We start from the raw sequence: 65,377 nt of genomic DNA on the forward strand, positions 1-65,377 counted from the left end.
GAGATCCTGCAGTGGCGTAAGTGCCGTGACCGGCAGCAGCAGCTGACGTAGGACTCGCGCGGCACTTCGGAAAGAGCTAGCAGTCATGGCGGCGAGTAATCAAGGGTGCATGTTTGCACTGCGTGGGTCTCAACATCCTACGAGCTAAAATGGAGAGTAAGTATTGGTGGCTTGGTGATACACTTCGGCATAGTCCAATCTCGCGCTCACCGGGGTTCGTTATACCTTTACTCACGAGAGTGAATATTAGAAAATACGATGACATGGTTTCGTTGCGCAGAATCGATAGATTAGGATAGTATTGCACGGAAGCACGAAAAGAAACGCCTGAAGGTTCACAAGCAGTAGAGTTATGGAATGGACAAAACCGACGGAATGTTAACGATTCTGGTGCTACAGGTCATAGCAACTTGAATCTGAACGTAACATGGTGCTGCGTGGAGTGCGCTTGTCCTAGACAGACACAGCAAAGGACGGCGATTATATTTTCAATGCCCCAAGTAAGCACTGGTCTAGGCCGGATGCTTTCCGTTTGACAAACCGCGCAGCGAACTTTATGCAATATGAGCATTGCGGATGCAGACACCAATTGTCGACTGAAAAATGAACTTTTTTTGTTGAAGTGAATGTCGGCATACCCACGAAATACGCACCAGCAAGGCATATTTTCGCTTCAGAAGGGAGTTTGCAAGAAGAAAGGGTCGAGCAGTCACGCTCCTTCAGAATAATAACTGGTGAAAATGAAAAATAAATGTCACAGTTTCGCCCTAAGGGCGAAGCGATGAATGCGATAGCAACACAGCAATGTCATACGAAGTAAGGTGAGCGGCTTTGGTAGCAATTTGAATTGTAGTAAACATGAGCTGGATTAAGTAAGCAGGTGTGCTGCGGCGTAAGTAGACCGACATGAAGAGAGACTCGATGACCACGAGAAGGCGCGTGTGAAACGGTGGTGTTGATGAGAAGCGCTTACCGTGGGCAGCGCGTGCGAAGGGACACACCTGTAGTGCTGCACTGCCGATCTGGGCAGCATTGCATGTGTAGCGTGCGTTGGAAAATGTGGCCCGACTATTACTAACTGAATGAACAAGCGTGGTGTGAGCGCGCACAAACAAACATGAATAGATCACACTGAATGACTGCAGCCAACGACTGTCAAAACGCTGGCAGCGGGCGAAGGTACGTGCGGTCTATCGCTTCAACGGAAACTGAGCGGCGAATGCGCATAAAGGTCAGAGCCGTGTGGAGATAAGAGACGGTGCGGTCGAACGAGCGACGAGCGCGGTTGTTGGCAGAGAAGTGCCGCTGAAAAGTGAATAAAAATTGTATTCTGCCAACGGTTCCATAACACTCCTAGAAATCCAATAATGTTCAACGAGCGAACGTGACCGAGGTTCTGCAAGCCGCTCTAAAGAAGTCATGCGATCAACTAATCGAAGAAAACTTCATAAACTAGTCATATCACCTCATATCACTCCGGATTAACTTTGGACACCTGGTGTTTTTTAAAGTGCACCCAATGTATTTCACCCCCAACAAAATGCAGCACCCGTGGCCGGGATTTGAACTCGTGCCCTCGGGCTTACTAGCAGAACGCCAAGACCCCCAAGCCACCACGGCGGGTAGCAGCAGTTTTGCACGAGCATGGTTGTTGCTCTAAACAAACCATGCATTTGCGCATCGCAAATCCACTGCAAATGAATGTTTTATTCTGAGCCAAATTAAATGCATCACTCTAGCAAACTTCTCTTAAAGAAAAATAGTTTATTCCTTTCGTGCAAGGCTATAGGACTAACTGAAGAGACAAATGGTTTCTCTGAAACGGAAAAGTTTAACCAACTCTATGCATTTCAGGACGGCTGAAGTTGAAGAAACCGCCGGCCCTTCACTTGCTGTTTGAAAACAAAAGGTTTGCTCATCCACGTAGACGATGTGGTACTGCAAGCGGAATTTGTTATTTTAACGCAGGCATGACGAGCCAGAAACTAGCAGACGACACGAGGCCACGCCTTCAGGCAAAGGGTCAGTATACTAGCTGTATAGGGAAAAGCTGGGCGAAAAATAGTTTCAACTGAAGACGCTGCCATGTTGCTGCCTCTCATTTTCGTAACGCCAAACAGAATGAAAATATGATGCGAAAACAAGCATTTACACGGAGCACATGCGCATAGGACAATGTGCAATGCTCATTCCGCACATTTTTAAGAAAGTTCCGATGGATATTTATTATTTTTATTTATAAGTTACGGTAGGGCGGCTAGAATGGGGAGGTGTGAATACCGGCGGCGCAAACGTTACCCCCCAGCGCTCCGATGCCGCGGGGCGGCGCTGTTGACCGAGGTGCGTTAAGGCACGCAGCCGAAATGAGCGCATCGCCAGCCTCGGGTATCGAGCGCTTTCTGCGAGCGTCAAGGAATACGTCTTTATCATGAAATCAACGTTTTATCAGCCCACATCATTACTCCTGTGAGATTTTACGGGCCCAGTTCGCATTGCATCGATAGATTCAAAAGCATTTTCCCCCCTCAGAATCATAGAGGCTGAGGGGGTGGGGGGGGGGGGGGGGCTTTGGCACAATTTCGACCACTTCGTGTTCTTTAACGCGCACTGACATCTCACGGCACACGAACGCCTTGCATTTCGACTCTCAAAATGCGACCGTCATCCTCGAGATCAGCAGTAATCTTCCTATGCGTGCCGTCATCTGCAATCATTAGCTGGCTACTTCTCGACGTACAAACCACTTTTTGCAAGCGCTTGCAGGCCTGTAGCATATCCTTTCGACCCTCAAATAAGCAATTTCCTATGATTGCAGACAGCAACAGATGTGGTCATGAAATCGTTTATTTAAGTGAGGAATTATGGAACAATTTGATCTACAACCCGCAAGATTTCAGTGTTCCTAGTTTATTCTCACTGCCCTGCTGATTGACACCTTTAAGCAAAAAATGAATCCGTCTGACGTAATAATAACGTACAACTGATGCTATCAGGGCAGCAGAATGCTCTAGATAACCAATGTTTGGCACATCAATTGATCAAAACTCTGCCACAGCTTTGGCATGAAAACGTGTACGTTAGACGGAATGCACAAGTGAGTTTGTTTTCAAGGGCATTGACCAGCTTGTAGACTGATTAATCTAATGGATATACAATGCCCCCAAGGTCCCTTCTGTTTTTTAGATTCCACAACAGTGTCCTTGTGAAGCTGCCCAGCCAAGTAGATGCTACAGCTGGCAAGTCCTTCTCCAATGAAGAACACTGTCATTTTGGTTAACACAACATTTCGTTCATTGCAAACTCTGCAGTCTGGTAACGAGCAATGTTGTTTTGTTTAAACTTCTGCAGTGACCACAGTTCCGAAGGTCGCTTAAGCTCGAAAATGAACAATTCTTCTGCGTCTGGATTGGGCATTCCATCCCGCTGTATATTTGCATGCCCACCGCCACGTCTGCCGGTGGGCATGCATTGCCCCGTCTTGTCAATAGACAAGCGCCAGTTCTCTTGTAAGGTAATAATAATAATAATAATAATAATAATAATAATAATAATAATAATAATAATAATAATAATAATAATAATAATAATAATAATAATACTTTATTCGTACTAGTCCAGGCATTCATGGTCACAGAAGTCGGAACTGCCTATACCGGAGTGGCTTGCGTGCCGAACCTGGGACCCGTGGAGTGTGCGAGACATATCTTCTTTTTCTTTCTTTCGTCAGAGTCCTGCTAATGTATTTTGGCATGTTCGGAAGTACTGTGCGCATGGTATCTTCTGAGAGGGTAGGAATGCGACTTGGTATCAAGACTGCAATTCCATTAATAATGTCGCGAACTATAAACTAAAGGAAAAAAATGACGGTGGGGATCAGATTGAGCTAGCGTGAAAGGACTCGTGAATAATACTAGGATGGCAATGCCGCGACGATGCTGTGCAACGCGCTATGTATCGTGCGAAGCACGTCAAAACGGGCAACGAGACCAACTGACGGCGAAGGCACGGAGGCGAGGCCGGCAGGCCGGCGCGGCTAAGCTTACCGCGCCGCGAGCGACAGCGCCACATTTCCCCTGGTGGCATCGGTGCGCAAGGGGGTCACGCGCGCCCGAAAGAAAGCACCGCCGGTATTCACACCTACCCATTCTAGCCACCCTAGTTACGGTGCGTGAAAAGGTAAGTACGTTTGAAGGCACCCGAACTAGATTGCACAATCATACCGAAGGAGGCTCGGGATCGAGTTGACTGTGCCTGTGGTCTCAATCGCATCTTTCAATCTGCGCGTCTGCACAACGTAGCACCATGGCGGTGGCTTTGTGGTTATCGATTTCAATGTGTGGCCACTATGTGGGGCTTTGCCTCTATCAGTTGGTTATGCAAACTGTGCCTTCAGGCATCACTGCGCCTGAGTGGGTTTGCTTCAATTAGTGGCCCCGCTTGCTGCACCGGCGCTTCGCAGAATGACCGCAAGTGCGCGTGTTCATTCTTTCTTTGCTCAGCTCATAGCTGTACACGCCCTCACCCACATGCTAAAAACGATAGCCAGAGAGGAAGGCGTCACGGTGGCATGACCAGCACCAAACAAGGCTGATTCAATGTGAGCAAGAGTCAGCATTACCCAGTAAAATAACCAATGCACAGACAACCACAAAAAAAAGTACACTGCCCGCTGGAAAGGGAGTGATCTACGATAGTATTTTATGATGTGGACAACAATACACCGGACCGACAGGCAGGTGTCTAAATGGGCATATAACGTGCAGAATTTTCAGAAGTCACCCGCGCCGGGCATCTAATTTCCTCAACGTAATTGCTATATTGCACCGTACAATTTCATGACATCACGGATTTAAAAAGACGCCCCAATGAGAAATTTGCATTTTTCTGAATCCTTGCTGATGCGCAAAATGTTAACAGCCATGACCATGACGAGAGCGGGTAATCATGAATCAGTGCACCGTGTTCTGCAGACAGAAAATAAAAAAAGCAACCTGCGGAATACCGTTCTATCACTTTAGCAAACTGAATATCGGCATGCCCGCACAAGGCACTTAATTTGTTGCTTTGTGCTATAGTGTATAAGAACTAATATTAGCCGTCCAGATGCTAGTCTAGCGGCGTGTAGTCTTCACTACTGTTCATGTCAGTGCTTTTTGCTGCAAACGATTCGCTCCATGTGCAACCAACGAGCTCACGCAAACACTATTTTCACCAAAGGTTCTTTAAGGTGCACACACAGCATGGCACGCTAGTGCTTTTGTAGACCCCCTCCACTGGAACGGGGCGTCCCTAGCAAATGTAATTGAGCCCGCGACCTCGCGCTCAGCATCAGGGCGCCGTAAGCACTATAGAGGTCTGTTCGATTGGCCTACCCCTGCTGAACCAGTTCACGAGGTGCTGCACCCTACACCATTCGTTTCAGCGGTGCAGCAATGGAGCCAGCTGAACCACGCCGTTCGTTTCGAAAGGTGCAGGAACGGAGCAGGGCTGCACCCTCTCTGCTGTCGGTGCTAACGCGGGATTCTAAAACGGCGCAAGCGCAGATTGTTTTTGTAACGCGTCTGATGTGCTAACGCAAGTGTGGGGTGTAATAAAGCCTCAGAAGCCGAACAATAAAGACATAACACGGCACCACATCTGAACATCGGCATTAACTTCGAGTGCCGCGTTGTGCCTGCGTCAAAGAAATCGAGCTGCACGATTTCCAAACTTCTCGGGCATCATCGTCAAATGGTTCAGCGCTGGCAGGCGAATCGAACGAATTTATGCCACGGCGGTTGGTACAAGTTTATTATTGAAATTCTAGAATAACTTGAATTCGATAGGGTGTGCTGCTTTGTTTTACATAACAAGCATTCGAAGGTTTAACGTGGAAGAAGCGGCCATCGAGGGGCAAAATTGTCATTTCTGCCAAGACACCCAAATGAAGCAACGGTTTAAGCTGGAAAACCTGCTACCTTTGTCATCCCACAATTAAAAAAAAAAGAAAAAAAGAAAGATGCTTACCAAACAGAAGTGGTGAACCAGGGAGCCTTGCTGTGCCAATGAAAGTATGTTTCCATCCACCCTGACAGGTCGCTGGGCGCCACTCTCGCACGAACCACACGGTCCTTCGGCTCCTGCGTTCCCGCTGAGAGTAATCGGGCATTTGATTAAAAAAATGCGACAGCGGATGTTCCTGGTGACGATATCACAATATGCTATCCGCGTATGATTGGTTGCGAATGCGACGTGTGCTGCCCCCTGAGCTCGACACCATTTCAAGGTTTACTAGATCGATAAAAGAATGTTTGTCGTTGCCGCGTGCGTTGCCAGGCATGTTCCATGAGGAACCAGCGCTGACCAGGAGGCGCTACGGCAGTTTGGATGTGCAACCGAAATATGCTGACACCATCAGATAGGGAGGCCCCGAAAATGGTACATTTTGCATGATAACAGACGCGCACCCGTATCAGCGTTTGCTTTAGCTCTATGCATCCAGTCAAGCTCTGGCCATACGGCCATACCCATGCGCGCTGTAGAAGCGCATGCGCTCATACGTTCTAGCACGCCGGTTCCCAGTCAGGCCAGAATGTGGACACATGTACTACCTCAAGATGAGCGGTGAAATTGACGACGCGAAATCTCAGCATGTGCTGCCGAAAACTGTTTCCATCGCTCGCTAGGCTGTGTGTTGCGGCGCTGCTGGTGGCATGCGAAGATTCAGCGCTGGTTGCCCATAAGTTTAGTACCGCCACATTGTAGCAGACTGACGCCAAAGGCGTATATAGGAGGTGAAGTATCCTACGTGTTCGAAGAACGAAACACTCGTACTTTGACCAAAATTTGCTGCGCATTACGTAACAGAGATAACCGCTGGAAATTGGGGATGCCGGCATATTATCGATAAAAGTGCGCAATGCCTTCGGATATAGTTTTCCGAAATTAGAACAGGTAAGAGATTGAGTAGATGAGCCGATTATATTGTGTAGTCTAGCACGCATTCAAGCAGTTTTCATGTTTTTGTTGTTTTTGTAATGTAATGCATATGATGACTTTGAATGCCACCTCAGCCGTTAGCTCTGGAAGAATGTGTGCTACTCAGGGTATTATAGTTTCATCGTAATAAGTACAGCGCAAAGCTTAATATACACCACACAAACGTGAGAACAATGTCGCAAATGCTAGTTTTTTACATTTATGTTCCTGCTATGCTTCCATCAACGCTTCTTATCGCGGTTTCAGTGCTTGGGAAATTATGTCATCGTCGGCATATTCCGGTTCACCAAAATTACGCTCATGTACCTTGGTCATCTTATCGTTGTGGTAAGGTTCAGGGAAGCCTTCTGACTAATTAGATCATATGCCAGGCTGCACGTATGCTGGTCTCATTAGTAAGACAACGGCGTGTAGGGTGTCATTCACCTCAACGGGCAGTAAGGAGCAGTGTTCTGCAGGCTCATCGCTATACATTTATTCGTGACGCTGAACATTTTTTTATACATAAGATGATAATTTTAGAGATGCTTCGGTTTTCGCTCTTCCTCATACTGTTTCGTGTTTGTTGATAGGGTTATTTGTTCAAGCAAATGAATGAGTGATGATCATGATGACTGATTATTTCTAATGGAATTTCTTTTGAAATGGGGTGGCGAAAAAATTGGAGGACGCTTAAGCTTCGCCTTTAAGAGTGGAACGTGACAACGTTATTGGGACCTATTCGCATCGCATCGTTCGCATACGGCAAGTAGGCTTCGTTCACTGCAACACTGAACGTGAGAAAGCCAGCTTACAAAGACCAAGCTTACGCCAATCCCCTTAAAGTCGGCTTCACTTTAAACTTAAATGCATTGCTGGAAAGACGTTTTCCCCGGGGCAATATAAGTGGTCTTATATTAAAATGTGAAGGCCCTAGCACCTTTCTTTATAATTTTATTCATTATTTGCTATTGCCCCGACGCGCGCAGGTCTGGTAGAAATGCTGGAAAAGGGGTTTGTGTTGGAGTTTCCTCGTAGCAGAATTACGTTTTCTCGTGCATTCAAATTACAATCGGATGCCGATTGGTAAACAATCGGACGGCGCATCTGACGCCGATAAAGTCGTACTTTACCATTTTTCTGACGGATTTCACTGTGAGAAATTCAATTTTTGTTGACGAAAATCTTGCACCACGTGGAGGGCCTGCGCGGTCGATGTGGTTGGATGATTTTCTCCGCCACCCGCGATCACACGCCGGTTGCCGACGCCGGATTTTCTTCGACACGGGGCCCTAAACGCTATCGCGTTAAAACAGTCATCTAGCCAGCTTGAGCTAGCCTGCAGATTTTGCTACATGTATTGTAGCGAAGCATTTTGCCTATTTTTGCTTTACATTATTTCTTTTCCTTAAAACGTGTATCTCTTGATCGTAAAGATGGCTTTGCACGTAGAGTAAATAAAGATTTCGGCTCCATCTCTTGCCTGCTTTGGCATGGTGACATTATATAGTGCCTAGAAGTGTATTCTAGGCACTATAGTGACATCAACAACTGGAGCCCCCTAGCTGCCACGAGTGATAACACGTATGATGTCTGAGAACGCTGTTGTTCACCACTGACTAGTAAATGGAGCCATCAAAATAAAATATCTGAAAGAAACAAATTTCCCACGCCTAGTACCAGATACAAATATTAAACTCGTCACAAATGAACCTTTCCAGAAATGTGCGCGCACTATCAGCGGCGTCCGCAAACGCTCCCTCAGCTGGTGGTTAGGCGCAAGGCATTGTGGGAGAATGGAGAGCCACGCCGAGCGCTGTTTCCCAGGGCGCAGGCAAAACGAACAGGCTAGTCTCCGGCGACGGCGGCGGCCGGCGCTCCGACTTCCCATACATGCATTTATGGAGAGGTGCATTGCGTGAAAACTGGAAGTTTGGTTGTCTGTGGGTGGAAACTGTGAAAGTTTAGAGGCCGACCCCCTCCTTCACTGATCCAGCCCCCCCCCCCCCCCCCCCCCCGCTCGCATTCTGTGTAGTCGAAAACAATTCGTGAAGCAACTATGGCATACTCGTACATTGGTAGATGCCAAAAGTTTTGGCGCCTCGACCATGAAATTGTAATCATTTGAACTCTCTACCATGCCATCGTGTTAATGCTGGTAGTAAAGGGTAACGAACGTCGTGCAGAACGCCATCGACTAATAGGTGAAAATACGTAACAAATAGAACAAGAAAAACGCCCGAGGGCAATGGAAAGTAAGTAGACAGTCGACAATTTTAGGTTAACGTTAGCGTAATAGCGGTCGTAAGGGAAATAGCATTGCCATTCCGCAAACGAACTTTGCGGAAAGCGAGTTTTAGTTTAGCGTGATAGCGTGGTTTACGTGCGGGACGCTATTCCATTACGCTTTGAATTTCGCATACATAGTGCACCTAAGTGCTTCTATCTGTGTGTGCGTCCGAAAGGTGGGAGAGGCAGCGCAATAAAAGCCAGGAGCACGTTGCATTTGTATTTCTCATGTCCGCCGATCTGCGGCGAAACAGACAAGCACTACAATCTTTCTACCGTAGCCTCTGAAATCATCCGATCTCAGAGGCCATATGCCGTCGTCGCACCTTTTTCCCAACTTGACTGACAGGTGGCGCTGGCATCTCCAAGATTTCTCTCGTTAGGCTTTGTCGCGTTCGAAATCAGAAGTGCTCACAGAAGCTCATCAATATTATCCATAACACTGTCGTCGAAGCGGCCAGAGGCTAAGTGAAAGCCGTTTACGCAGTGATTTCCTACGAACAAAGTTAATTCTACAAGAACAACGCCAAATTCGGTTCGAAGCAGGTGACCGGGACCGCCGCCATGTTTTATGAAAACAGCGTAAGCCACGCAAAGACGGTTACGCTAAATCTGAGAAATAGACAGTTATAGTATAGCGTATGCAAAGTGTACCGTACGTTTAGTACAGCGTACGCTAAGCAGTGCTCGTTTTTACAGTTTTAGTTGCCTGCGAGATTTCCCGATCTCAGAGGCCATATGACGTCCTTGCGCCTAACTCCCGGCTTCATTGATAGGTTACGCTGACATCTAGATGGTTTCCCTCGTTAGGCTTCGTGTCGTTCGAAACGAGAAGCGATCTCGAAAACTCCACAAGACTATCCATAATAAACTGTCGTCGAAGCGACCTGAGGCTAAGCGAAAGCCGTTCGCGCAGTCATTTGCTACGAACGAAAATAATTCATTAACGCAACTCCAAATACAATTCGAAGCGAGCAGCAGAGACCGCCATGTTTTACGTAAACTGCGTAATCCACGCAAAAACGGTAACGATAAATCTGAGAAATAGCCTGCGTACACTATATACGCTGTGGGTCGTGTAGCGTTCTTCGCATGCGCAGTGACGACCTGCTATTTTACAGCATACACTAAACTAAAACTGCGTAATAGCGCGTGTACGGTAAAGCGGTAGACGGTATAGTCATTGAGCGATCTGCGCATGCGCATTTAGACCCGCTATTCCTCTAAGCCTGCTAAACAAAAACTGCCCAGTTTTAGTTTAGCGTGTTTACCGTAATAGCAGGCTTAGCGGAAAAGCAGGATCAAAATGCGCATGCGCAGAACGCTAAGGTACCCATACCATTTAGCGTACGCACGCTTGCGTGGTTTTGACGTCTTTGCGTGGTTTACGTAGTTTAGGTAAAACATGGCGGCTGTCGCGGCCGCCCGCTTCGAACTGAATTTGGCGTTGTTTTTGTAGAATTCACTTCGTTCGTGGAAAATGACTGTGTAAACGGTTTTCGCTTAGTCTCAGGCCGCTTCGACGACACAGTATTATGGATAAACTCAAGTAATTTTCGAGATCGCTTCTCGTTTCGAAGGCGTCTATACATAACGAGGGAAATGGATGGATGGATGGATGGATGCATGAGGCTGAGCCCTTTAAATCGGGCGGTGGCATACGACACCTAGCCGTGACTATTAACATATTTTGTACTTTGTGGTGGGTGAAATTTCACCCCTGCCTTGATTTTAGCCACCAATGAGATAACCTCCGTTTGGTTATTTCCACCCGCTTAAAGTCTATTTTTCCTCCACTGTCCCTAAACCCCAATGCCTTGAAAAAATCAGCCCCGTTGTTTTGCACTGCAGGGTTAAGCCCTCTACAGAAAAGTATGAGGTATTCAGCAGTTTCCTCTTCTTCTCCACACGCACCGCACAACGTGTCTATAACTTGGTATTTGACTTGATACATCTTAGTCCGCAATACTCCCGTCCTGGCTTCAAACAAGAAAGAGCTTTCCCTAGAATTATCATAGATACTTTCTTTGGCAATTTCGTGCTTGAAAGTTCTGTGTGTTCCCAGTGCTGATTTCATCTGCATCCCTGTTTTCCATAGACCCTCTCTGTTTCTTTAACCTTTTTCTTAACCGCTGTTGGTTCACACCCCTCCGGCAGTCCAAATATTTGATTGACAATATTCTGGTCCGCCTCCTCCATTTGTGTCAACATTCCTCATGTCCAAATAACACAAAACTCTCCTTGCCCACCGCTTTTCTGCCATTTCTCTCAATCGCGCTCCTCAAATTCTATCTTGCTGCTAGCTTCCCTGCTCTCGAAAGACGTCCATCCCATGTCACCCTGTACCCCCTGATTTGGTGCACTTGCGTGTGCTCCCAAAGCAAGCCTACCTACCCCTCGCGGCTTAACTTCCAACCTTGCTTCAACCTCTGGTCTCATGCACAGTCCGCATTACCGAAAGTCAAACTAGGCACCATCACACCTTTCCAAATCCCTCTCACCACTTCGTACCTATTGTAATTCCACAGTGCCCTATTTTTCATCACAGCTGCATTCCTACTACCTTTAGTCGTCACATATTTTTCATGTTCCGTTAGGTACTCAGCCCCATTGTTTATCCACACTCCAAGATATTTGTACTTATCCACTACCTCCAGTGTGATCTCCTGTATCCTATACGCACTGCCCTGATTATCATTAAAATCATGACTGCCGATTTTTCTTTACTAAACTTCAAATCTAAGCTATCTCCCTCTTTGCCACATATGTCCATTAATCCCTGCAAGTCTTCCTTGCTGTCAGCCATAAATACAATGTCATCCGCGTACATCAGTCCTGGTAATGACTGTTTAATCCATTCTCCTTGCTTGAAATAGGAAAGGTTGAAGCCACGTCCGCTCCTCTCTCATTTTTTCTCTAATCCTTGTAAATACAGCATGAACAAAGAGAAACCTTCGAGATGCCAGCGCCACCTGTCGATGAAGCCGGGACATAGGCGCGATGACGGCATATGGCCTCTGAGATCCGAAGATTTCGGAGGCTATGATAGACAGCTTGTACTGCTTGTCTGTATCGCCGCAGGCCGAATGACTTGGAAAGTAGAAATACAATGCGCTCCTGGCTTCCGTTGCGCTGCCTCTCGCACTTTCCGGACGCACACACAGATAGAATCACTTAAGTGCACAATGTACGCGAAGTTCAAAGCATAATTAAATAGCGTACGTCCCGCACGTAAACAACGCTCTCGCGCTATACTAAACCTCGCTTTTTCCAAAGTTCGTTCGCGGAAAGGTAGCGCTATTTCCCTTAACCACGTTATTACGCTGACGTTAAACTGAAACTCTCTACTAAGCTCGCGGACACCGTAAGTAAGGAAGGTGCCGGGAAGACCTTCATCCGTAGACGCCGACTGAGTAAGACACTTCCAAGCACTGCCATCTTTACTATCCTTAAGGGTGTCCATGCTGTCGGCCTTGCTTTCTACGGAATTACTGAGTGATAGAACAAATGATACCTAAATATCCGCATTACAAAAAGTATATATCCTTTAATGAAGCAAAACTTTCTATGCACACTTTGCTAACCATTAGATAGGCACAAAGCGGCAAGTATTGCCATCCTGTGCATTATTTGCGTGATGATGATTGCGTGACGTATGCGCATGGGACATATTTTCGCTGGATCTTGGCAAACCACTTCTACGTAAAAACAAATAAAGAGCCAACGAAAATGATCATGATGTAATTCAAGGACGGAAAGTATGCACTGCTCTGTTTTGGTATACACTTTCCAGCCATTTCTTTTAGTATGGGCCCTTTATGGTGGTTCTCGCACAGTCCTCTCTAAAGCAATTTCGTGCCGTTCCCCACTCATTGGCCAAGAAAGCAGCTGCAAGAGCGACTTGCTGCAGCAGCACCGCCATCAACTACTGCAGTTGCAAACATAGGCAATGGAGGCAGGCTGAGGCAAGCCGTGGAAGCGCCACCACGTGATGGAAAATGGCGGCGCTCACAGAACAGCGATGAAGAGCATCTATATAACATCACTTTAAAGCGAAGTTTTCTTGCTGAGTTCCATCTTCCTTTTCGTAAGTATCTGGCCTCTGACGCCGAACTCGTTTGACGGGATGGCGCCATCTGGGAACGGTGCAGCGAAGTAGTTTACGAGTTTACCGTTTCAAGCATATTGTTTTGACATGTCTTAAGAACGCTGGTCTTCAGCTGAATATCAAAAAGTGTCGCTTTGCAGCTCGCACCTTGACTATCTTGGGCCACGTTGTGCCCAAAGACGGCGTCCTCCCTGATCCTGCGAAACTTCGAGCTGTCGCCGACTTCCCTAAGCCGACGTCACTGAAGACCCTCCGGAGCTTCATCGGCCTTTGTTCTTATTTTCGTCGCTTTGTGCGCAATTTCGCGACCGTTATCGCACCTTTGACGCGACTTCTCACCGTTGGCACCGACATGTCTCACTGGTCTCGTGAATGTGATGACGCATTTCAGACGCTACGCCAGCTGCTCACAGCTCCTCCGATTCTCCGGCACTACGATCCCCGGGCGCCTACGGAGGTGCACACTGATGCAAGCGGCGTGGGCCTTGGTGCGGTGCTCACGCAACGGAAGCCTGGCTATCACGAGTATGTTGTCGCCTACGCGAGCCGAACCCTCACAAAGGCCGAGGCCAACTATTCAACCACTGAGAAAGAGTGCCTGGCTATAGTCTGGGCTCTTGCCAAGTTCCGACCCTACCTTTATGGCCACCCGTTTTATGTCGTCACGGACCACCACGCTCTTTGCTGGTTGTCGACTTTGAAAGATCCCTCGGGCCGCCTCGGTCGGTGGACCCTGCGGCTTCAAGAGTATGATATCCAAGTGGTCTACAGGTCTGGCCGCAAGCATTCTGACGCGGACGCCCTTTCTCGCTCTCCTATACCCCCCGATACAGCGTTTCTCTCGGCACAGTACACCGCTATCTCAGCGCTCAACGTCGAGTCCATGCATTCGGAGCAACGGAAGGATCCGTGGATTGTTGCCCTTCTCGACCTTCTGTCGGATTCCACCGCCAATCAGCCCTCCCGCGCGCTCCGCCGTCAAGCCTCTCATTTTACCGTGCGAGACAACCTGCTCTACCGCCGCAACTATATACCGGGTGGTCGCAAGTGGCTTCTCGTAATACCTCGTCACATGCGCTGTGACATCTGCGCTGCTTTTCATGCCGACCCACAGAGTGCTCACGCAGGCGTGCTGAAAACTTACGCAAGGTTGCGCCAACGCTTCTACTGGCGCGGTATGTACAGCTTTGTCCTAAAGTATATCCGTGCTTGCGAAGCATGCCAACAACGCAAGATTCCTCCGCAACGCTCGACCGGCGCTCTTCAGCCTTTACCTTGCCCTGCGCGGCCTTTCGATAGGGTCGGCATCGACCTTTACGGCCCACTCCCATGCTCTACGTCTGGAAGCCGGTGGATAATCGTTGGTGTTGACCATCTCACCCGGTATGCTGAGACTGCCGCCCTTCCTGCCGCTACAGCACGTGAGGTTGCTTTCTTCATCCTGCGCAATTTCGTGCTTCGACATGGCGCTCCTCGAGAACTTCTCAGTGACAGAGGACGTGTCTTTCTTTCCCAAGTGGTCGAAGCTCTGCTTGCCGAGTGCCACGTCGTCCACCGTACATCAACCGCGTACCATCCGCAAACCAATGGATTAACTGAGCGCTTCAATCGCACTCTTGGCGACATGCTCACTGCATACGTCGCGTCGGACCACTCCAATTGGGACATGATTCTCCCTTTTGTCACCTACGCTTACAATACCGCGACTCAAGCAACCACAGGCTTTTCACCATTCTTTTTATTGTATGGACGAGAACCCTCGTGCACGCTCGATACAGTATTGCCATACCACCATGACGCCTCTGAATATCGACCCATATCAGAAGTAGCCAGGTACGCTGAAGAATGCCGCCAACTTGCCCGTACCTTCACGACGGAAGGTCAAGCCCACCAGCGGAATCGACATGACACCGACCTGAGCCCTACCACTTTCCGTGTCGGCTCCCTCGTCTGGTTGTGGATTCCGCCTCACGTTCCCGGTCTTTCGTCTAAGCTGCTGGCTCAATACCACGGACCCTACCGGATCGTCGCCTGTACATCTCCTGTAAACTATGTGGTCGAACCTCTCCCGCTGTCTGACGATCTGCGGCGTCGTGGTCGCGAGACTGTGCACGTCAGCCGGCTTAAACCGTATTACGATCCCTCTATCGTGTCGTCACCGTGAGTCGCCAGGATGGCTAGTCTTCTCTCGTGGGGCCATTGTAATGACGAAGTTAGCACAAGCGTCGCTGTGGTCGCATGACTGCTGAAGTGAGGAAGAGAAGGACGAACGGATCGGTGTCGCTGGTTTTTTGCCTCGCGCTGGCGTTTGGCTGGAACTGCTCGGGTGCTCTTTGAGCTGGACCTAACGCCAATAAACCCCATATCACATGCAATAATTACTAGAGGGAACGGTGGCGCTAGTGTTTAAGCGAGCTGCAAGCACACTGATTCAACCATTGTGGAATTGATGGTTAGTACATGAATTTGCCTAAACTTCGTCCCTTTGTCTTCAAACGGCTTTGTTACTTTGCAACCTCATCCTTTTAGACAAGGTACGGTGTTATAAATGATTAAATAAGCATTAACAAAATTGTCCGAAGGCAGGATTTGAGCACAGAATCTGTGGCACACGTGTACCCGCTGGCACCTTGCAGCTGTTATGCCCGAATAAAACGAAACAAAACAAACCTGATATTGAAAGCATTACGCCACGGATGCATGCTTCGAGAAGCGGTACATAGAGAACACCCTTTCTCACGGGCAAGCCAGCGCGTTCAGATGTTTGGCGCGTTTCGATCCGCAGTTGCACTAGAAGAAACCGACGCATCCGAAACGCCACGAGTGCAACAAAACACTATGGACAGCACTGAAAATTTACGTAAATAATGTACAGGGTGTTTCAGCGAACACTTTCCAAAATTCTTAAAGGTTGCCTTTTGCAGATTGCACAATTCTAGTTCATGAGCTGGTCTACTCGAAGAGGCGGACATTACTTGTACAAGAAATTACAAATTCTCGCCGTGGAGTTTGCAAGGCGGATCCACTTGGAACGAATTCTCGGAATGACACCAGTTTCGAGATATTAATTCCTGAACTTTGCGGAGAAATGCATTGGCGTTCCAGTTAGTTCCTTAACAAAACGTCGCTTTATGCAGTGAAGCATAGAATTAACTGTTAAAGCATAGTTATCGGAGGACTTGGAGTAAAATCGGAGGAAAAGCATAGAATTCACGTCGCCATGCCTCCCTCTCTCTCCACCCCTTCTTTCTTTTCGTCTTCTCCCTTCCCCTAGCGTAGGGTAGCCAACCGGACTATTGACTGATTTACATCCCTGCCTTCCTTATCTCTCTCTCTCTCTCTATTGAGAAAGCGCCACAAGATTGCAGACATGCAATCACGTTTGACCATTACTATTCAATGTGGCCAGAAGTACACTTCTACATCGACACCACAACCCGCACGGTAACAAGCTACTTGGTGTCGGTCTTCATGCGCGAAGGCTACCCGGATGAAATTGTTTGCGATAACGAACCACAGCTTTCATCTCGGGAGTTCGAAGCTTTCCTACAAGACCGCGGTATCCGCTTGATACATTGGTCCGTGTACTATCCGCAGGCGAACGGTCAAGTCGAGCTGTTTAACAGAGTTTTTAAAGGCTTCGTTCAAGTGGCTACACTGGAGCAGCGTCCCTTGCGTCACGCGGTAACAGAATACTTGGGCGTTTACCGTTGCACGTCGCACGCCACAACTGCAAGTGCTCCAACGCTTCTCCTGCACGAACGGTTGCCAAGAACTCGGCTGGATGTGGTCGGGCACCTGTCAGCCAAATTCTATGCTGACCCTGGTTCGGAGCTCCGCCACCTATGTGAGTGGTTGGAGCAAAAACAACAGTACAGCAAACAATACAAGGACGCTCGGAGTGCCGCAAGAGAAACCAGAGTGGATGCTGGCGACCTTGTCAGAGTAAAAAAAAAAATCCCACAATTGCCTTTAAAGGTGACCTGGAATTCAGTTGCCCAAGAAAAGTGATCAGCAAGAAGGGACCGTGCTCTTTCCGTCTTGATCACGGTAAAACGTGGAATACCTCGAAGTTGTCGAAAATACCGCGAACTTCTGCTGCATTTTATACGTGGGACGAAAGCAACGGTACATGCAGCTAGCGAATGCACGTCTACGCCCACAGAGTGAGGGACCTATTCCGGAAGCGACCACCGGGAGTTCAGATGCCGTTGTTGGTGCTGTAGTGCGGTCGCCCATGCCACCTGCCATGTGCACACCTCACTGTCATGTTCATTATTTTATTACCTATCTATTTTACGCACGTTTACAGCAACTGATCTTTAGGCCCATTTACAGCCAAGTAACGTCTACCTATTGTAATCCATGTGGCCATTGCATTGACATATCATTGTCACACATCACCACTTGCATGGCGCTCTTTGGCCATATGTGGTCCTGGTGCCACTAAACACAGCACATCATCATCATTACCTGCCATTTGCAGTGAGCCCGAACTGATTCCAGTCGCCAGTCGTTCTCCTAAAGCAGCCGTGCCACATCGTAGGGTACAGCCCCCAAGTAGGAGACGACCCCCAGATCACTATGACTCCTAAGTGTAGGTTGCGACGTGGTGCTACTTTGGACAAGAACCTGGTAGACTTGTAGCGAGTACTTTCTTTGGAACTTCAAATTAGTTTTCTTTTTTCTTGTATTTGTGTATATCTATGTGCATAGCACAAACGCGTTGTGTTACGGCACATAGAATTTGGTGTAGGTGCACTAACTTACTAGTTACACTGCTAATCCATGTAGCTCTGTTTTTGTTAGGAAGGGAATATGTTGCATATTCAGTTCTGGTTTTTATTTGGTGATCCGTGCCACTGATGGTACTATAGTGTCGCCCTGCGTATATAAGCATGCGTATGGTTGACTAAAGGAGAATTTGTTGCTGTGTTGTTTGCTTGACCACTCTTCATTCATCGGCAGCACACGTCGCCACTACAGTACTCAGATCATTTTTAGCATTCCGCCTAATTACGTAATTAACCTTAGTTAGGTAATGAACTTCTCAAATATTATAATTACATGAAAAATGTCAATGAGAAAATTGTTGGGTAACATGGAAAACTCCCGATACATCTTTCTGTTGCTGAATACGTACTACATAAAAGTGTTCTTCCAAGCGTGAAAGAAGCCCGCGAATACACGCAATGTTGCTGCACCACTAAAATAAAAGTACATCATGTGCGCATTGATTTACCTGTCGACACTGCAATCAATCAATGCATACCATAGCATTGGAATCTCTGGAAACGGGACAGCTGGAGCTCTGGCGGTGTCAGTGCGCAAAATCGACTTTACTGATAAGTTATGTAACTTCGACGATGCTAGATTGCTTATATGCCACCACCTGCAGCGCTCACAGCCGGATGGCGGTGTTGCAAGGGATCGTTCTCAACACCAATCTCTGGCTGTGCTTTAACTCGCCGCAGTAGATCTCTACTTCTCAAGTTACATATTTGGTGTGTAAATGTCGCAAATCGCCTTCAGAGACAAGGACGTGCTTCGAGCCCTTCGTGCGTTTCTCTGGACGCCATCAGCGAAACGCTTGAACACGTGCTGTTAGAATGTCCACCATTCAATAGTTGTAGCGATGTGCTGCTGTAGCAAGTTCCGACAGCTTAATATTGATTGAACAGCATTTAACGATATCTGGTGTCCAAAATGTCGTGCTTAAGCTCGATATGAGACTCACCAATCTGTGCTTGAAGTCTTGACAACCACAGGACTAGACTCTCGTCTGTAGTGCTCGTACTCTGCCTATAACTGTGCGATGTGTTGTGCTGCGCCTTCTTTCCTATTCCTTCTTTTAACTTTATTCTCTTTATCCTTTTTTATTCTCTCGTCTGCAAGCTAGTGGGCGTGGTGTCCCTCTTAGAAGACGACAGTTAGGTCACTTTTCTTTCTCTTTGTGCTTTTTGTGTATGTTTACAGGAATAATAATATTATTAATAATTTTCAAATGACACTTTCCTCTCACATGTAGCAGCATGGTGCAAAATGAAACTCTCGGCAGTGAAGTGCATTCTCTTACAATGCCAGAGAATTTGTCTGTGTGACTGGGGTATCAGCGGCGGTGCTATCCATACAAGTCCTTCGATAATTGGCGGCGCTTGCTTGCAAGCCAAACTAAGCTCTGGCGTCGAAGACTACGGCCTTCCACAAAACTGATTTATCATATTTAGTGTCCCTGTGCTTCGAGTGGTCGAATAATTCACCGGGGCTGTGCGATTGGCTAGCCTCCCGGTTCGCTCATATGGAAGAGGGACCACCGCGGAAAGTTGTTCTTGGTCCGGGATTGAATCCCCGAACCAAGACGAATTTTACTTCAATGCGAAGTTACGGGTAACCATGACGAGCAGGCGCACAGTCACATACTCTTAATAAATGCTGTCAATTATTTCTCCCATGGGGCTTGGGCTATCCCGAGAAGCATGAACATTTCCTATGGCATTAGCCATATCTATAAAAAATGACTCAAATATTGAGAATACATTTTAAATAGGTACATCTCTTGCAGAATTTAGCTTATTAAGTCTCGTGTCTCCATTTGAGCCGGTTCCATATATAAAAAGGCTGCTCCGCGCGCAGTAACGAACCACTTTATTGCTGGAAGGATTCAACTTTCTCGCCATGATATACTTATATTTACAAAACAATTTACCGTTGTAGGTAGCCAGTGGACAACTCTACTTAGATGATTTCAGACATCACAATGAACAAAATATAAAAAGGGTGCGTAAAACACAACGTGCAATTTTCGGTTTTTATTAAGATCGACACTTCCACATCGATCCCAATCGTCCTTCAGTAAGAGATAACGGCAGCTTTCTTATAAAGCCTGGAGCGGCCAAGAGCTCGCGGTCATTGAGAGGATATCCTAACTTCACTTGAGCTGGCAAAGGCCTTGTTATTCTTGACTTGCAAAAGCACCTGTCATGATGACACCTATATGTGAAAATCGGCACGCACACAAATCTCTTGATTTGCGAGATTGGTGATTTGTCGAGATGTGACGGTGAGATGAGATAAACGTTCGCCCTTGACACTCCAGCTCGCTTAGTACCTGCCACTGCGAGCATTTCAACCACTTCCACACACTTTTGCAAACATTGAGCCCAGTGTTAACAGTTCTGGAAAGGAACACGGCTTTGCTGTGATCGCAGACTGTTTCCAAGGTCAGGATGCTGACACAGCGACGGCCGCATTCTCCGCTTCGGGGAAGTGATGGAAGAATACGTGCACTGTCGAGTCACAAGTGACGTCTTTTGCGACGCTTGTAAAAGGCATTCCGGCAGACCGCTTGGCGTGCGACTAACTTCTGGCTGTGGAGGCAGACGGCGTGATTATAGCGCAGTCCTTCAAGTCACGAATTCCACATTGTGGCAATACAGGAGAGGACACATCGCTGGTGGAGTGAGCAACTCTTCTTGCAGTGACCGAGGGTCCCCCCGACGTAATCCACAGTGGCGGATGTGGACAGAAGTCTAACTGACTATCTTCATCAGACTCCGCGTACGTAGGAGAACATTCGAAAAACGAAGACTTTAGCCTATCTGAAGCGCCACATATCGAGCCTGCTCTGGAGAAGACTCATCCCCTGCTTTTCGCTGCTCGACGGAAGAAATCTCAGTTTCGGGAACAATGCGATTAGGATCCTGGGATGAGGATGCCGGTTGGAAAGCGGGGAGTTGCCATCCCCAACCAGGTTCTTTCGTTTCTCTCGATGGCTGCTTTTTCCTTAGTGTTGCCGTACGACCTTTACTGGTAGTTTTAGGACGTCGCCTGTCCGAAATTGTTGGACTCGGAAGAACTATCATTTTTCGTACCCTCTGCGCCTTGGCTTGATCTCCGGGTTTTGTTCGAAAGATCCTCGGGCATCATGTCCTGACTAAACGAACGTCCTCGGTGTTGCGTCCCGTTCTGTGTTCATCTGATGCTCTGCGCTATCTTGTCCTGCAGTCGATGCAGCTCCACTACCTTCAAGCACATTATACTTAGATCCTTTCGCTCTTGCACTCGATGTCTGAGGCACACCGCGTGGTTTACGGGGCCGGCCTCTCCTGGATGAGCGGCCGCGATTGGTGGAGGGCAGCATCTCGGCTGCGTAAAGCGCGCCCGCCTTCTCTTCCGCTTTGAGTGTGAGAACCCTCCGTCGAAGCAGGCAGGCAGGTAGACGCCAGAGGCATCTTTTGTAGTTGCGAATTTTTCCCTTTGAGGAGCTCGTCGCCGAGCACCTTGACGTTTTGGGGCTCTGCCACGCCCAGACATTGCGCCGCGCATTGATACAAACTGCAACTGTGACTGTAGCCCCCTGGCAGGGGAACAAGAATTCAGGATCACCAGTCAGCCTCTACAGTCTGTAAAGGAGTACGTTTATCTAGGTCAATTACTCACAGGGGACCCTGATCACGAGAAAGAAATTTACAGAAGAATGAAATTGGGTTGGAGTGCATACGGCAGGCATTGCCAAATCCTGACTGGGAGCTTACCACTGTCGTTGAAAAGAAAAGTGTACAATCATTGCATTCTACCAGTGCTAACATATGGAGCAGAAACTTGGAGGTTAACAAAGAAGCTCGAGAACAAGTTAAGGACCGGACAAAGAGCGAGGGAACGAAAAATCTTAGGACTAACGTTAAGAGACAGGAAGAGAGCGGTGTGGATCAGAGAACAAACGGGGATAGCCGATATTCTAGTTGACATTAAGCGCAAGAAATGGTGCTGGGCAGGCCATGTAATGCGTAGGATGGATAACCGGTGGACCATTAGTGTTACGGAATAGATACCAAGAGAAGGGAAGCGCAGTCGAGGTCGGCAGAGAACCAGATGGGTTGATGAAGTTAGGAAATTTGCAGGTGCAAGTTGAATACGCTGGCGCTAGACAGGGGTAATTGGAGATCGCAGGGAGAGGCCTTCGTCCTGCAGTGGACATAAAATATAGGATGATGATGATGATGATGATGATGATGATGATGATGATTGAAAGCAAATGGTAATCAAGCCCAACAAAGGATAGATGACGTTAAGCACATTTAATTGAAATGTACAGATAATAATGACACGAGAAATGAAAGTGGGAGACAAACGTTCACCTCCAGGATCCTAAACCAGAACCTTCGCATGACAGTTGCAATGCTTTACGAATTCAGCTGCGGTCACGCTTGTCTCACGGAAGACTTGATTGGGTATTTGCGTATACTTATACCTAGCTCTGGACGTGCTAGTCAGTGCCACTCACGGCCATGGGGGAGGCTTTGGAACTTCCCTTGAACCACAGGCGACAGGTACTATTTCAACTTAAGAACATGGGATCACTGTGACCATTTTCCTTATCCACAGGGGAACATACTGTCAGTTTCCTGTTCGCGGAAACTTATGAAAATACACAGCCTAGTAAGACCTCGCCACATCACAGCCTAATTTCCAGCGAAGCTGCTTCTTTCCAGCAGCTGCATTAAGAGTTTCCGTAACGCGCAATAAAAGAATACATTTTAAGATATTGACCGCATATACCTTATAAGTTTAAAACGTAGGCAGCATACAACGCTTTCGAGCGCTTGATTGAGGAGTTTTTAGCCAAGGTAGTACTTCGCCCATATACACTTAGCTTCAGCATCCACATTGCCCCCCCCCCCCTTTCCCAAATTTTACCCCAGTGGCTTTTATAGTTTTTCTAGGAGAACAAGCTAAATTCATTGCTGTACGTGAAATCCAGCTATAAATATCTGCAGCGCTTCCATAATTATTACTGCGAAGGTCATCATTAACACACACAAACACACATACACTTACTACTCTGTCAAAGATTACCTATAACCTGCCACTTATATGCAGCGAACTAAAAACATGGTAACTCATTTAGTCCACGGCAACACTACGGGCGCTTCGCATAAGGCATGAAAATACGAGAAAGCGAGTACTCAGTAATTATTTGGGAAGCTTCTAATTCAGCTAAAAACGTTATAGTTTGCCCTCGCATTGCACATAATATACCCCGCATTTCAAACAAATATGAACTCCACGTGAAGCATAGTTCTCCCGGTAAAGTGGAAAACATCGCGGGAAACGGCCATAAACCGTTTCGAGCACTCGAATTAGGAATGTTTTACAAAACCTGTAACTGGAGCACTTGAAACCGTTAAGTTCGTTACGCGTAGAGTTCGTTCAAGACAATAGGGAAAGCTCAGAACGTGATCCCTATTTGAGGCAAATTTAAAGGACGCGGCTTGTTTAAGTCACCGAATAGTTCTAAAGAACCAACTGCTGCGCATCGTATATGCCCGACTGAAAATAGGGATAAAACGAAAATTCCGTAATTATTTTCAAAGCTCATTCTTAACATATACACATTCAAACTATTCAGAACAGTGGCAATTAGATATCGAGCTAGGTAGTATTCCATGATATAACTTGGTTGCGCGGAAAGAAAATAATTTACAGTAGAGAAACGACGTGCACAAACTGTATATACACATTACCCATAACATGGACCCCGTTCTCTAGAAGCATAAGATTGCTGCCACTTTTGGCTCCCCCGTGGAAGCGCGCAAAGCTTTGTAAGCGCTTCATATAACGCCTCTAAACAGATGGAAAACGGAGGTTTATCAATTGCCGTGTAGCCCCTAATTAGCTCCCGCACGTCAACGCTTGGCTGCCCACCACCCCTAACATGGCCGACACCTCCACTAAATATCAACTCAGTGATTGGCCTATACTTCGGCGAGCAGACCATAAAAGCATCCACATAACGTTTGGAGTGCTTATAGTTGCACTAACGTTGTAGCTACAATAGTTAGTGGTGGCTCCGCTAGCACTGCGCAGTCTTTGCAAATGTAAGAACTGAAATTGTACAAGATACACCTTACTGTTGACAATATGCACGCAAAAGGCAAAGTCAATCACAGCTTCTATAATTGAGTTGATTCCGTATTCTTCTTGCGTCTAAATGCGGCAGTGTGAATCACGTGTCTACAGGATGCAAAATAATCCACGTGTTGGTTTCATTTTTGTTCGATCGTTTTAACGTTCTCGTTGATGAAAGCTCCTTCCTAACATGTCGGTATGGTCGCGGGTCCCATGCTGCACACCGAGCGGTGCAATGGATCGGCAGGACACCGCTGAACAAATGCAAAAGCAGGCCCCATATCTGTAGTCAGGCAAATATGTCCAGTAAACACGTTGGTTTGGCCATGCCACAGGTTGGCGGATGGCGCGACACTGCCGCGTCAATAGATGTCTCTCCATATTTTCAATGTCATTTAATAAAAAGATCGAAAAAGTGGCCGACACGAGAGCTTCACTCTGTGCGCAACGTTTCGATAAGAAAACCTGTCATGACAAAGACAAGTCTACTTGACGAAATATTGGCTCCAGGGTGAGGCTCTATTTGTTCGGCCGCTGTCGATCACTTTCCATCTCCGTGTGAAGAGTTTGTCTTGATTCCTCTCTCGCGAGTATTGTGGGATGACATTTTGGCGTTTTCCTCTCAGTTGTAAATGTTAGACGTAGCAATAAAATATGCGCAAGGTACTAACCCGTGTGCATGCTTCTACAATTACATTCTCCTTGCTACCGGAGTTAATTCAAAAATTATTTCTTCTCTCGGCAAAATTTTTTTCAGGCAATGTCCAGAACACGTCGAATCAGAAGAAATAGAAGTATCTCAGTGAAAATATTACAGTAAAAATAACAACGAACTTTTTCTTTTCTATTACGGCTCAACAAGTGATTTAAACTCAAGACAATGCAGATCGGACAAATAAAGTCACTCTCATATTCCAACGACCTGTTAACCTGCTTCAAGAGGCGCACCAATCACATTTTTGAGCAGTAATATTCCTCTTCTGTTCTCTGTCTAATGCAATGAACTACAGTCATTGTCAATGTTCCGCGAAAGTATTTTAAGAGTGACATTAATTCGATTCTGGGGTTTTGCATGCCAGAACCACGATATGATTTTGAGCCACGACGTCGTGGGGGACTCCGGATAAATTTTGACTACCTGGGGTTCCTTAACATGAAACGAATGTACGGTAAAAGGGAGTTTTGCATTTTGCGCTCATCGAAATCCGCCCGCCGTGGCCGGGATTCAATCGCGCGACCTCGTGCTTAGCAGCGCAACGCCAGAGCCACTAAGCAACCACAGCGTGTAATAGTGACATTCTACATGTTAAGAAGATATTCTCAGCTTCCATTCAGGCGGCATTTGGCATTTCGGTTTTGCGAATGCCGTTGTTACGGGCTGCCAAGAACAAAGGCAAATTGCATACAAGAGGAAACACCGAACTCGCCCTTCCTTTCCTTATCTATCTTTTCGCAGCGGAAGCACCATCCCGGAATTCAATGTTTCAGCATTCACTTCATTAAACAATGATATTTTGCCACAGAATGGGCAGTGAATACACGGCAATATTAATTGCTCTATGTGCACGCAAGTACTAACGTGTGAAAATGCTTTTTTCTGTTTTTGTTTCAATAAGGATTATACGTATACAGGTGCCAAAGGCGCGTTTTCGCCTTAGCCGTCATCGCCGCCGTGCTTTCACAGCCTGTGCGCGGGTTAGATCTCTACAAATCCGGAAGAGACGCAGTTCATTTGCCTGCAAAAACGGCGAAGCCAGTAGTTTGTGCCCGAATCCATGGTTTATATGGTGGCGCCATCTGGACTTAAAATGCGGGTTTTAAAGGCTGCATTTTTGCTGGTTGAATGCGCCAGACTTGATTGCGGGAGCTGGAAACACGTCATAGACGTCGTGTTTTGGACACCACCTATTATTGGTGTTTCGATCTCCCAAAATCGGTTACACTGCATTCAGTCAGCAAGAAAATAGCCTTTAAGATCCGCATTTTAAGTGCAGAAGGCTCGACCCTATAGCGCATGGTTTTGGGCACCACCTATTGGGGACGCCACGCTGTGCTCAATCGGCTCTGCAGCAAAGCAGGACAGCATTCTGCTTTTTTCCGATGGCACGAACGTTTTGAGAACGCACACTAAGCGTTCCTGCTGAGCTGCTGTGTATATGCCCTGCTCTGCGCAGTAAAAAATAAATTCTGGGGCTTTATACGTGCCAAAAACAGGATATGATTATCAGGCACGCTGTATAGTGGGGGGACTCCAGATTCATTTTGACCACTTCGGATTCCTTAACGTGCACCTAATGCGCAGTGCACAGGTGTTCTCTGCATTCCACCCCTATTGCAATCTTTGCTATCGTTGTCAGTGCTTCACCTTTCTAAAGAAACTGTCAATTTTTATTTTCAGTGCGCACCAAAATATATTTTTCTTGAGCATCGATAGTGCTGTCTTCTCAGAAGTTTACTTGATTTATACTCAGTCTGGAAACTTTTACGCAAAATCTGGGCCGCAACTACTCAAGGAGTGCTTTTTTTTTAGGTCCATTTCAAAAATGTATCCTTCAAACCGTTAAAATGCCTAAAGCGCGTCTCAGAGTACCTTGTTATAAATGAACAGGGCCTTCACATACCAAAATCTGTCGCGGTCATATACTGAAGTCGTTTTTTTAATGTATTTTATAGAAGCTATGGCGTTACGCTTGACCGTAACTACAATTATAACGAAGCTGACGTGGTTAAAAAGATTTTTTAAAATATTTATTGCGAGGAGAGGGGCGGGCAGGGGAGGCTGCTATACACATCGCAGCAAGAACACAGACACGAGCAAACGACATGCAAGTTAAATGTTGTTAAGTGCTAACTGCAGTAACTGGTCCGCAAAGTCATCTAGTCAGAATGGAGGATTTGATCTGATACGCTCATTTCGTTGTGTCCATTGTTGGATACAGATCCCTCACGTGTTGGAAACATTGCCGCGTATCCCTTGCTAGGCGTATAGCAGCGAAAATTAGTGCGAGTGCAACACGGACTTCGGGTGAAAGCAGCAGCTATGCGTGTATAGCTATGGTGTCGAATCAGCAGTTTCGCCATGGCCGAGCCGTAAGATGGTGGATGGCGCTTTTTTGCCAGTCGGCAAATGGCACTCGACATTTCGAATATTCCCGACTCCAGAATCAATGCATTTTGTTAGACGCCCGCTAATAATATTACGACCGCCACGGCAGTAGACGTCGTCAAAATAACGCGTATCGCTATATTTTCGCAGGTTTCCCGAACTGTACGGAAAATTTCTGAAGAAGCTGATTCCCCATGAACGAATGGGAGCGCGGACATAAACCATGGCCCAGTTGTCGCCACACTGTTGCGATGGCGTGCTTTTATACGAACCATGGAGCCAAGAAATTGGGGATGTATAACGGTAAAGCACAGGAACACGGAAATAAGTATTTTAGGTACAACCCATAACACCGGTATAGCTGGCACGACGACAACACAGACAAGCTCAATACTGCGTACTCCGAAACGACACAATAGTTTACATATCGCGTACATGGTACAGTATCCTGGGTGGATAAAATCGCTTTCTACAGCAGTAGCTCTTATGGGCTCAGTCCGCTAGTCGTTTTGACGTCCGCGGATGTCCATTGTTAGAGTGTTTTGCCACGATTTCGCAGGATCCCACGCTTATGTGAAAATCGGTTTTAAGCGTAGCTTTCTTTGATGCTTGTAGAAATATTACGCTGGTAGGCATATTCGTACAAAATGACGGAAATGGAACATCAATTTCGCACTATACTGACACGATAACGACACGATAACGACAAAATTGAATTGCCCAGTGAGCCAAGTTGTCTAATCGACAATTCAACACCCAGAAAGCGCGACACGCAAAGAACGCTTTTCTTAAGAATGTGCAGTGCACCGCGACAATTCGACCTCCGGGTTCACAGTTTGTCAGTCGAATACTCCACCTCTCGGCCATTTCGTGAATTCTGCAGCAAAGAATACTGAACCACGACAACACTGCGTGTGGCCTCTTGACCGCTCGCTAAAGCAATACGCTTAAGCCACGCTCGGCAAGCTATCCATAAATTAGTGCCTAGATCAAGCACATAAACCATCTAGGTAGGAAATAAATAAGACTGAGCATTACGTTACAAGTATTAGCCATATAGTACTTAGCGTGCTTTCTCTCCTTGGTAAAGTCAGCCCAACACGTGACCCAGTTCGACGGACTCGGGCCAGCGTGGTTCATTCGCGGTATACGTTTTAATCGAGGCGCACGTTTCTTGCCAAACCCTGTGCAAATTTTCTCCCAATATGTTCGCGAAACTTCTCTCATAAATTTATCCTATACGTTGCAACGTGCGAATGCGGAAGCCGCACGGCGGTGGATTACACTTAAGCTTACCGGACATGAATACGCCACCGAAATGGCGAAGCCAATTCTCAGGTATCGGGCATGCATCGGGCGTTGCAAAGGTTAGAAAATTGGTACGGCTTGCCTCACCGAAGCTGACTCCTCCCTAATAAATGTGGCCGCGGTTGCCGTTCAGCGGTGATCTCAACATAAACGAAGCTAGTACGAAGAAGTGAAATGCTGGGTATGTAAGAGGAAGACCGGGCTTCTTCACCACTGGTGTGCACTACCTACACAAATGAAGACGACTCCGACCTGAAAGCGCTGACCAGACTTTTCTCTCGACAGGAAATCGCTCGCCCGAATTTGCGAATGCAATCGATAACTCGCGAAAGAGTGCAAGGCCTGTGCATTATACAGCACCAGCTACCCCATCACTGCCTCGCAATTTAGGCCTATTTGCAACTTTTTACAGTTATTGCGAAATAAAATATCGAGTCCACATATGGTCCGTTATTTGACTGCCCCCCCCCCCCCCCCCAGGATAATGACGTGCATCTGCTATATATTCCTAAGTGAACTACAGAGTTTATAGAATACACGCGTATTAGACTGCAATGTAGACCCCGTACTTTCTTCAAAATTAGTTTATCAAATCATTCACTTAGATGACATGTGTGATCGAATTGAGTCCAACCGTACTGATATACTCTATGGATGAGATACCTGCCGTTGCCACCTCTTTAGGTTGAAGTATGTTTGTCTTTATGTGCTAAAGTATACAGGTCCTTTTCAACGCATGGATGTTTGAAGTTTTAGTTAGTAGCTGTGAAATTATATTTCACAGCGGTATAAACGCTGCAACAAATACCATGCAATAAAATTCGGTTCTTCATAGCAGCGCGACGTTTTTCTCAGCTTTTCTTTTCATTCGGTGGCGCATTCCCAGCAATGTAAGCCAGTAACACTATAGCTGTACAAGTATAAATGCACCACCATTTTCCCACATCGCACTTTCTTCTCTAACAAAAATTGTTATGCGAAACAGCCCTGAGATATCTCACTTGAGCATAAGTTGAAACTTTGACAACGCTTGCACACGGCGTTATTTATTTATCCGTTAGCATTTCATTACAAGAAAACTTGTTGTTTGCGTGTGTGTGTGCCTGTGTGAAATGAAAAACAAATTACATTACAAAACACAGATTGCCAATCAAGCAAAAATCATTTGCATAACGAAATTCGTTGGAGGGCTGATATCTCTCAAAAAAGTGATCAACCTGACAACACTAATTAGGTTTGTCCATTTGTGCTTTCACCGCAGCGATAAAAGCCAGTGACTGATCCTGGGCCTTCTTTTGGGACTCAATAAAATCCGCCATTCTGCTTCTGACGTTTCTCATGTCGGCTCGTAACGCTTCCACTTCGTCGCTCTGCGCTCTCAAAGTATCAAACATTCCTTCGAATATGATATCCGCCAGTTCACGTGGATAGTCCAACCACGTCTCTTCCTCCTGTGGAGGCTGACGCATCCTTGAAGCGTCCCTCCATGTCTGTGGCTGGAAACTTAGGACCGGGTTGGCGCCCCTGCCGTAACGATTTCCTAAATGTGGGTAATAAGTCTGCCAAACTCCTTCCGAGCACCCCATGTTCTCAACTGATCTTGGACAATAATTCACAAGGGATTCTTCCGGTCTTGGACCCTCTGTAAAAAAGTTTACAAGGGAGCCCACTGGTGTTGGAAATCTTGGACAAAAGTTCAGATGCTCCTCATATTGGTAATGCCAAGGACGCAAGTCAGGACGGTGCACAAAATGCGCTTCATGGAATTCCACGCGCCACATGTCACTCCGACGACCTCTGTGTGCTCTAACCATGGGTGGGTGTTCAATATCTCTGGAAACCTGACCTGGGTGTCCCACGGATGCGGCAGCGATACCATGGGGTTGCTGCATCTTGTAATGTTGCTCAGAGATCGACGATGTGACGTTTGCCGATTTGCATTCTTGCGGGCGAGGATCACGACGAAATCCAGGTGCGTAGTCTTCCTTGCGAGGGTCCTCGAGACGGTATCCTACCAGCGGCAGTTCTGGTATGATACGTTCAGGCTGCGAGGTCGAGTTTACTGCAACAATGACCGGAGGATCAGTCAACGTAGCCATTTCCGGTGCATGCGGATCACTAGACATTCCACTGCGATACCGCCCATCGCTTTCGCGACGTACGGGTTCGCCGGCCGGCAGATGGCGCGGACGCGCTCGGCGTTCCTCCAGCGTCGACCTCGTATACTCCGACATTCGACGTGATGGCTGCCGTTGCGCTCTTCTGTACAAGGCGCTCGACCGCGACTGACTGCTGGTGCCGCCGAAAGACAAGGAGGAGTACCGTCTTCGCACCAAGTGGCGCAGCGAAGCGGCCTTCAGGCTACGCCGGCGACGCTCGTAGTCTTCACGGTACCTGTGCTCGTCGACGTGGCGACGCCTTCGGGGGCTCGCGCTGCGCTTTCGGTGCCTCTCGCTTGAGACTCTCGCTTTGTACTTCCTGCTGCAGGAACTGGTCCGCTGACGCTCCGGCCCGTAAGACCTTCGGTGCGTGTGTTCCGCTCCGTGGTATTCTGCCGCTCGGCGCTCACGTGTCGTTAATTCCTCTGCCCTGAAGGAACGGTGCTCCGATTCCATCGCACGGGGTTCGCTGCGATACGTTACGCTTTCCTCGACTGCGCGCGAGGCAACGTCACGAAGCTCGGAGCCACTCATTTCTGTGCCAGTAAAGTTCCCTGATGCCCGGTTGTCAATCTCACTTGCGGTGAACGCGACGCGGACGTCCTCGTGGCTGCTCCTGACACTATGAGCGCCGATGTGTCGAGAATCCTGTATATTTGATTGCGTCAGCGGACTATCTGGGCTTGCGATGGTTCCTAAGGACTCCGAAGAGGACCGCCTTTCCATGGCGAACTTGGTTCACAGGACCGCGAAAACTGGTGTATCTCAGGCTCCAACTGACGTCAGCTGAACACCTAGAAAAGCAAAACAGATGCAAAGACAAGCGCAATCAGTGTTATTTGCTTTCCAGACGTGTGTTCTTACACCTGAAGTGTTCTCTCTGGCTGAAATAATCAGCGCAGACATTATTGAAAGGATGACAACTAAGAACATTTTGGTTTAGATTTGTGCACGAGCCCTTTTTTTTTTTCATTTTTCCGACGCCGCATAGTTTGCCACAGAGTAAGCAGGCACTTATGCGCCGTCTGGTTATACAACAACGGCACTGTCGACAGCTTTGCGCCATATTTGGCGCCAAACACTTAATGCTTTCGCTTAACGCGAAAGCGTTAAGGGCCCCACGTCGCAGAAAATCCAGCGTCGGCGTCCGCGGCCAAGAAAATCATCCCGAACCACCCCAACCACGCAGGACCTCTACGTGGCGCAGAGACGTTAGTGAACTAACTGAATTTTTCTAAGCAAATCTGTCAGAAAAATCGTAAATTTCAACTGAACCACAACCTACAGACATGAGAGCGTCGGATAGTAATTTCAATATGCGAGAAAACATAATTCTATTACGAGGGAACTCAAACCCCTTTTCCAGCATTTATACCATTCATACAGCGGCGCGCCCGGGTATGTTACTTGCAATAGCCCCATCCAGATGGCGCTCGCCTCCTCGGCAGCGTAACACGGCAGCGGCGCGCGGAGGCGAAGGTGGATAAAAAAAGAAAGCTGTAGCTGCCGGGAAGCCTGACAAGCATTCAGGGATCGTTGAATGCTATCGCGTTCCACTATTACAGGCGAAGCTTAAGCGTCCTGCAAATTTTTTGACGTTGATGTCCGGGATGAACGACGGTGCTGCGACTGTGGCAGAGTCGCAACAACGCGGCATCTCGAATGGGGCTGACTCCGCTTAGCGGCCCACCGAATGACCTCACTCAATGGCCTTCCTGAAGATACCACGCAGATACTTTCGACGACTGGGTGCTTCCGAGCGCATGCTAGGCGGACCTCCTCCCACTCCTCTGGATGGTTGGCGGACTATGTCCTCGCAGAAGACGGTGCCGGACGCCTACGCCAGCTTACAGGTAGATACAAGAGGCGCGACAACAGCGATGGCGGCGACATAGACAGACTAAGCCTGTGGAAACCATATCAGCACAGCTAATTAGATAGCCGCCCAGATACCCTCAATTTGAATTTGAAACCTGCCAGCAGCGACGGGAAGTCGTGGCACCGGAAATAGGTTCACTGGTAATTTCTCACGGACACGGCAGCCGGTGATTGACCCGCTACGTTTCTAAACAGAATACCAGATTTCAATTATCTGATTACCCGCTAGCGAGCGTACAAGCTGCTAAGAGCGTACATATAGCGCGTTCGTAGCAGATTGAATGCACGCTTTGCAAACTATGTTCAGAACACAGTGTGCGAGGCGCTTTCTATAATGCTCTAAGCACGTGAACACAATTTTGACCGGAAGAAGCCGTGGAGCAAGAAAAAAAATCACAGCATATCCACGAAGTGAATGATGATGAGTGGGCGAAGCACCGGGGGATCATTCGGGTAAACCACAGCTACGGACGAGAGATAAAGAGAGCGCGCGTCGGGAACGAGAGAGAAAATTACACCATCTTCCCGTAGGGGAACCCTGAGTAGTATGCGAAGCAACCATGGGGTCGACTCAAGGTAGTTTTATCAGCTGTATAAACTTGGACATGCAGCAGCACCAGCAACGCGCAGAACTGTTGTCGACGCCGTCGGCGTTTTGCCCTCGTTCGCACCGAACACGCGCAAAGTGGAACCGGAACCGGAAGTGGAACCGGAACCGGAAGTGGAACCGGAACGCCATCTAGTGAACACTTCATAAAACTACAGGTGGCTACGTACTACTACTACTACAGAGGAGGGAACGACCCACACCCTAAGGAGCTTCGCCCCTAAAAGCTTCGAACGCAGCATAAAGCTAGCAGGTAATCAGCCTTTCCAAGCTATCCTCCGCCGGCGCCGTTCCTGCGTCGCCCATGGCGTCGTCAGTGCACTGAATCAAGCGAGAATCAATACGCACACGGTTTCCAGAACTTCATAAGACTGCAAGACTCATGGCGTCTTGGGGCGCCGGCCGTCGCAGTCCGGAGCCGCGCAGAAGGTGACGCCGACAATCCCACCCGCGTAGCCGAGGCAAACGCGCAAATACAGCTACTAGAAACTACCGCCTTCCCATCACGAGGCACGGTCGCGTGCTATGGCACGGTTCTTCCTCTATTTTTTTTTGTGACTGTGTTTCAAGATTGTCACGTGTCACTATTTTTAAAGCATGCATGAAACAAGAAACAATTTTCCTCGCAAGCTGGAAGAATCCCATGCAAAACACGTCATTACTCTAACCTCGTCTTCTTTTTTTGTTACGCTATAAAAATATAGGAGTCTTCTTCGCCTTAACGCTGGAGATGGCCTTCACATGTATTTTTTTATTAAAAGGCGAAAAAAATTAGGGGCAGCTTCACACTAGTGGTGCAAAGACTGGGCATACAGCGAAGCTGGCAACCATACCTAGCTTTATCTCGGTTTGGCCAAGTTTTTGTGAGGTTATGCTTCGAGAATCGGCCACGTTTTCGGCAAGATCACCCCGGAATCATCGACAGCCCAAGGAGCAACGAACACTCGGTCATAAAAGTATCTGGACGCTTCTGGACGCTCAAATGCTTTTGCTCGGTTTCGCGGGCTCGTAACTCCGAATCTTCTGCGAATCACCGACGTTTCGCCGCCGCTTCGGCGGCGCGATACTCGGGATCGGACCGAAGTCGTCTCACTTGCTTCGAGTAGCGGCGCGGCGGCTTTCGCGCCTCGCTTCCTCTGCTTCGGGAGTGACGCTCTTCTTCGGCCGCCCCCATCTTCGCGGCGATGTGCTCGGCGCGGAGACGGCGGGTCTTTGGAGTCGACGCGGCGGTGACGCGGAACTATATATCCGTGGCTCTGTGCAGCGACGTCCCGGCTTAGATCCGTGTCTGCGCAGCCGCGGCAACCACTCCGCACGGCGCAGTGACGTCATGGCTCGGCAAAGCTAAGGCGAAGCGATGCGGCGAGCGCGATGACGTCACGGCTCACGCAGCTGTGGCGAGGCTCGGCGCGGTCGGCGCAGCTGGGGCGAAGCGTTGCTAGGCGCCGCATGGTGACGTCATTGCCAGGCGGAGGTTGTGCGGCATCCACTCGACAGACCATCCTCGAGCTTAAACAGCTTCGCTAGTTCACAGGGGTACGTGCCATTGCGCTTGGACCCTTTCTGCACCACCTCCATGATCGGCCCACAGTTTTCGTTCGCACTAAGCGGCCTCCGCTGTTAAAATATTACACAATATAGGCACTGTTGGAGTAGAAAATAATACGGAAAAAAGAGAATTCAACGATACAAATGATAAAGCTACCAACACTTATAGATGAAGCAGGGTACACTATAGTAGGCACACCAGCATGTTTTATGCATGGTGGAACAGCGAAAGACAAAGACGAAGGATAGCAAACGACGGGGCAGATGGTTGACTCAACTAAAATTTACTTGAAGGAAACATATTGTAACAGGCACAGCACAGAAGGACTAAGCACTTATTTATTTAGCGACGATCGCTTCCCATCAAGCTGCTTTTGCTTAAGGGGAAGAAAAAGGTGAAAGAAGCCCGCGAGTACACGCAAAGTGTACTCGCGCGGCAATTTTGCGTGTATTCGCGGGCTTCTTTCACGCTCGGAAAAATACTTTTATGTAGCATGTATTGAGCAAAAAACGCTGTGTCGGCAGTTTTTCATGTTGCTCTACAATTTTCTCATTGACACTTTTCATCTAATTATAATATTTGAGGGGTTGACTATTTAGAATTATGTAATTAGACAGAATGCGAAAAACTAATCTGCGCCTCTCCAAGCAACGGCAAACAACATTACCTTGGTTCTGTCCAGCCACGTGGCATTTGCATATGTTTAAGGTTTGGCCAAAGGTTACGTGGGCCAACCTGTGTGTACATACGAGGGGAAGTCAAAAAGAGAATTTTGAGAAAAGGTACACTTATTCTAATGATAGATAACAAACACATTATTTTCCTGCATATCCTCCCTGCACTTCAACGCACTTTGCCCAACGTTTCACAAGTTTTTTTTATTCCGTTGGAAAAAATCGGGGTGGCTTGCCCCGGGGGCTTTGCTCTCGGGCCCTAGTTTCTCTGGACCTAAATAAAGCTCTTGCCATGCCATGCCATGCCATGCCATGCTTGCCCTAGTGGCGCAAGGCTAAAGACATAACGGAGCTGATCGGTTTCTAGCTGGTCCTGGCTATACGAAGTAATGCCAAGTTATACTTGCTAAGTTAAGTGTATAAACATTTCCTCGTGTTCCGTGGCATCGGAGAACGCCTCGCGAAGCACTTGCAGTCCGTGCACACGTAGGGAAAGTGGGGCGAAAGCTATGCACAGTCACGGCCGCTCGATGAACCTGCGCGTTTTCATCGAGCGGCCGTGGCACAGCGTACGGGCGGCGCGCAGCAGAGGACACAATAGGATGACGTCACGGCGCATGCGCAATAGCGCGCAGTTGGTGGGAGCTCGGCCGAGCCGCCGCAACAGGCGTCTGCTGTTTGCTATTGCCCCGACGCGCGCGCGTGTCCAAAACGCATTAGCCAGGCGAAGTCCCAATTTGACCTGCTGAAGATGCGAGCGCCATCTCGATATCATTTTCGCAAGTACCCGAGCGCACGGCTGTAGGTCTGGTAGAAATGCTGAAAAAGGGGTTTGTGATTAAGTTCCTCGTAACCGAATTATGTTTTCTCGTACATTGAAATTACAATCCTACGCCAAATGCTAAACAATCCGATGCCGAATGGCAAAGTCGTACTTTACCACTTTTCTGACGGATTTAATTGTGAGAAATTAAATTTTTGTTCACCAAAACCTTGCACCACGTGGAGGGCCTGCGCAGTCGAGGTACCCTGGTTGGCGACGATTTTTCTCCGCCACAGACGCCGACATCGCACGCCGAAGCCGGATTTTCTGCGACACGGGGCCCTTAACGCTCTCGCGTTAAAACTGCGCTCTACGTGCTGCTTTAATAGAACGATACCCCAAGTGAGCGACGGAATGATGCTAGCAAAGCGCGCCTTCAAAGCGTCCTGGCTCTCCGAGAACAATGCCAATCCGAAGCCAGCCACCATATCGCGCCATTCCCATGACTACAAACAATACAACAGCGTCGCAGTGCCAGTTTTTCCCTCTACGTATTATTGTGAGAAACCTCGGTATACGTTTCTCGTGCGGTCACAGTATCCACGCGCAGGCGCGGCACGCGCGTGGAGCGTTGTCTCCATAGACGCGCATAGCGTTTGGCTGCAAAAGTGCGAAGCCCAAGGTCTTCACCGTCACGCTCCGCTCAATGTGCTCTGCCACAGAAAGGTCAGCGTTCTGACATCGGTTGCTGGCAAAAGAGTACTGTGCGCACGCGCATTAGCGTTCTTGCTGAGCTGCTGTGTTCATAGCTTACCGTGACGCATACACAGTTTTTAAGCGAAACGGACGGTAAACGTCATTAAATTTCCGTGACATTTTCCTTCGGACGCTGACAAACGCTGACAGTTTTCACTCGGTCTCATCTCGTGCACCATCAAGGTGCGACGCCTACAATGCCACTGGCCGCGCTCTTCATAAGGCCAGTTTTCTGACGCCTTCAGCGCAACCCTAATGTGCTAGTATTCCAGCGCGGCTGTTTCTATAGCCCCTTGCTATCGGTTTATTTATTTAAACAAGCAATTACTGCTACTCTGCAGCACAACGCCGTAACCTGTGAGCCAGTCCAGCGGCTGTTACATGCTTCGCGAAGGCTAACTGCTTCATGCGAAACCAGCGCGACTCAAAGAGGAACGCGAGGGTAAGCATGGAAGGCAGGTCGAAACGGTGCGCGTTTACTGCGGCACCCTGCTTTAAGGTGAACACACACTTGCGATTAGAGCACTGCACGGGCCGATTTTACATTGGGCGGCCCGCCCGAGCCCGATCAAAACTTTTATGGTGAGACCCGGGCCCGGCCCGGGCCCGGAAATAATCTACGTTACCCGCCCGGCCCGGCCCGGCCCGCCGCCCCTTTACCTTAAGACCGAGCCCGGCCCGAACCCGGCCCGAGACCTAAAAATACATGTTTATCAGAGTTGAGAAGCCCGAGAATAACGCGCAGAAAGCCCGAGCCCGGCCCGGGCCCGCGTCAAGAAACCCGAGCCCGGCCCGGGCCCGGGTCAAAAAGCACACGCCGTGCCCGAGCCCGGCCCGAGCCCGTGAAAAAACTGCTCTACCCGGCCCGGCCCGGCCCACGGGCCGGGCCGGGCCCGGGCTTTCGGGTAAGCCCGAGCCCGTGCAGTGCTCTACTTGCGATATCGACGTACAACGCGTTCAATGCGTTACACCGAATATTCCAATGTGTGCATCTGACATTGATGGCACTATACATAGCTCGCTGAAAGATGTCAATGTACTATGCAGATGTGTAGAAAGGTCAGTGCCACCAATTAAAGGTCACCATCTGCAAAACCAGGTCGTTGTACAAAAGCCAGAGAGAAAAATACGCCCGCGCTCTACATTCACGTACTCTCTTTAACAACGGACCACACTGTACACCCTAGCGCGCGAGCGTAATAACATCGCGCGAGCGTCGACCGCACAGCGTGTCATCGGCTGTGTAGCGGTGAGGGGCACTCCTGAAGCGAACGTTGCAGCGCAATACGTTCGAACTGGAAGTCATCTTGCACGTCCGCGCGTACCGGCGTCGGTCCCGCCGGCACTCACAGCTACAAGGCACTGACACGCCGCACGGTCGACGCTCGCGTGAAACAATTAAAAATTGCAAGGGTGTACGTACCACGTCACGCGGCACTGCTTTAGCAGTTACGTTGCGGTGGTTCTTCGATGAACGCTAGATTGGAGCAACAAGCGCTCAGCTGGCCTTACCGACGGTTTCTTTCTGACAGACATGCAACGCGTTTGTGTCGCAATGACCGCAACAAACTCGTCAGGTAAAACAACGCCCGCGGCATTCAGTCAAAGCTGCCACCGGCATGGCACACGCGAGCCAACAGATCACAAGTCTCCGCATCTGAGTGTCCTACTACCCCAAAGTGAAATAAAGTTTCTACTACTACTGCTGAGTGACGCTGCGCGTGCGATCACCACGAAATCGACAAGCGCCAATATCACCGCTTTTATCAAACCGTTTCCACAAATACAGCAGCAGTTGTTCAAGCTACGGCAGACTGTTCCGGCGTTTCACTATTGCCCACGGCGCTACTCAGTCTTCCATGACATTCGGATGGCATTCCTAACAATAGTCTGGCGTCAAAATTTGTACACGATCGCAGCCAGAGAAAGTTCACGGACTATAGCGACCACAAAATCGCTCAAAACACCCGCGTACTTGCGCGTCGTTCAGTAGCCATGGCTGGAACGCGCGGCTGTCCACGCAGCAAAGCTGGCGACATGCTTTCGCGATCAGGACGCGTTTCGAAGCCTCGAAAATGTAATAGCTGCTTCCTCCACTCGTAAAACCGTGTGTTATATATGTACCGATGTTAGCTCAGTAAAATTTAGTGCTTAATTTACCGCACGCATGCAGGGCGTTCCCAATAAGCGCGCGAAAAATAACAAACTTACCCACGCCACGGCCTCGTGTACTACAAGAGTGGTGTACTGCATTTGCAACGCCTGTCCATTCAGGTGGAATCCAGAGGAAAACTTTGGGGGCGCCACACTTTAGCAAAAGTTGGTGACAGTGTATGAGTTACAGTCAGGGTAACAACAACCTTGTTCTTGTAGAGTTGCGTGGGAAATGGGAGAAAATCACGAAAAAAACAAAAAAAACAAGAGCCGCCGAGCAGCGCCGTTGTAAGGTTGTCCATGCTCTAGCACACGGCACGGAATAGGTTTCTGGAAGTACTCTTCTAGTACACTGTACTGGAAGGTAGCGTCTAGAGTGTACTAGACAATGGTCGAGTGGGCCGAACGGCGCTCTGCCGCTGAGGCGCCGCGTGTGGAAAAATAGTGCGAGGGCGCTGCGAGCGAACTGGATTGGGGCGGAGACGCGATCCGCGGCATATTCAACGTACTTTCGCTGCGGGCGCCGAGGCAGATTGCGCATAGTACGCTTTTAAAGTAGCGCTTTATTTCAACTGCAACTTTATGTTTGCACCCTTTTGCCAAACATATATATTTGAGGCATAGATTTTACAACGCGACGTCTTCAATTTTGCTGTCGTTGTCAAGCGCGTCGTCTGCGAGCGAGCGCGCGTTCGCTACGCGGAACGCTGGCGGAAGCCCAGCTTTTCTCGCAGAACCTCTGTGCAGTACATTTTTTTAATGGTTTAGTTACTTCGGTGCGCCCATGACTCTTTACGGCCGGTGCCAAATGTAGTTTTAGCCAGGTGAACTGCTGTTTTTACCACTGTCCTCTAAAGGTAACTGGTATTTCCGCACCATGAGAGCTACGTAAGAAAATTTTATTATTGATATCGTGTCATTTTGCACGCGCTTCTTGTTGGTGGATATTGATCAGGGACAATGCTAGAAGAAAACAATATTAGAGTGAAATAAACCAGGTTTATTAACTGGGTGGCGCGAAAAATGCCCAATGTATTTCTAGGTAATGAAATCAAAGGGTACATAGACATATATTTACGATATATATATGTAAGGGAAAAAGTAACAGGTATTCTAAATGCAAGAATTGAAAAAGTGAGAACTCCCTACCGGAATAAGCTCACGTGTTTGCAGTAACAAACACACTTATTAGTGAATACTGGAAATAAAACTCTCATTCGCAGAAATAATATTCATAGCAGGCAAAACCATCTTATATATATATATATATATATATATATATATATATAATGTGTATGTGTGTGCGTGGACCCGCCGGGGGGTGGCTCAGTCAGCTAAGGCGTTTCGCTGCTGAGCACGATGTCGCGGGATCAAATCCCGGCCTCGGCGGTCGCATTTCGATGGAGGCAAAATGCAAAAACGCCAGTGTGCTTGCGTTGTAGTGCACGTTAAAGAACCCCAGGTGGTCAAAATTACTCCGGAGCCCTCCACAACGGCGTGCCTCATAATCAGAACTGGTTTTGGCACGTAAAACCCCATAAGGAAGAAAGATGTGTGCGTGCGTGCGTGCGTGCAAGTGTTATTGATATACTGTACGACGCCGAATAGTCATTTCCGTTCGAATGTAACGCATAACAGCACTATTGAAATCTCAAAGGTGAGTGACTGCATGCGAGTGAGGACTGTTATTCCGAATGATTTTTGTTGCCGGAGAGTCGTGGCGGTTGCGCACAGGCGCAGTTCATGAGATAATTAACGGACGGGTGTTAATAAGTCCTGTTCAACAAGTTCCTAGCTCTCATTCAATATAAACGCCCCGTTTTGGGGCAGCCTGTAAATCTGCTAACTTGATTCAGACAAGAATTTTTGACAGTCTCATGTTTGCAACCCATTAAAACTGAGTGCATGCCCCATGTGGTACCACACTTGTCTTCTTCAACGAATGCAACAGATCTGCACATATCTCTACGTGTATGTGGGACATGCCGTTCCTTCAATTGTTTAATTGTGGTCGTTATGATAGTGCACCAGATAACTGAACGCAGCCGTTTATAATATACAAGCTGCAGAGCATGAGCGATCATGCATTTGGGAACGGCATTACATTTACGCATGAAATATAGGACAAGCCTAACATGTTTTGCTCGGAAATCAAATTCGAGAATAATTGATGTTGTTTACATCTCCAAAAATAGGCCGAAGAACGCAGCCACCTGCTTTTTCCTTTTTTAATATAATCAAATTCTCGAGTTTTACGTGGCAAAACCACGGTATGATTATGAGGCACCCGGTTTAGTTTTTGCCACCTGGGGTTCTTTAACGTGCATCTAAATAGAAGTACACGATTCTTTTTCCATTTCGTTCCACCCGCATTCCGCGACCTGGATAGAACCCACGAGCTCCAGTATAGCAGCGCAACGCCATATCCACGATATAGGCACTAATTAGGCTACCCCGCAGCATTTCTTTCTTTGTTTTTTTTTTCTTTTTTGAAGTATCGACTGGAAAAAAATTCCACGTATGGCTAACTAAAACCGTTTTCGGCGCTCGAGGTCCGACTGCAATAAATGACCCAGTACCAATTACTCCGCATGCTGTTACGCGAGAAAGGCGGAAACCTGAATGGAATGTTGCACTGCAGTTTACTCTTTTTTTATTTAAATATATACCAATGCTTCCCGTAAATCTAAGTACAAGGCGCCGGATGGGGCAGATATGCTTTACAATTGTTTGAAGCGGCAAGCAGGAAGGTTACATATGTTGCTTCGTCTGCGTTTCGTAAGACCTACTGATAGAAAACTATATGCGCAACAATACACACGAGAGATACATGCTGCTTGAAGAACGAGACAAATATTTTTTCTCCAAAGGGAACCGTACAAGAGCATAGTAGAATGAAAGCCGACACTGCGGCCGCAACGCACGCGCAATCACCAAGCGGCATTAGAAAATAATAAAACAATAAATAAAGAAGAGAAAGGAAATAAATTATTATTAAGGCATAAATACATGTCATATGCAATTATGAACCCCATTTTATCGGTCTGAACGCAAATACCAGCGCGCGAAGTAGTACGAATGACCCTATCGAGCAATATCGCCAGCAGTTTCCAACAGCGCGACCTTGATGCGGCCCAATCCACTTCGACCGCAGCGCCGCCCCAGTATTTTTCCACGTCGGGCGCCTCACTGCAAAGCATGCGCCGCCCCAGCCGCTCGTCCCACTCGACCATATTCTAGTACACTCTAGTAGCGTCTCCGCAGCGGATTCTTGGTTACCATGCTTGTCCGTGTTCACATAATTGGAGTTATTGCAGGGTTCCGTTGAGATCCAAAGTCAAAGGCTAAAAGACACGCTGCATCAATGCATCGTCATTAACGAAGCACCTACGAGACGCGAGTTGCGTTACATCGTTGGCATGATAGCTCCGGCGAATAAAAGGGGGCATACCGCACACGCTGCCGTATCTCGGACCCTCTCGTACTACAAATCCAAACGATATTTCAAATATTGCGGTCCTGACGCGTTTCAGCATTCGCAATAGGTTTCGGAGCTTGCATAAAGTTCAAGCATGGCCTTCGAGATCGGGCTGCCTTAATCAGAGCAAGCCGCCGGGGCGGGCGACTTTACAATTGCTAGTAGGTGCATCGGAGCCGTGGCACTGCGGGTCACGTGACTTCCGCTTAACACGTGTTGTCATGGCGATCGTGGAGCTCCTAGGTGCCTAGGTACATAATCGCTTAGGGACTTTTGAGGCACTGGTCTCCGCTGAGCGTGGCTCTCGTATCTCCGGGACCGGGCGCAACGACCTTGCCGAGCGCAGCTCCTACGTGCGTAGGGAGCGAATCGTTTAGGGCGCGTTGAATGTCTGACGGTGTCTGGGCCACACCAGCCGCGCTTTATTATTGTAGCGTTTGTTCTAGTGGCGGAAATCGTTGCACTAGTGGTGGTGTGTCATGACGACTTCTGAGCTCGGTGAACTGTGGTGGTGTAAACAAGCGGATACTGCTCGCGTTTGAGCCCCGGTGCCGCGGCGGAAGCCGATGTGCCGGGCGCCGACGCGAAGCGGCGGTTGGGGTGTTGCGGAGCGCAGCGTAGCAACACTCCACGTAAAATGATATTGCTCCAGTCAGGTAGACTGCTCCCTCCCTGATAGTGAGATTATATTTGGATAATCAAAACAGTGATGCGTTTATTTACGAATACCATCGTTTCTCTCTCGCACCCGCTTGTCCTCGCGCCTGCGAGTGAGAAACGATGGTATTCCTAAATAAACGCTTCACTGTTTTGATGATCCAAATATAATCTCACTATCAGGGAGGGAGCAGTCTACCTGACTGGAGCAGTATTTTCTTATTTGGGGTGTGGCTACGCTGCGCTCCGCAACACCCCAACGACCGCCGCGGCACCGGGGCTTAAACGCGAGCAGTATCCGCTTGTTTACGCCACCTTAGTTCACCGACGACTGTCTTCGCGATACTTCTGAGAAAGTTGTATCGGTGGCGACGTTGACCAAAATGCAACTAAACGCAGCGCTATGCAGCTACGCATTACGACGCTCTGCATTCGCTTCCATTAAAAGGACGACGCGCAATGACAATTCACGGAGCAAGGTGTTCAAGTGCAGAAGCAAAGTCAGCAAGCGCCCCGCGACTGTTCTCTACCGCTGTCTCTCCCCCAACTGCGACACTCAAGAAGTCCGATCGTTGAACAACTAACGCTCCTTGAAAACAGCGATGCGAAACTGCCGTCCGCAAAGCGAATCTGTCAAGGACACTGGTTCAAGTTGCATGGTACGATATATCGGACGCAGTGCAACACTTGGCCGTCGCGCATTGATTTACTTTTGACGCTCCAATTGGAATGCTTAGTGACGCTTTTGTGTTGTTGACAGACATAAGCAGTTTCACGAGAATTTAGGATGCATTTTCACTATTTGCAGTTTGTGCTATTGTTGAATGGGCTTGGCCTTTGTATGGCAGTTTTTCGCGTTACGAGCAAATCGACACACGACGATCCTCCGATGAAGATTAGATATATTTGCTCCGCCAAGCGAAGCGCCAGCTCGGTAATATACAAATGCAACTTCTGTACTGTAGTGAATGAAGTAAGCGAACGGCTGCAAATGCGTGCAAAAAGGCAGAACCCCACCACCGCGGCAGCTAAAGCCGCAGCGCTTATGCTCACCTGACATCGAGACTCCCACTTCAAGCGTGCCCGTCTTGAATTACTCGCCGGAATTACCGTGTGTTTCACGGATGCTTCTCGCGATCGCCTTCCGAGTTCCACGCGAGCTGCCACCTTCAGTCGTCAAGTTCAGCCCTAAGCAGCAGCCACGTTACGTCAGCGCGGGTTTCCCGCGCTGTCGTCTCTTGTCCGACAGCGATATTCGTCATCTGCCTTGCTTGCGTTTTCCTTTCTTGAAAACTCCGAGCTCGATACTTTCCTGTCGAGAATGCTATGTCACGATGATAACGCGCATGCCGTTCGGGACCTGGAAGTACCGGGCTCGCAGTGTTAAAGAAAGGAAATGAGGGCCAGATAGATGACGATTATCGTTGTGGGGGCAAGATAAGCCCCGAAGGGTGCAAACTCTTTTGTGTGTACTTAGCTCACGACAGTACGAGCTGGGACGCTGTACTTAGCTCACGACAGTACAGCGCAATAAATACGAAGGCGAGCCATCTGGTGCTAGCATCGAGACGAGTCAATCTGCACACAGAAGGTGTCTTTTTTTTTTTTTTGTCTGTACACACTTTTTTATGAAAGGGCTATGAGCGTAGAAAACATACCGTCTTTGCAAAGAAGTTCCAAGTGAGGCGGGCGCTTCAGTCCAGATATTCATCATCGAATTGCAACACTCACTCCAGCCAATATCAAACCCGATCGCGGCCCGGTGCTACGTCATACGGAAACGCCCCGTGACGTAGAGTGTGAGAAAGTTTGATGGCATGCCGTGGCAAATACTGATACGACACGTCGCGGCGGATGGTTGTCAGGCAGAACAGGCCGTATCAGCATCTCCCGCGTCTAGCCGCGACGCTCAGTTTCAAGCTTCGTCGCGCCATATAGTTGCCTACAATTATACTAGAGGGATCTCTGGCGTTGCGATTTTTCAGCCACCATGGAAATGATTAGTGCATTTGTCTGATCTTCATGCTTGGATCTTCAGACGTTCTTCTGGGTTCGTTTATTACACTTTACCCTGGCCTAAATTTGTCCAAATTTCAAAGCAATTTATCCTTTTTTTCAGTGCAGAAGGTAATAAGACTCTGCAAGCAAGCGTTATCGTTGCTTAGTGCAGTGGTTCCACTTGTTCATGCATCCGTGGCGTAATGGTTTCAATATCGCGCTTCTGTGCTAGAGGTCCCGCGTTCAAATCCTGCCATCGGACCATTTTCATAATGTTCATTTAACTATTTATAACGCATTACTTTCTCAAAAATGATCACTTGGTTAAGTCACGAAACCATTTAAGACCAGAAGGACGAAGTTTAGGCAAATTCATGCACTACCCATTATTCCCATGCTGGCTGCACCGCCCGGCATGCAGCTCCTGTAGACACTAGCGCCACATTTTCCTCTAGTGACAATTGTATGAAACTAGGCGTCGCGCGTTTCGTCACCGAGCGTTTCTGTTGCGGCCTTTCCGGCGCTCCCAGCGCGCCCAGTTTCGATATTGCTTGGATAGAGCGTTCAAATAACTGCACCGAAGGATAGAGGAAGTTGAGCAATATATGCGCTCAAATAATTTGAAAATTAAGTGTGTTCTACGTGATGTTCAACCACTTGAAGCGATTAAGAAATTCGGAGGCTTCATTTACTAAAAAATAACTCGCTATGCAATACCTGAAGAGGATGTCGATATCTGCCACCGAGTGCCGACTGCTCGCTACCATCAAAGTAATATAATCCTTCGATTTGTGCGCAGGACAAAGAAGGTTGCTGGATTAGGCAAGTCAAAGGAAGTTGGAATTGATATAAAGGCTTTGGGTAGTCAGAAACACTTGACGAAACACGGGAGACATCTACTCGGGGAAGCCATGAAAAGGAAACGCGGTGGAAATTTGTTTCGGCGTCAGGAGGCAATATCTTTGCTCGTAAGAACGATGGCTCACCTTTTCTGAAAATAAGAAATTCAAGCGGCCTCGACAAGATAACCGCGGAAGGGCCAGCAGCTGCCAGTGAATGAAACGTTATCTGATAGCGGTCTGCAGAAACGCACGAGCATTGACAGGACAATGGCTAGTGAAGATTGTCATGACACATTCTTTAAATATGCTGCTTCAGGACGCGCGCAAGCGCATAAAGTGATTTCATTTGAACGCACGTAGTATAGACGCAACGAGAGAGACCATCTTCACGAATTTTTTTTTTTGTTACCTTTCATTAAGCTTCGACTTACTACCGTTTTCTGAAACATGGCTATCAATGGGCGAAGATTCACCGTATTTTGCAAACTACGTTTACAATGGCATAGTGCGTCACCTAGGAAGATGGGGTGGAATGGCCATTTACATTAATTAGTCGCTAAAGCATAAGATCATCTGCCAATTTTCTTTTATAAACGACGCCATAGAATGTCTTGAGGTACGCTTATAATGAGTATTTGCTGTGGTCATTTATAAACCACCCTCAGGAAGAAAACATGGTTCATTAAGTTGATCGAAGCCGTTTGCGGCACATGTTTACCATCTGTGGTAGTGGGTGACGTAAATATAGACATGTTATCACAGGACGCATCATCACGGCCAATGAACTGTACTCGCAAATTATTTTGCTTGGAAAAACGTAATCTCCATAGCAGCCCGACTGACAGCACAGACCGCAACTTCACTTGATGTATGTTTCGTGAGTAAACACTCCCCACAATAAATTGCTGGAATATTGACCTTAGAAGTGAGGGATCATTTGCCGATTTTCTGTACTCTTCCCTCTTCCAGTAATGCTCATGACGACAAAGGCAAAGTGCGGTCACGTCAGACAAACGCACGAACACTAAAATTAATAAAACAGATTGAAAATACGTCTTTGAAATAGAGACCCTAGCTCGGCATACCACCTAATCCTTTGTAAGCTTATAAAATGTTACGCTACAGCTTTACCGGCATCCGTGGAGTATATGAAACGTTAAAAAAAAATCAGGAAAATCATGGCTCTGGACATCATCAGCTCAGTACAATCCTTTGGGATTATACTTAGGCGGTATATCGCAAAGGGGCGGGGGGGGGGGGGGTGAGAGGACCAGTACTCCGCTTTGGAATGAGATGAGAAAGAGAAATACCCTTTTTGTTAGCACTAAAGTTTCTATGACGTGACATAAAACAGACTCGTAAGGCAGACATTCACAAGTTGGACCGGCAGCTTAGCAACATCCTTCAAAAGGAATGCATAAAACAGTTTGATATACCATTATTAACATATGCGTCTTAAAACTGGACACCAAGGAAGCTTGCAAGAAGCTAATGACCACGCACTGCTGTTCCAGCAAAACAAGTAAGCAGATTCTACTCACTGTTGGGTTCACTGTTAGGCGAATTACGTTTAATGACGACAGACGGGCGCTATAATACATGTCTGAAATCAGAAAGTTTTACTATTGAATGAAAGTATAGCGTCTTGAAATGATTCGTTGGCGTGCTTCCCCTATTTTCTTTGCACTGTTCCCTCCATTTCGTATTACTTGCACGTACATATTTTTACGGTTTCTCTGTTACTACCAGTCCGCGCTACTAACTTAAGGTGGAAGTTGAAGAGTGGAAATCACATGGATGCATAAATCCACCGATCCATTGCCCATTCATACAAGTATAATTGCCTTAAATTGCGAAAATTATTGGCTCAAAACCATGACGTACCTGACAGTTGCGTTTATGTCTTTTTGCAAATATGTCGGACGCTCTAGTAATTAAATAAGATCTTTGAATCCCAGCAACATTCATTAGAAATCGCCGTGCAGCCCGAGATGAAGAAGACAAAGCAAGTCAAGATGAAAAATGCTTTTTTTTTATTTAAGAGACGCACAACCATAAGAAGAAACAACCGTTCAGAAAAGAGCGTTATTCTCAACTGAATTTATTGAGGGAATAAAGGGTGCACTTTTTTAAGAGAAAGTAGTAGGAAGAACGGGCTGCAGACAAAGCTAAATGCGCCTATTACTGCACGCATCTCCTCAACGCATTATAGGCCAGTCTCGCCTCTCCGCTGTGAACAGACACTTCACCGTTTCCCAACTCATGCATTTTGAACCCCTCCCCTGAACAATAAAACGTTCCATGGCGATATTGCGCTGAGCTGCAAATAGGTTCCCACAAACAATGCCGTTGACGTCAAAACTTCTGTAGACTAAATGTAAAAGATAAAAAGTTATTAGTCCAGAATGCCTTGTTTGTAGGGTGTCTATTTCATGTATCGGTGTCCGCATTGGACGCTAATATGCTGATGACGTCTGATTTCCAAACAATTTGCAGAAAAATACAGGCAGATGGGCCAGTACCTCGTGCACGTTCTGTGAGATAAGAGGCAGAAAAAAATTGGTGCAAACAAAGCGTAGGTAGATGATTACAAAAAAGACTGCTGCAAATAGCACAGATTACCTTATTCGTTGGACTAGGGAAAGATTCCATGGAGTTTAAACCAAAGTGTGTCATGGAAAAAATACTAGACACTCTGGCACTAGTGCTTATGGAAGCTGCGAGCGGGGCGGTTCAGCCACAATGGGAGCTATGGTTAGCGAATTATATTGCCTAAATGTGCTCATGTGGCACTCAGGCAACTCCTGTGCGAGTCAGCTTTTGAATAACCCATCCCCCCCTCCACCATACACACAAACACACATCCATCTTCATTGACACTTTAAGAATAGCGTGTGGGTTACAGCATTCAACAGAGTATAGAAATAACCCTGGTGGGCTGCACGCAAGCGACCTCAATACCCTTTTCAAGCACTTCAAATAACGGCCTCATTCAAATAAATTTTCCGCAAATGTAGCTGGAGTAAAATAATTATCTGGTCCGTACTACTTCACACCCATGTACGCTCTTTGTTCATTGATAAATTCAGCAAATTCCTGGTTAGACAAATCTGCACAACGTGTATATTCAGTTACCCTGTCCTTGAGTCGCATCATCTCGGTCATCAGACTTTCCAATTCAACGTTCTTTCGCCTCACAGCGCCAACCATGGCGTTGTTTATGTCGTCCGCTAGTGCACGTGGATACTCCAAAGGTCTCTCCCGAACATGTCCTGCGTGACGTCTCCTAAACGCTGACCACTGAGAGCTGAAAACCGATAAGCTGCCTCTGCTGCTACGTCCTATTCTGTTTGTCCAAGCTTCCGTTTCAATGTCCCCTTGACTAACGGTTCCTACCGTGCTCTGCATTATATCCGCTATGAGCGCACGCCGATAGCACAGACGCCGCTGTGCCAGTTGTTTAGCGGTTTGCCGAAAGGAATTGTCCCTAGGAGCAGTACCGGTCGGAACATAAAGCTACCGCGATGTCTTTGACGGACGCACCTCCCGAAGGCACATCAACACTCACTGAAGTTCCTTGCGGGGCACATGGGTTGCAAGGGGCTCCTGTATCAGAAGAGCCCGAGTTCCGGTCAATAGCGCGCTCGTAGTGACGCCGCGCAGGAGGTGACGGGAATTCACGTCCTGCTTGCTCTGCAGGCAGCGTGCGGGTCGTGCCTCTGTGTGGCCCCATGGAAAGTGGTTCTTCGCTCTCTCTGGGAACCTGATCAGGGGGAGTGGCAGATGTGGCAGCGCTACGCTTGCGCCTTAAGATAGCGGCGCGTTCTTTAGAACTACGGGTGGCTGAGTTGTCCTCTCCCGTTTCGCAAGCTTCAGTCGCACGCGGTTGTCGACGTGGGCCAGGCGCGTAATCCTCCTTCCGAGGGTCTTCCAAGTGTATCGCCACGAGCCTTCCAGTGCCAGTCTCTTCAGGGTGAAAGGTCGGTTGCAATGGAATTGTTACCGTCTTCCCCGAAAATGTCCGCTCTTCCGCTATGTCCGGCGACTTGGGCACAGTGCAGTCATGCTCCCAGAGGTTCGTGGTTGACGTCAAGAGCCCTGACGCACTTCGACGTTTACCTTGTGCCGTGTTTAATGAGGTTCTCGGACCCGAGTGACTAGCGGTAACGTCATCCAAGCTGCTGCAGTGCCTTGTACGTTCCGTCGTGCTCTAACGGCGCAGGCCTCACTCTTCGCGGAGGAGGCGTATCTTCATACTGCAAGAGGCTTAGGGTTGACGCCATGGACCCCGGCGCACTTCTACGTTGACTTTTTCTGGCACTGAATGGGGTGTTAAGGTTCGACTTACCAGCGGTGACGTCACCCGGACAGCTAAAATGCCGCATACGTTCCATGTGCCACCACCGCCATAGCTTCAGGTTTCGCCGAGTTGGCTTTTCCTCTCGCTGAGGCCTATCCACAACTATAACGTCTTTCATGACGCGGATGCCGTTAAGCTTGCTGTGCCCGCCTTTTCCACCCATCGCATAGTTTCCACAGCTGCCGGAACAGGCCCGTTGGCGTTTGGCTGGCGGTGGACTATGGCGCCCACGCCGCGAATTATGATACTGTGCTGCGTTTAGCTTGTGGAACCTGTCCCCTTCACTGAGGGAGTAATGGTGATACCCTGCATTAACGCTGGCTTTTCGCCGGGGTTGCGCTTCAGTCTTTACTAATAGCTGCGCTACAGAGTTGCCAAGCGGAGAATAAGTTATTTTGGCTTCAGCTGTAAAAGCATCCGTCTGCGGCTCTGCTTTGTCTTCGGTAGAATTACCACGGCCGGTTGCAAGGTTGGAACCGTTACGAGCAAATTCCAATACTTGGGGTTCTTTCTTTGGCGTTGACGGGAAGGTTCTTTCCGACATCTTTCCCGAAGGTTTTTCTGACGGGGACATTTCAGTCTAGAAATGTCCAAAGAGATGCAAAAACAAAGACACGAGCTCAGTCAAAATGCTTCCCTATCCATTACATTTTAAATAGCTGTCTTATTTGTTGAAGAAACATTAACAGTACAAGCATCATTAACACTTAAGTCCAATGGAGGAGTAAAGCTCCTATAACGAAATGGCATTTAATTAGGATAACGATTTGGGCGAGTTGGTCTTAATTCATGGCATGAATACAGCGTTAAACACCAAATTTCGGGGAAAATAGGCATGTGGTTGAGCAATGAAATTCCGTTCACAGTCAGCGCAAATGCTTTCCGCTACCACATGCATACATTCCTGAACTTCGGTGGTTTGTGCTGCATGGACGGCATGCTCTGCCTAGTCGTTCTTCTGTTATCAGTATTAATTTAGTCCCACTCATGCTCTGTGGTAACCACAATATCTTAGAGTTCCTAAAGCAACGTCATGCTTTATTAAAAAGCTAACGCTTGCTTGAGAGCAATGAAACACGAACGCCGTCATGGAATGATGGGCAGTGTACGTTCACCGACGGTGAATAAAACGAGCGAAAGTGAACCTGAGGACTACAAAAGGATCAGAAACCACTCGTTTGACTACATGACCATTTTACGTCCCTGCCCTACCAATAGAAGTAAGACAGCGACAAGATAGCACCATTTGGTCTTCAACAGAATATACACAGTTATATTCAGTGAAAACTGCCATGAAAAGGCAGCTTCCGACTAGTGCCAGGCAGGTTCCAAAATGTTCTACCAGTCGGAGCTGCCATGTTTCTGAGGCGTCACACACAGTACTGCCGACCGCATACTATCTGGTTTTCATCTTGGGCAGTCCTGTAGTCTTGCAGGTATTTAGTGTCAGCCTCGTGCACATTTGGTTTATTTTTTTTTTTTTTTGGCATTCCTCGCATTTTACGTGCGCGTGTCCATTTGCCTGTGTGCATATATAGACATGTATACATGCGCCGGAAGGTCGCGCAATGCAGGTACTTTTAATCAGACTTATCTAGAGTGGTCGAGCAGGCGGCTGCGTTAAAGGCCCTGGATCTAACAGTAGTAGCGACAAACTGCCGGCAGTGCCTATTGGTTTGTGGCCACAGAAAGAGGTCTAAATTGCATGCGCCTGGTGCACTGCGTTATATTAAGCACCCGCGTGATATTAGGCCGGAAATACACTAGTTCCGCGTGTATTTGAAAGCCTATCGTTTCTAGGGTTTTCTTTTGCCTTTGCATGAACAAGTGCAAAAGAGCCGAAGTGCCCGGCGACATACAAAGGGTGTGTTTCCGCGGGCCGATCTATGGACCTTTGCGTATTGGTTTCTAGCCAAGAATTATAGCGTGGCCTGCTAGCTTCTATAGATGGAACTAGATGAAGCATGTGTATGCTGCAGCACAGATCCGGAGACCACTTAGCACATCCAAATGGAATGCGAAGGGATTCACCCAGCGAGAACAGTAGGTAACGTGTATACCTGCCAGAAGCGCTTGGGTTTAAAGTGGACGGAAGCATCAACCGGTTAGCGGCGGAGATAAGCAAGAGACGTTTAGAGTATTAGTGAAAAAAAAAGCAGGGAATAGATTGAGACGACCTGATCTCTTATGGTCATAGGTAGCGGTACAAGGTACATTTACAGCGTAAAAAAAGACTAATGAGATGCATACAAAAAATGCTAGATAACAACCATGTAAATCACACCTTATTAAATCAAGCAAGCTAGGCGACTGTTTGTCACCGCCCCATTAAAAGGGAATGCCATTAAATTATCATCATCATCCAATCGCGTAGCTAGGCGGCGCAATCGAAGCTTTTCGCTACTTTCCGAAGATTCACGAGTTTTAGCCTACTCACTGCGGCAGCGCAGCGAAGCGGCAGCAGCTTAATTCAAGACGGCTACGGTAGCCAGGAGGGTGCATTCGGCAAAGCCACATGCCGCGTGATCGCGATGTCAGCCTGCACATTATCTCTCGAACAATGGTCACCAGGATTACGCTTGGCTTTGAGTGTAGCGTGCATAGGACGGTACAGCAATAAGGCCGCGAGTGGTCATGCCGCATTCACACACCTGGCCAGTGGCGCACCGACGGGGGGGGGGCTGTTTCGGGGGTTCAACCCCCCCCCCCCCTGAGGCCAACTTAACCCCCCCTTTTGTTTAACCCCTCTTATTTCCTTGCGCATTTGAGTGCTGCAACTAAGATGTAAGACGCGCAATCGTCTGCACACTCGCAAAAAGCACATTTCTGTTACAATTTCCCGTGAAGAAATTGAAATTAGTGCTCTTTAGATGGTCTTGGCAAACTGTCAACCCCCCTTCCCCCCCCCCCCCCCTGGCAGAGATCCTGGGTGCGCTACTGCTCCTGGCGCTTGTGGCCTGCAGATCTCGAACCGAGCAGCTACCGCTAAGCGACACCGGCGCAGTCCACAGCCTTCACCGCAGCCGGCTCGACCACCCTATACAAGCGTTAATCACAAAGTACTTGTTGCCTTCGCAATGGAGAAAGACAAAAGCAGAACAAAAACGGCCTAAAGAGCTCAACAATATCAGTAGCAACACAGGCAACTGTTGCTAATCGTGCGACTTCTCCAAAATGTGCACGCCTTGGGCTGACATGGCTTCAATGCTGTAATGAAAACAGGCTACACTTATGACAAAACATGAAACAATTCTACCGCAAGGCATTCTGAGCAGTTATCGCCAAATGAATTTGCTGGAACAGGTGGCGTGAACAGGAATATCCAACATTTACGCCGCTCTACGCAAGTGCGTGTCTTTAAGCTATCGGCCTGAAACATTACAAATGGCTGTCCCAAACTAGGCAGCTTGGCAGCGTCGGCGAAGTGTTGGCTGAAGTGAATTTCCCACGAGAAATAACGTAAGCGATGAAGTAACCAAATGAAGTAGTTCATACGAACGATGTGAATAATGCCAAGATGAGACACACGCAGAAACGACCGTTGGGATGCTAGGTTACGACGCTAAGCGTATTAGAGGGCGAAGTTCGCCTATGGTAGATAAATACGTAGTACCCCTTGTTTGTGCCAGACTCACACCATCCATTGTTAATGTCCACGCTCAAAGCAAAGCAAAAGACTTACCAGAATGTGCTCCTGCTTGTAGCGACGCATTGAACTGAACGGTGGCTTTGCATAAACATACTACGAGTAGAAGCAAGAAAGCTAAGACGCAGCCCAGATTTCAGCACAACCCACCAATCATCCACGTGATGATATTATGATACTACCGGTGCATCACAAGCTGCATCACATCGTGGCAACAGGCAAGCTAACACAGTTGATTCATAGGGCGAGAATATGCACTTAGGTACTCTTCTGTGCCCGGCCATGGCACAAGCTTGAATACGGATCATCTGATAATACCTTAGAAATCTGTGGCTTAAGCACATTTTTTTTTCGATAACATCATGCTAGCTTGCGAAAAAGAGTGATAACGCTTCTCAACAATGAGGCCTGTTTTTGTTACGGCATGTGAGCAGTGTTCACAAAGCTTGCATTCAGCGCGATCTGCAACCTCATTTCACGTGGAGATGACGCTACGCCGAAAGGGCGACACACGCATTTCCACTGGCAGAATTCGAGCACACATGCTGTACGTGAAGCGATGCCTATATTCTCGTTATTGTCCGCCAATGCCTTGCAGAAATTTTCAATATCTCTGCGCAAGAAGACAACCGTACATTGCCGGAAGTTATAAAGTATTGATAATTATTTGCGACAAATAAATGTCGCGTCTCCGGCATTCGTATAACTGTTCTCGGCTTCATATTATAAAAATAAAATAAACGGTCGATGATGACCATACGCGCCCTGCCGTGTAGTTTGCGTGCGACCGATGCGCCACCTACAAGTGAAACTCTGGAACGGCCAGCGGCCATTTGTCAATAGCACGGTGTAAGACGGTAGGTGATCCGACGGCGGCGCGAGGCGCGGCTACGGTGGCTAGATGGGTAGGTGTGCCGACCGGTGCCTCTGGAGCGTAGTTCACCCCTTCTCCGCGTCATGACGCAAAATTGGCGCTGCGGTCAGTAGAACGGTTCCGCAGCGCACGTCGTCTGCTACAGGGGGCTGGCGGACTGGCGGCGAGCAAAAAAAAAAAAAAAAAATAAAGCCCGTATTGGAAAAGTTGTATGTCGTCTGTTCGTGTCAGTTTCAAAGGTGAAGAGCTCCGCATCTCTCGTACTGTTTGTAAGTTCCTAAGCGATGTGGAATGTTCCAGGTAGAAAAGATGACCGGCGAGATTAGCGGCGGCGTTGCTCCACCAAAGAAGACCACCAAGGAGACCTACTGCTTCGCTCCAAACTGCAAGTCGGGCTCTAAATTTGTGAGAAAGACAGCGGAATTGTTCCGCTGTCTGACAGCGGAAATGTTCGCCCCGAGCTGCTCAGTAGCTTGCTCAGTATCGGTACGGTGGCTAGATTGTATCGGCGACGTTAATGAGCAAGCGGTACACCGAAAAGCGTACGTCCATGAGCTCCTCGACGTTGGAAATTTGTAAGCCGCACATGAGGTGCTCAGCGCCTGCGACATCGAGCACCGCTGCGCTGCTACAGGGAAAAGAAAAGTGATTCTAGGCTGATATTCTATATAGCAGCTAGGTTATGTAGCAAGGAAGTTCCTGCAAAGAGCCAAGTGCTCCGATTGCTCAGGGACATTACTGAATTCAACAGAATGAGTAGGTCAGGGCTGTTACTCCCTTCTGAAGCACTAATAAAAACTGGTAGCATCGCTCGAAGACGCCTTCAAGCTGTGCTTCAGTTTAAATGAGTTACGAAGGAACAGTGTATCGCCGACTTTGCATCCTTTCTGCAGCTGAATCCCCCGAATTTGATCGGCTGTAAGCGGCACAAGAAAGAGCTCACAAACGATGTTGTGAAGTTCTATTCAATTACACGCCTTTACTATCTTGTCAAGGGCAATAACATGGCGCGCGAAAGCAACAGGGAGAAGAGGAAGCACCTGAAGATGAGGCATGTGCTGTGAACAATGCTATGATGTGGTGGACCAAAGTTGCGGCCTTGCTGGCGCTAGCTAACTTATGTTGGTGTGTCTGCTGACTCAAGTTACGAGAGCTTTTCTTGTATTTTAAATATATTCACGAATCTAGTCCAAGACATATTGCTTTATTTTATTACAATGAAACAGTGAACCATATGCACTTACCAACACAATTCTTCTCGCACCAATTTAGATACCGTAACTGACGCAGCAATAAAGCCAATAGCTGGATTTCTCGAAATTGAAACATTAGAACTCGCTAAATATCATGTAAACACGGTTCCACAAACCATTGCAGTATTGTTTTATGCATGGAAAAATTCATTTACGTCTTTAATGCAATGGGCTGGAGCACCGCGTTTATATCAATAAATGTGACCGATTGCCAAGCTAGAAAATTTACTTCAGCATTTCGTTTTTTTCTGACTAGACGACAACAACAAGTTCCTCATTCTGGCTTGGCCTGCACTGCTCAGAACGGTATTATAACGCGCACATCAAAGATACAATCAGAGGCAAGCGATACTATCAGACACGCATCTCGTCTACACAGCGCAGCCGCCGTTGTGCGCCGCTGAACCGTTCTACTTTCCGCAGCGCCAATTTTGCGTCATGATGCGGAGAAGTGGTGAACTACGCTCGGTCGGCCACGGCCGCCTGGATCGGCGCGCGCGGCGGGGTTGCTACGGCCGTGCCATTCTACGCGCGCCCCATTGGAAACATGTAATTGAGGAAGTTGCCCCGCGCGCCGTGAGGCGGCGCTGTATTCCCACCCCTCTGTTAGGTTTTGATTTATCCTACATGCGTAATGGACAAATGGTGCAACAAAAGGTCCCTGGATTGATGTACGCAGACGACATTGTGCTACTAGCGGACAATAAAAAAGATTTACAGATACTTGCGAATATCAGTGGGAACGCAGCGACAAATCTAGGCCTTAAGTTTAGCACAGAGAAATCAGGGATTATGATCTTTAATGAACACACGAGTAACTTCGTGGTGTCAATTCAACAGCAAGTAATACCCATAGTGAAGCAATATAAGTACCTCGGCGTACACATAAACGAAGGAAAGAATTACTCAAGCAACCACCAAGATAATCTGAAAATAAAGGGGAAGCGGAATGCAGCATTAATGAAACACAGAGCACTGTGGGGCCACAATAAGTATGAGGTGGTGCGTGGAATCTGGAAAGGAGTAATGGTGCCAGCGCTAACATTCGCAAATGCCATTATATGCTTAAAATCGGATATATTGGCGGGTTTAGAAGTTAACCAAAGATCAGTAGGCCGGTTGGCTTTGGGAGCACACGGTAATACGACAAATGAGGCAGTGCATGGAGACATGGGTTGGGCCTCTTTTGAAGTCAGAGAAGCACAAAGCAAAATTAGTTTTGAAGAAAGGCTCAGGAACATGGATGAAAATAAATGGGCGGCTAAAGTGCACAAGTATCTCTACATGAAAAGCGTGGACACAGAATAGGAGGAAGAGGTCAAGGAAGTTGGCAACCAAGTACAGGATAATCGAAACTGTAAATAGACAACCAGGGGTCATCAGAAAGAAAGTGAGAGAAATAGAGACCGTGAATTGGATGCAAAGAATGGAAACGAAACGGACAATGGAGATTTACAAGAATGAGAAGAAAGAAATTAGAAGGGAAAATCTGTACGATAACACAAAGGGCAGTGCCTTGCTATTTGAGGCTCGAGCCGGTTGCCTAAGGACGAAAACATATCGGAACAAATATTCGGAACTAGATGAGACATGTGTATGCTGCAGTAAAGATCCAGAGACCACTCAGCACATCCTAATGGAATGCGACGGGATCCACCCAGCGAGAACCGTAGGTAACGTGCAACTCCCAGAAGCGCTTGGGTTTAAAGTGGAAGGAAACATAAACAGATCAGCCGTAGAGATCAGCAAGAGACGATTAGAGTACTGGTGGAAAAAAAGCAGGGAAAAGATGGATACGACCTGATCTCTTAAAATCATAGGCAGCGGTACAAGCTAAATTTTTGAAAAAGGTATACAAAAATGCGTGATAAAGAACATGTGTAGTATACCTGATTAAATCAAGCAGGCTAGGTGACTATTTGTCGCCACCCCGTTTCAAAGGGGATGCCAATAAATCATCATCATCATCATCATCATCATCATCTGCTGACGGCGTCGCGGCCGTGGAGATGCTTGGAGAGATGAGCATTTGACATCGTGCACGTGGTGAAGATAGGTTGATTGTTGGCCCAAAGTGGACTGACAGTTGCAAGAAACTGCACGATAATCAAGGCACGTGGTGATAGATTCTTAAGCCGGCTTTACACAGGGAGGGTGTTTCTTTGTAGCATAATATGATAGAGATGCAGCTAACGCATAGGCAGAGTGTTTACGCGACTTTGTGTGGCGCACTGCATGCGCCTTGAGACGTATTCTGGCGAGTGAGTTGCCGCTGTGCTTCCCCTGACCACGCTCGTCATTCTTTTCTTGCGCTCGCTGCTCCCTTCAAAAAGAAACGTATTTCATCATCGTGGTCACTGTATGGCTACGTTCTCGGGTCGAGCGCTGTGTTCACAGAAGTCTTCATATACAGAAATCACGGTGGTAATAATAATTTTGCAGTACATTTTTCCAGCCTGATGTACCGACCGAATTAATTATTCGGGGCCCTTGCATGCGCGTCGCATTTACATTGTGAAGTTCCCACGATACATCAGTGGTGCTGAAGCGGCTTTTCCTTCAAGCCTCGAACTACTATATGTTACTTGGAAATGTTGCTGCTGAAGGCCCTGTGTAACTAGCATATATGCTTTCATATGCATTTCACATTGTTGTACCACATTGAATTGAGGCAAGTGATTTGTTTTTATAATCTCACCTGAAATTCTGCATGTAATTTACTGTATTTTTTCAAAAACATGCCGTACTGCTGCGTGCCGTGCTGCAAGTCGAGCACCAAGAAAAAGCTTGGTCTAAGTTTTCACGCATTTCTAGTGGAGGAAACTGGAGCAGTGGAGCTTTAATTGGTCCTCACTTAGAGAGCTGCCCTCTTTTTGCTTGCCAGGCAAACGAAAAGCATGCATCAGCGATTTCTTCATGAATTGCAAGCAAATTTATAAAGCCCCTACTCTCAAATATTGGCGCAGTCGTTACGGACTTTTCGCGGCTTACCGCAAAAAACTAATGAGTAAGCCACTGAGCCGAAAAGTTCTCCGCGTTTGAAGGAGTACTGCGAGTGCACAAGTGCTGTGTGTTTGCTATCGTAAATAAATTGTAGGTATTGTGAATGTGTTATGCTGGTAATTTCGCCATGAATACATACATGGCATTCAATTATTTATTGATGGCTCAGAAAGTTGCTGAAAAATGTCTGTCCGTGGCTGTCGACTCAGGTAAGCAGCTTGATACTTCGTGCAGGAAGACGCGCGATGAGTTCGCTTATTTAACACGCTTATTTAACACAATAAACAGCGCATTCGCATGTACAGATGCAAGACTGCCGCGACTTCATCTCTCCATTTAAAAGTACCGAGTCATATCTCTCGCTTTCCAAGGCGTATTTTGACAGTCAATTGGTCAAGCTGGGGAAAATACAAGTCATAAACAAAAGTTTGCGGGCTGCGGATTCGCGCAAAAAAAAAAAAAAATCTTGGTTGCCTCGTCAGTCAGCTGGCATTCCTTCTAGCAGATAGAGCTCGAATGCCTTCTCTCGCGTGCAGGCTTTCCATTGGCATGCTGCGCTTGAGCGCGCGGAAATAATTTTCCCGCAAAACTTTGGCTTACGAGTGTACGGTTTTCGGGCAGCATCATCCTGACAGAGGCTGGAGTGCAAAGAAGAAAAAAAAAATAGCGTCAAGGGACATCGGTGCTTTTGTGTGCCTTTTTGTTCGGCACAACTTCTCGCGGTTTCTTATAAAGCGATATTTTCATTATAGCGCGAATTATAGCGCAAATTGTCTCGCGCGCAGCCGTAGCAAGGGAGTTGAGGGGTGGGAGGCGCGCGCCGCGGTGCGGCGAAAGCAGCAGCCACGCCCCTTTCCGCAATTGCACCCTCTCCGTCCGAATGGGACGGCCGGAGCAACCCCACCGCGCGCGCCGATCCAGGCGGCCGTGGGTCGGCACACCTACCCATCTAGCCACCGTAGCGCGGCCACATAGTGTGACTCTACGCACGCCGCTGCCGCAAGGGGCAGCACCTGTTCTAGGGGCCACTTTTTTGCTCGCTTTGCTGGAGCTTTTATGGGCACGCGCGGCAGAGGTGCTTTATTTCGATGCATATATGTCGTTCGCCTGCTTAAAACGATTCTATTTGGTTGGAGGGACGTCCATTTATATTTCTGCCGACATTCCGATTGACTCCGATGCGGCGAGCAGCGGCAAGCGCAGCGGGCCGTCTGCTCGAGCAGACGACGCGTCTCTCTCGTGTTGGAAATGACAATATTTTGACAGTAAGTGGCATGAAACCTATCTGCTCAGGATTTGGCGTCTGAATAACGAAAAATTGCATATCTTTGGGTATGGGTGTTTAAATGCTGACTGAGGTCGTAAATTATCCACTCTTGTGCCGCTGCTCCAAGGCCTCCTGAACACGTGCTGCCCCTAGCGGCGGCGCTCACTTCCGGTCACACGAAGTGGCCGCTCTCTCGGCCCAGCGCGGGCGCGCCGTCGGACTGAAGTTTTTCAGAGTTGACAGCAGCGCTACAACACACAGCCTAAAGAGTAGCGGCAGCAAAACAGGAGAGACGCTGAATGCATTCGCTGTCACATTTTCGATCGCTTATCACAAGACAACACTGTCAGAGTTGTTAAAACTTCGAAGTGCGCATGATCTGCAGATGGCTGCACATGTGAACAGAAGCGTGAACACTCTTGAGCTTTATCTTGTCAAAACGCAGTGCACAACACTCAGACGAGTAAAGAAAAGTGAGCCGTTATCATTTCAAATGGCTAATCATTTTCATCGCCTCTCTAGCGGCCGGTGTCGGCGACGCTGGGGGCGAAAAATGAAAACGTGGTAGCGCCCGCTGAAAAGTGCAGGCTGCCTATAGTAAAAAGAGTAATTCCCACTGCACATCCAGATTCGAAATACAACGTAAATATGGCAGAAGCTTCTGCTTTCTTCTCCGTTTATACATTAAAACCAGAAGTTAATCCATCGAAACATTGTGGACAGCACGTGCACTGGAGACAGCTGTTACTTTTGCTATGCAAAAACAACTCAACAATAAACACTCCTTCAGCAGAAAACTGTACAAAAGAAACATACAGATTGAACGCACATGTTGCAATATATATGACAAGCGAAGATTCAGTCAAGGTATGTGTGTTATATCATACAAAACTAAAGCCGATGCGTAAAACTGTTCAATTTCAACCCATGCAGCGGGCAGCATCATGCACTATTTACCTTATCCACCTAATTAGCACCCCACAATAGCGAAACATCCACTGATAACGTGAAAATAGGCCTGGTGAACCAGAAAAGACACACAAACGAAAGACGGGTGACCACGTCACCCTGAAGCTTCCCCAAAAGGTAGCCGTGACGTCATAGATTTTGACCGAATCTGCTTTGGCCTAGTTAATTTTTTGTAGGTGCAAGTTTTGTGCTTCAATGCATAAAACATCTTGTTAAGAACCTAACTGGAACGCCAATGCATTTCTCTCCGCAAAGTTCGGGAATTAATATCTGGAAACTGGTGTCATCGTGAGAATTCGTTACAAGGGGATCCGCCTTGCGAAACCCATGGCTAGGATTTGTAAATTGCAAATTGGGCCATAAGGTAATTAGTTAAAATCTTAATTATAGCAAAATTATGCATTTGAATTTTTTGTGCAAGTAATGTCCGCCTCTTCGACTACACCAGCTCATGAGCTGGAATTGTGATATCTGCCACAGGCAACCTTTAAAATTTTGAAAGTGTTCGCTCAAACACCCTGTATAATTTGCAAGCTGGTACTGAACGAACCAAGGCAACAAGAACAAAAAAAGTACCAGTGACGTAAATGCACTAAAACCATCTTACAACAGAGATCGCATAAAACACGCTAGAATGTAAAGTCAGCTCGCATCAATTCATTACGGACAGTTCCCAACACAAGTCGTATAAAACACACTGGAACCTAAGGGCACCTAACATCTTGATGCATTTTGCTTGTACCACTCGACCCTTTCACAATTTTCATTGGGTACGCGCCACGGTTCGAGCTCGTCGTCAACACCACCATCATTATCATTATCAAGAAGAAGGCGAAGAACGTTTTGCTCCCTGTAGTATCCAACACACGGGCATCCAGGCTCTACGTCTGCATCTACCTCCCTGTTCAGGAATGTCTTCCATAGAAACGAGTACAGTGAAGTCCGTCGACCTGCAGGAGAACAAAAGTTATGCCCTCGGTGTGCTCTTCGGCTCCGTTTTATGGCAAAGCTCGCCGTACGAGAGCATAGATTCCACTGAGGTATGTACTTGTCGTAGGTTCGCGATCACTGTTGTCTACTACAGTTGGAATGACGATCTTATAAGCACACAAGGAGCGCCTTCCTGTCGAACCGCTGTTAATGTCCTAAAGCTGACGAATATCACCGAAGCTTCTGGTTTAATGGAACGCCAAGGATTAACACACAGCCTATACTGGCAGAGTATTCTCCTAAATCTTTATTTTTTTATCCGGTAGATAAAGGTCCAAGGTCAGTAGAGAAAATGACGGTGTAAGTTCCTTTTCTTCAATTTCGCACCAAAATCATGGCAACGGTGATGCTAGTGTGATTCCGGGGTTTTTGGTTATTTTTGTGCATGTATGGTTTGTGTCTCCCCAGGAAGTGTTCCCGAGAGTGTCTCGTTCTAGTGTATTCTTACGAGTTACCATGATATAATCTATCCTATTGAAAAAAGGTGTCGCAGTTTCACCTGAAAGGCGAAGCATCAATTGCGATAGCAAATTTGTAGAGAGCTATACGGAGTATAATGATAGTAGCTTTATCAGCTGTATAAAGTTGGACATGCAGCAGCACCGGCAACACGCAGAACTGTTGTCGACGCCGTCGGCGTTTTGTCCGCGTTCGCACAAAATGCGTGCGGCGTTGGTGACTGTTGCCGGAGCCTCTGATATAAATAGACACTTGCTGCCGCAGCTAAACATCGCCTCCCTTCCCTTCCCCCCCCCCCCCCCATGGCCTTTAGCGCGTCGGAAGAAGGCGCGTTTGCTCTACATATATGGTGATTGGAAAGGAGGAAAGAGACGCCTACATCTGCAGCCCTTAAGGGAGCATGACGCTGCGCCATGCTCCCTATTGGGCAGCAGAAATGAGCGTCATTTTCTTCAATAAAATCACTACTACGGCGCAGAACGCGGGTTTGTTCTCCGCCGTGGGTTCACTCCCCGTGAAAGCGCCCGTCCCTCGCGCCCTTGCACTCGCACATACAGCGTTCGGCGCGCGGCGACGATTTCATCTCCATTGACGTCATACGGAACCTCACGGCGACGGCGACGCCGACGGCAGAAATCTGCTTTGGAGTGTCCACATAATTGTTATCGCAATAAAACAAATAAACAGCTCCAAGCAGATGCTATCAAAATCCGTGACGTAACTGAGATCTGGTGTGAGACCTCATCGACACTCTTTCTTTGTTTCTGCATCTTCACCGGCATATCAAGCGTTTCTTGCCTTTCTTCGTAGAAAAGCTCAACCATTAGGTATTCCAGGCGCATAAGCTAGAAACACGCCTTCACCGAGTGTTAGCCCCGAGATGTAACAGCAAGATCTAACAGGATACCCAGTCCTCGTATTTAAACGCAAGGATGTGCCATGCACATGACCAATCGACAGACAAGGGTTACATATTAGGAACGCATTCGATTGTAGGAACCAATAAGATGTATTTTAAAGACGATGCCTTTCTTGGCGAATTACCCCCCTCCCCCTTTTTTTTCAGTGTGAGGTGTATTTCTAAGCTAATTTGTGGGCCGATACCGGATATAGGTACAGTCTGACTGTAAATGCCACTGCGCGGCCCCTGGGTATGTGCCCCTGAGTATGTGGCACTGAGTACGTATACTCGGTTGACCTTCTCAACTTGACTTCGCAAGCTGTAGTCTCAACGAAAACATAGTCTGCCTGTGTTTACTCGCTTACGTTGCCTTCACGAATGTCATTTTCCGTTCCACTGCATAATCGTTACGCAATAATTTGCTACCTTTCAAGTTTCCGCTTTATCGTAGTGCCGGCCCTATTTCTTGCACTGGCTCGAAGCACTCGTGCGACTCCTTGTAATATATTAAAATGTGTGTTGCCTCTAATCCTTCTCAACAATAACGCAGGAGCGATTACGATATTCTTAATTCAAGATATCCATGCAGTCAAGTGCATGCGCAGCAATAGGGTAGTGGTGCAATATTATTCTAGTCGACTTTTGCGCAAATGCACACTAATTTGATGTAGACCATTGTCTCATCCCAGACGACGAAAAACACTTGTGAAGATCGTTTCGAACGTCACAACACATGTAAATACAATATTAGCATCTACATGCCAACCTATGTATACGAGACTTTACACTTGTATTTGTGTTCTAGGCAAAAAAAAAAAAAAGTTGGTTTCTCGGCAAAAGAAAGCATGTCTAGGGGGTTGCTTTCTTACGTACAGAAGACTCGGCCTTCAGCATCCACCGCGGTGATTTAACCCGAAAATGAGAGTAACGAGAAGTTCGATTTTCACGTCCGTAACATGCCAGTCGGTAATAAGAGCCTAGTTGATAAGTGAATATGTACCTGGGCTACCTTCGCGTCTGAGCAGGATGTAGCTATTGACTGCAAAATTGGTCACTTTTGGGTCTCGCGCAGGCGCAAAGCACCACCATCACCACCCTAGAAGAAACTTTCACCCCTAACGAGACCTTTCCTAGACCCATCAGACCAATAAAAGATGACGACGTGGGCAGGTGGAGGCCGTGCTGGATGTGTTTCTCCGCTGCCTACCTGCTGGCGCTGTTCCTCGGTACGCTGACGCTCATAGCCGTCTATGTGTTCGTCATCAGGCGCTCGCACCCCACGACCGTCACGATACGGGTCGTCGTCGAAGAGTTTGTCGACCGTCCCACAACGGCGACGGCAACGGCAACGCAGACCTCTCGCGCCGCGCACAGGGGAAAGGCCAGCGGCCGGCAGCCTGCGACGGTGGCGCCTTTGTGGCCCCGACTGTTCCCAGCAGATAACCCGGATGAAAGAGATCATGC

General features: G+C 47.8%; 2 protein-coding genes across 3 annotated transcripts in view; both read right to left on the minus strand.

Moving 5' to 3' along the window:
- LOC125940259 (uncharacterized) overlaps positions 1-6,273 on the minus strand; it is a 14,128-nt gene extending 7,855 nt beyond the window's left edge. Inside the window, exon 1 of the mRNA XM_049656202.1 lies at positions 6,007-6,273. The gene's annotated coding sequence lies outside the window, so the exon portion shown is untranslated. The remainder of the gene's footprint in view (positions 1-6,006) is intronic.
- A 23,439-nt stretch (positions 6,274-29,712) lies between these two features.
- On the minus strand, positions 29,713-39,450 carry LOC119463433 (uncharacterized). 2 transcript variants are annotated; one of them, XM_037724278.2, is made up of 2 exons: positions 39,274-39,450; positions 29,713-31,629 (listed from the first exon to the last, which is right to left on the minus strand). In XM_037724278.2, the coding sequence occupies exon 2, from the start codon at positions 31,559-31,561 to the stop codon at positions 29,903-29,905; it is 1,659 nt and encodes a 552-aa protein (XP_037580206.1). In that variant the 5' UTR covers positions 31,562-31,629; positions 39,274-39,450; the 3' UTR covers positions 29,713-29,902. The 2 variants fall into 2 exon arrangements, with proteins under 2 accessions (XP_037580206.1, XP_049512160.1); XM_049656203.1 differs by lacking the exon at positions 39,274-39,450 and adding an exon at positions 33,669-33,795.
- Between the last annotated feature and the right edge of the window lie 25,927 nt (positions 39,451-65,377).

The sequence above is a fragment of the Dermacentor silvarum genome, chromosome 9 (assembly GCF_013339745.2).
Source record: "Dermacentor silvarum isolate Dsil-2018 chromosome 9, BIME_Dsil_1.4, whole genome shotgun sequence".
Taxonomy (NCBI): Eukaryota; Metazoa; Arthropoda; class Arachnida; order Ixodida; family Ixodidae; genus Dermacentor; species Dermacentor silvarum.

Coding starts and splice junctions, on each gene's coding strand:
- LOC119463433 (XM_037724278.2), bottom strand. CDS start 31,561: ATGGAAAGGCGGTCCTCTTCGGAGTCCTTAGGAACCATCGCAAGCCCA.